The sequence below is a fragment of the Rhodamnia argentea genome, chromosome 6, assembly GCF_020921035.1.
Source record: "Rhodamnia argentea isolate NSW1041297 chromosome 6, ASM2092103v1, whole genome shotgun sequence".
Lineage (NCBI taxonomy): Eukaryota > Viridiplantae > Streptophyta > Magnoliopsida > Myrtales > Myrtaceae > Rhodamnia > Rhodamnia argentea.
Genome location: NC_063155.1, coordinates 25,618,318 through 25,684,821, shown reverse-complemented (window position 1 = coordinate 25,684,821; position 66,504 = coordinate 25,618,318). Strand labels below are relative to the sequence as shown.

At 42.6% G+C, this 66,504-nt stretch overlaps 11 protein-coding genes across 23 annotated transcripts in view; 6 read left to right on the top strand and 5 right to left on the bottom strand.

The window, feature by feature from the left end:
- Positions 1-3,955, top strand: part of LOC115728279 (protein NRT1/ PTR FAMILY 2.13-like) — a 4,447-nt gene extending 492 nt beyond the window's left edge. The window contains exons 2-5 of the mRNA XM_030658625.2: positions 135-352; positions 1,900-2,159; positions 2,252-2,593; positions 3,038-3,955. Of these exons, the coding sequence (XP_030514485.1) occupies positions 135-352; positions 1,900-2,159; positions 2,252-2,593; positions 3,038-3,902 (1,685 nt within the window). The 3' untranslated portion in view covers positions 3,903-3,955. The remainder of the gene's footprint in view (positions 1-134; positions 353-1,899; positions 2,160-2,251; positions 2,594-3,037) is intronic.
- Positions 3,956-10,277: 6,322 nt separating this feature from the next.
- On the bottom strand, positions 10,278-13,440 carry LOC115727093 (dnaJ homolog subfamily B member 4-like). Of its 2 annotated transcripts, none has more exons than XM_030657255.2 (2): positions 12,506-13,430; positions 10,278-10,965 (listed from the first exon to the last, which is right to left on the bottom strand). In XM_030657255.2, the coding sequence occupies exons 1-2, from the start codon at positions 13,045-13,047 to the stop codon at positions 10,518-10,520; spliced, it is 990 nt and encodes a 329-aa protein (XP_030513115.1). In that variant the 5' UTR covers positions 13,048-13,430; the 3' UTR covers positions 10,278-10,517. The 2 variants fall into 2 exon arrangements, with proteins under 2 accessions (XP_030513115.1, XP_048136968.1); XM_048281011.1 differs by lacking the exon at positions 10,278-10,965 and adding an exon at positions 11,754-12,055 and having other exon boundaries at positions 12,506-13,440.
- A 7,434-nt stretch (positions 13,441-20,874) lies between these two features.
- LOC115757237 (pentatricopeptide repeat-containing protein At1g59720, chloroplastic/mitochondrial) lies at positions 20,875-23,742 on the top strand. Of its 4 annotated transcripts, none has more exons than XR_004017299.2 (3): positions 20,875-22,828; positions 22,996-23,045; positions 23,126-23,742. XR_004017299.2 is itself a non-coding variant. In XM_048280943.1 (2 exons), exon 1 carries the CDS (start codon positions 20,976-20,978, stop codon positions 22,824-22,826), a length of 1,851 nt encoding a protein of 616 aa, XP_048136900.1. In that variant the 5' UTR covers positions 20,875-20,975; the 3' UTR covers positions 22,827-22,828; positions 22,996-23,742. The 4 variants fall into 4 exon arrangements, 2 of the variants coding, with proteins under 2 accessions (XP_048136900.1, XP_048136899.1); XR_007198806.1 differs by having other exon boundaries at positions 22,939-23,045; XM_048280943.1 differs by having other exon boundaries at positions 22,996-23,742.
- An 11-nt stretch (positions 23,743-23,753) lies between these two features.
- Positions 23,754-27,407, bottom strand: LOC115757249. Its single transcript, XM_030697403.2, has 4 exons — positions 26,312-27,407; positions 25,026-25,661; positions 24,569-24,890; positions 23,754-24,051 (listed from the first exon to the last, which is right to left on the bottom strand). The coding sequence occupies exons 1-4, from the start codon at positions 26,927-26,929 to the stop codon at positions 24,017-24,019; spliced, it is 1,611 nt and encodes a 536-aa protein (XP_030553263.1). The 5' UTR covers positions 26,930-27,407; the 3' UTR covers positions 23,754-24,016.
- Positions 27,408-30,202: 2,795 nt separating this feature from the next.
- LOC115757291 (multiple organellar RNA editing factor 8, chloroplastic/mitochondrial-like) lies at positions 30,203-32,745 on the bottom strand. Of its 4 annotated transcripts, none has more exons than XM_048280948.1 (5): positions 32,233-32,745; positions 31,939-32,036; positions 31,798-31,863; positions 30,717-31,142; positions 30,203-30,662 (listed from the first exon to the last, which is right to left on the bottom strand). In XM_048280948.1, the coding sequence occupies exons 1-5, from the start codon at positions 32,631-32,633 to the stop codon at positions 30,340-30,342; spliced, it is 1,314 nt and encodes a 437-aa protein (XP_048136905.1). In that variant the 5' UTR covers positions 32,634-32,745; the 3' UTR covers positions 30,203-30,339. The 4 variants fall into 4 exon arrangements, with proteins under 4 accessions (XP_048136905.1, XP_048136904.1, XP_030553343.1 ...); XM_048280947.1 differs by having other exon boundaries at positions 30,203-31,035; positions 31,084-31,142; positions 32,233-32,744; XM_030697483.2 differs by having other exon boundaries at positions 30,203-31,118; positions 31,801-31,863; positions 32,233-32,744.
- A 1,413-nt stretch (positions 32,746-34,158) lies between these two features.
- On the top strand, positions 34,159-36,712 carry LOC115757228 (LEAF RUST 10 DISEASE-RESISTANCE LOCUS RECEPTOR-LIKE PROTEIN KINASE-like 1.5). The gene has a single exon (XM_030697376.2). It carries the CDS (start codon positions 34,339-34,341, stop codon positions 36,289-36,291), a length of 1,953 nt encoding a protein of 650 aa, XP_030553236.1. The 5' UTR covers positions 34,159-34,338; the 3' UTR covers positions 36,292-36,712.
- A 135-nt stretch (positions 36,713-36,847) lies between these two features.
- On the bottom strand, positions 36,848-42,258 carry LOC115757275 (tetratricopeptide repeat protein 38-like). 3 transcript variants are annotated; one of them, XM_048280946.1, is made up of 14 exons: positions 42,113-42,258; positions 41,877-42,029; positions 41,660-41,758; positions 40,537-40,638; positions 40,021-40,164; positions 39,732-39,826; positions 39,529-39,658; positions 39,346-39,450; positions 38,097-38,221; positions 37,961-38,012; positions 37,530-37,619; positions 37,364-37,448; positions 37,221-37,285; positions 36,848-37,130 (listed from the first exon to the last, which is right to left on the bottom strand). In XM_048280946.1, the coding sequence occupies exons 1-14, from the start codon at positions 42,206-42,208 to the stop codon at positions 37,044-37,046; spliced, it is 1,428 nt and encodes a 475-aa protein (XP_048136903.1). In that variant the 5' UTR covers positions 42,209-42,258; the 3' UTR covers positions 36,848-37,043. The 3 variants fall into 3 exon arrangements, with proteins under 3 accessions (XP_048136903.1, XP_030553307.1, XP_030553324.1); XM_030697447.2 differs by having other exon boundaries at positions 38,097-38,203; XM_030697464.2 differs by having other exon boundaries at positions 38,097-38,200.
- A 5,353-nt stretch (positions 42,259-47,611) lies between these two features.
- On the top strand, positions 47,612-49,297 carry LOC115757332 (wall-associated receptor kinase-like 15). Of its 2 annotated transcripts, none has more exons than XM_048280952.1 (2): positions 47,612-48,556; positions 48,909-49,297. In XM_048280952.1, the coding sequence occupies exons 1-2, from the start codon at positions 47,662-47,664 to the stop codon at positions 48,965-48,967; spliced, it is 954 nt and encodes a 317-aa protein (XP_048136909.1). In that variant the 5' UTR covers positions 47,612-47,661; the 3' UTR covers positions 48,968-49,297. The 2 variants fall into 2 exon arrangements, with proteins under 2 accessions (XP_048136909.1, XP_030553381.1); XM_030697521.2 differs by having other exon boundaries at positions 48,903-49,297.
- Positions 49,298-52,923: 3,626 nt separating this feature from the next.
- Positions 52,924-55,311, top strand: LOC115757265 (glycerol-3-phosphate acyltransferase RAM2-like). Its single transcript, XM_030697437.2, has 3 exons — positions 52,924-53,870; positions 54,236-55,206; positions 55,237-55,311. Exons 1-2 carry the CDS (start codon positions 53,259-53,261, stop codon positions 55,133-55,135), a joined length of 1,512 nt encoding a protein of 503 aa, XP_030553297.2. The 5' UTR covers positions 52,924-53,258; the 3' UTR covers positions 55,136-55,206; positions 55,237-55,311.
- Positions 55,312-56,467: 1,156 nt separating this feature from the next.
- Positions 56,468-61,075, top strand: LOC115757214 (exocyst complex component EXO84A). 2 transcript variants are annotated; one of them, XM_048280941.1, is made up of 8 exons: positions 56,468-56,827; positions 56,988-57,085; positions 57,413-58,466; positions 58,781-59,296; positions 59,971-60,159; positions 60,239-60,375; positions 60,537-60,718; positions 60,884-61,075. In XM_048280941.1, exons 1-7 carry the CDS (start codon positions 56,669-56,671, stop codon positions 60,697-60,699), a joined length of 2,316 nt encoding a protein of 771 aa, XP_048136898.1. In that variant the 5' UTR covers positions 56,468-56,668; the 3' UTR covers positions 60,700-60,718; positions 60,884-61,075. The 2 variants fall into 2 exon arrangements, with proteins under 2 accessions (XP_048136898.1, XP_048136897.1); XM_048280940.1 differs by having other exon boundaries at positions 56,469-56,827; positions 60,537-60,716; positions 60,874-61,075.
- An 802-nt stretch (positions 61,076-61,877) lies between these two features.
- Positions 61,878-66,504, bottom strand: part of LOC115757257 — a 6,216-nt gene continuing 1,589 nt past the window's right edge. The window contains exons 2-10 of one of the 2 annotated variants that reach the window (XM_048280944.1): positions 65,068-65,148; positions 64,850-64,977; positions 64,486-64,768; positions 64,065-64,200; positions 63,697-63,859; positions 63,219-63,347; positions 62,684-62,878; positions 62,172-62,294; positions 61,878-62,086 (exon numbers count right to left, since the gene is read on the bottom strand). In XM_048280944.1, coding sequence (XP_048136901.1) covers positions 61,997-62,086; positions 62,172-62,294; positions 62,684-62,878; positions 63,219-63,347; positions 63,697-63,859; positions 64,065-64,200; positions 64,486-64,768; positions 64,850-64,977; positions 65,068-65,148 — 1,328 coding nt within the window. In that variant the 3' untranslated portion in view covers positions 61,878-61,996. Of the gene's footprint in view, positions 62,087-62,171; positions 62,295-62,683; positions 62,879-63,218; positions 63,348-63,696; positions 63,860-64,064; positions 64,201-64,485; positions 64,978-65,067; positions 65,149-66,504 lie in introns of both variants that reach the window. The other variant, XM_030697425.2, reaches the window with a different exon arrangement.

Genomic DNA, 66,504 nt, shown 5'->3' with positions numbered 1-66,504 from the left:
ATGTGAAAGTTCCATTCTTCTTGAGATTTCACCAGCTGGATGGGTGGTGCTGTCTCGTCTTTCTCTGTATTAGCTGACAAAAATTATATTGATGGGGTGGAATTCTTCCTTTTCTTGTTCCTTATCTCTTACAGGAAATGAAACGTTCGAGAGGTTGGCAACGTTTGGACTGCTAGCGAACTTCATGGTGTACCTAGTCAGGGTGTATCGCATGGACCAGGTGATGGCCTCCAACGTCATCAACATCTGGTCCGGCCTCACCAACTTCGCCCCCTTGGTTGGGGCCTTCATCTCCGACTCCTACGCCGGCCGGTTCCGCACCATCGCCTTCGCATCCTTCGCCTCTTTTCTGGTAAATCCATAGCACCAAGAAAACCTAATAATTTCCCACGGTTTTTCCTATCGAATTCTTCATATCACGGTCCCACCAATTATCATATACTTGAGTGCGTCACTAAAGATGAGTCAAAGGTGAAACCGCTCTTGCATGTTGTCTTCTTCACCACGAGCAGCAAGGTCTTCTGGTGTTTTTCTGAAATATTCAAAACGAGTCGTTCTTTTCTTCGGTTACAGTCAAAAGGTAAATTGAACAGCCCCTGCTTTTCACCTTGACGGTCCATGACATGCACGTTGATCCACATGTGCTGGTCCTTCATAGCGTGGAAGAAGCCAAAACGTGCTGGCACCACTAAGCAAGAAGTAGGTCCATGTGGCAGTACACTTTCAGCGCCTTTTATTTTCTATTTTCCCTGGTCTTGATTATTCTCTCAAGATTCTGTTCCCTCTTCGGCCTATTTGGTCCTAAACCTTTTGACAGTTTAATTCTGAACATTTTGCGATTTACCAATGAAGTCTTTTCGGCCAAATATCCAAATAAAAAGTTTATGATTAAATTGACAAATCTTTAAAAGGTTTAGATCAAATTAGCGCAATTGAAAAGTTTAGAACTAAATTGAAAAATTGTCAAAAGGTTTCGGATTAAATTGGCGGAATGATTATCAAAAATGTCTAAAACATATAGCAATTGTGTCAATTCAGTCATAAATTTCTTCTTTTTTTTTGTCAATTCAATTCTAAATCTTTTGCAATTGTGCTAATTTTAGTCGATCGGCGCCGATGTGGACGTCAAAAGGTGACATAATATTTTATTTTTTTCTTTATTTTCTTTTCTCTTTCTTTTTTCTTTATTTTTTCTTCCATCTTCTTCCTTCGGCTGGTAAGGCTCGGTCTCACCATGGTTGGGTGAGGTCGCCCTCACCGAGCCCCGGCAAGGCTGGTCGACAATAGCGATCGATTGGAGACAGAAGAGGGAGAAAATAAAAAAGAAAGAAAAATAATAAAAATAAAAATCAAATTAAAAAATATTAAAATATTATGTTGTCGGATTGCTGATGCTGGCCAGCGTTCAAGCCCGCGTCGATTGGTCAAAATTGACAAGATGGACTAAATTGACATAATTACAAGATATTTAGGACTAGATCGGTAAAAAAAAAAATTGATGACAAAATTGACACAATTGCAATGGATTTAGGATTTTTTTGATAATTTTTTCTTAAATTGAAACAAACTAAATTGACTATAATGATTTATGATTTTTTGGATAATTATTGATTTGGATGCTTGTGCTTTAGATGAGTAGTAGGAAACTAGGAAGATTTTCCACTTGGGCCATGCAATTATTTCCCCGTTGACGTAATTCGGCTGATTAAAGCCATTTATACAAATTTCTTTCGTCGCATTTCACTCGTTGGGTACTCGCCTACTAAACTCGAAAGTGAAAATAAAACCAAAACAAAAATCGAAGCCAGGTACCTTTGAATGTAAACATCCATAATGTATAATACATGAGCTCTTCATCACTCCCTGTCCCCACCATCTAAAACGCTCAAAATCGCACAGGGCATGCTGACGATGACCCTGACGGCTTGGCTGCGGCACCTCCACCCTCCGCCGTGCACCGCCCTGCCACAGGCGATGAACTCCTCCCACCCGCTGTGTGCCGGCCCCACAGGAGGCCAGCTTGGGATCCTCTTCCTGGGCCTCGGCCTCCTGTCCGTTGGCACCGGCGGGATCCGGCCGTGCAGCATCCCCTTCGGAGTTGACCAGTTCGATCCTGCCACCGAGGAAGGAGCGAGAGGGATCACCAGCTTCTACAACTGGTACCATATTAACGTTCATCTATCCGCGCCGTTTGTGCATCAGCTTTTCTTAATCAACCCGCTTAGGGCTTTGGATTAATCCCATTCAACAGGTACTACATGTCGTTCACGGTCGTGTTGCTGATAACTCAGACGGTGGTCGTCTACGTCCAGGACTCGGTGAGTTGGGTCATAGGTTTCGGGATACCCACGATCCTCATGCTCTGCTCCATCGTGCTCTTCTTCTTCGGGACCAGGATCTACGTGCACGTGAAGCCTGAGGGGAGCGTGTTCACCGGGATCGTCCAGGTGTTCGTGGCGGCTCACAAGAAGCGGCGGCTGAGGACCCCGGACATCAACGACAGCAGGTCGGAGGTGGCGAAGGCAGCGTACTATGACCCGCCGGTGAAGGACACGGCATTACTGACGAAGCTTCCCCTCACGGATGAGTTCAGGTTATGCGATCATTCGACTTTTTGCCCACTGCATCACGTTGCACGTCTTTTTCTCAAATATAAGACTATTTCGATTTCCTAAACTTTTGATGATAATCTATTGTTGGGATGCTTAACCAAGAAAGTAACGCACATATATCCACAAGATCTTGGTTGGTACATATTATCCAAAAGATGATACACGTGAAGATGGACAGACATTCTTAATCATATGCTGATCCACTTGGCCAATCCATTTATAGCAGTCTACGACCACCGAGGTTTGGTGAAATTGCTAGTTTTAGGCACACATTACATAAATGCACATAGGATTTGAGTCATGACGTGTTTAACTTGCCGTAGTTGTGATGTTTCAAATTAGTCCATTAGCTAGGAATTGCCCGACTGACTAAAAGTCCTGATCAACTAGTGACCGACTTGTTACTTTTCTCTTCCTGTGGCCAGGTGCTTAAACAAGGCTGCTATGATCCTCGAAAACGACCTGACCGCCGAAGGCACTCCGACGAGCCTCTGGACCTTGTGCAGCGTCCAACGAGTGGAGGAGGTCAAGTGCATCATGAGGATCGGGCCGATTTGGGCTTCCGGCATTGTCTCTTTCACGGCCATGACCCAACAAGGCACGTTCACCATCTCTCAGGCCTTGATGATGGACCGCCACCTCGGCCCGAGGTTCCAGATCCCGTCTGGCTCGCTGGTCGTGATATCGTTCCTCACGATCGGGCTGTGGCTCCCCTTCTATGACCGCGTCCTCGTGCCCGCCCTGCGGAAGGTCACCGGGCATGAGGGCGGGATCACGCTCCTCCAGAGGATGGGGATCGGGATCGTCTTCTCGATCCTGTCCATGGTGGCCGCGGGCCTGGTCGAACGGGACCGGAGGGCCTCCGCTAATTCGCACCCTGGCCTCGCACCGATCTCGGTCTTCTGGCTGGCGCCGCAACTTATCCTCATGGGCTTCTGCGAGGCCTTCAACGCAATCGGGCAGATCGAGTTCTTCAATCGGCAATTCCCGGACAACATGAGGAGCGTCGCGAATTCCTTGTTCTTCTGCTCCTTCGCCGGCGCGAGCTACCTCAGCAGCCTGGTGGTCACGGTGGTGCACCGCGTGACCGGGAAAGACGGTCGGCCCAATTGGCTCGCGAGCAACCTCAACGCCGGGAGATTGGACTACTTCTACTATCTTCTAGCGGGGATGGGGATCGTGAATTTTGTGTACTTCTTGGTCGTCGCTCGTCGATACCAGTACAAGAGCACTCTGCAGCATAATAAACCCCATTTTGATGTTGAGCTAAGTAGCGGGACGAATGTATAGAATTATGTAGTTCTAGTACATAGAAAAAGTCGAATAAACAGAACGTCGCAGAGCTATTATCAGCTTAATTTGCATTGGTAGACCTGCTTTAATTTGGCTATGAAAGAGTATGTATTACATTAAGCCTTGTATATTGTATTAACCCTTTTGAGAATCCCAATATAATTACTTTATCAAATTTTCAGTTCCCACGTGTGAGAAAAGCACGATACCATTATATACATTTCTAGGCATTAATACGAACTCGTTTTATATTTCCAGTTTTACAATGTTTGGAACCTCTTTCTAATACAATCTAATGTTATTCACCACACAGGTGCATTAGAAGGCTGCCCATATATGAATTTATATTTCAGAAAGGAATATGCTTATGTAACAGATTTTTATATCTATTATGAGATTTTTCTTTTGGGTCGAAATCTACTATAAGATCGGCACCATATTATGAGCCACAGAAATTAAATAATAAATAATTAAAAATTATTATGGGGTCCACTCCTTCAAGAATTCGTGGCTCACAACATGCCATTATTCTCACGATTCTTTCAAAACAAGTATGCTAGCAAAGTCCTTTAAAAAGTTCAATCTCTTTTTTTTTCTCTTGTGGTTCGCCATATTCTATTTACATATATCGGGCAACTTTTCAAACATCATTTAGACACCCCCCAAAAAATGAAAAGATCCCCGTCATATAGTATGAATAGTAATATATATATATATATATAATCATTTTTTAGGTTTTATCTTTGGCCCGAGGGTGCCGGGACATTGCCAACCTTTGTGGTAAGTCGCCAAGTTTTATTCATCCAACTTACCAACTTTTTGAAACGACCGCCTCTCTCAAGAAATTACCAACTTTTTACTTCTGTCTGCCTCACCAAACATTTCTCGGCCAACTTTTATATTTTTCATTCGCATTACCGACCTACTTTGATAACAAGTCACCGACTTTCCTAATGAATTACAAGAATAGAGTTTACATGGGAAAATTACCAAAAAAATTCTAAACTTACTGCAATTGTGTCAATTCAGCCATAAATCTTTTGCATTTGTGTCAATTCGATTCTTCCGGCCAACTTTGACCGGTGGCGCCGACATGAACCCTAACCGATGCTAATGTGGACACCCGTGCTGACGTGGATGATTTTTAATAATCTTTTAATATTTTTTTTTCCATTTTGATTTTTTTTTTCCTCCTTCCTCTAGCTAGTGAGGTCAAGGTTGGCTTCGCCCAAGCAAGCTTGCCACTGTTGCTAGGCGAGCTCTCCAGTGACGGCGAGGCTCGGCCTCATTAGATCTAGGCGAGGCCTACCATGCCATGGCTGGGCAATGGCCGAGCTCATTGCGAGGTCTAGCGTCTCTATCACCTGTGAGCTCGCCCAACGATGGTGGCAAGGCTTGGCCCGGGCGAGGCCGACCTCACTCTCGCCGATCGCCGATCCATTGACCATCAATGTCGATGGAAGGAGGAAAAGAAAACAAAAAGAAAAAGGAAGAAAAGAATAAAGTAAATAAATAAAAAATTCGAAATGTCAAAATATTATTAAAAATTATCCACGTCAATGTCGGTTAGCGTCCACATCGACCCAGCTAAAGTTGGCGAGAATGACTGAATTTTTCAATGGTTTTAGGACTGAATTGACATGAAAAAAGTTTAACACTGAATGATACAATTGCAATAGGCTTAAGACTTTTTTTGATAATTTCCCCAAGTTTAGATACTTACCAACATTTCTCTTATTTTCCGACCAAAAAAAAATGAAGATTCTCTTATTAACGTACCAAACTTACTTCGTCGATTTCTTCTTGTTTGTTTCCAAGATGCCGTATCTGACTTTTGATTGTGTGGTTGCGCTTGTGCATGCCTTACCAAGAGCTGGCCTCAAACTCCGGAAGCACGAGCTCACATCCAGTTTCTGTATTGTAGTCCATTACACTCCCATTATCATCCAAATAAAATATTGTGGCATGCACGTAGTTGACGAGATCCATCACAGCGTCGCCCGACACAAACGGTCGGGCATGACAACGATGCTTTTGTCGAGTTTATTTGTAGGATCGCAAGTTCTAGGGCGATGGACTCTGGAGCCCCATGTGACGGTCCGGTCAAGTTAGAGAGCGAAGCCTTTGTTCGCGTTAGGAATAAGGGGACCAAGCACGTAGTCATAGTTCGATTCCAAGGTTTCGAGTAGGTTTCAGTGGTCGATCGACTAGTTTTATCTTTCGGTCCCCCAGAATCGTTCGAGCCTGCGTGATTATGAATGTGATGGACCTCGTCTCTTTCTCTAATGGTCCTCATTTTGTTGGATTCGGAACACATGGAGCCGAAATAAGTTATTGTTTTTTTTCGAGTAATGGCGTCGGGATGATTATAAAAAAAAAAAAAGTCATGAATTTATTATATGGATACTAATTCGTTCATAAGCCTTTTTAATATGACCAATTTACTCATAAAACTCTTGAGGATTTGCCTAATAAAGTCCTTCCAGCCAACTTTGGCTAACCATTTCCGACGCGGATAACTTTTTACATCTTTTTAAGCCCTTGTAGAGGCGAGGTCTAGCGAGTCACTAGCAGCCTCGGTCAAGGTTCACACTCGCTAAATCCGACGAGATCAGCCCTCCCTTGTGGCCATTCGTCGGCCCTCGTCGAGGCCCGGTGATCGGCGGAGGAAGAAAAGAAAAAGAAAAGAGAACAACTAATTCAAAATATTTATTAAAAAAAAAACAGAAAAATTAAAAAATGCAAAAAGTGGCTGTGCCAGGTAGGACATTCGACATCCACGTCGATTGTCGGTTAAAATTAATCGGAAAGACTATGTTACCAAATCCTCAACAGTCGACTAAATTGGCCAAATTAAATTTTTTTTTTTTTTGTTGTTGGTAATTTTCCCTTATGGGCTTGTAGCAAAAGAATGTCAATATCTCAGACCCGTCAAAGAAAGAAACTTGACGGTGACACCTTACCATACAGAAGGAGAGTCTTTCACGTGGTGGTCGAATCATTCGGACGATGATCACTTCACGCGTGGTCTAGCTATCATTCACGAGCCTCTGTCTGTGTCGTCAATTTGCTGAAGCCGCCTCTAAGCTGGTAAGAGACGTTGTATGAACTGGAAAAGATTCTCGTTAGAATCTGACCACACTCATGCAATAGATTCGACTAGGAAGGACTAGCAGATTATTAACACCAAAAAGTCGAGCGAGGCAATCAGTTAAGTTCGACCCAGAGAAAAAAAACAAAAAAGTTGGCTCGGTCGGCCCCATATGATTACTGAAGAATGAGCACATGCTGAGATCATGTGGTCCTATCCTAAGAAGTTGGTGTCTTGCACTTTGTTCGGAATAACTCGGGGGGAAGTCGAAAAACTTAAATCGCGGGATAACTTGAACCCGTTTTCCTTGTTCATTGAACAACTAAAGACCATGCATGGGCGTGAACCTAGGCTCACCATATCATCGGCTTTTCCAAATTCAATGGGGGGTATAAACACCAAATTGCAAGGAGACAGCCGTAGATCAAGAGAAACTTGCAATGGACAATCAAAAGAATGCAGATGCTTGTTAAGATATGAATCTCAAAAGGAACTGTTACTCAGACAAAATCTCTAATTATCGAATTCTTGTTAGGATTCGACGCATGACCATAACGAAGTAAAACGTAAAGCAAAAAAGAAAAACTAACACAAGGTTTATCCCCGACTCATTCTTAAATTAGAGTTACATTACACTTCTCGTTGCATCACTCAATTACGAAAGAAAAAATATATATAATAATAGTTATTTATGAACCAAAGCTCAAATTATTAACGAATAAATATGAGTTCAAACTGTAAAAGCCCTTCCGCTCTTATAAAAAAACTAAGTGCTCTTCTATCTACGAGAGTATAAATCACGCCCCCACAAATTCTACAAAATCGAAACTCTTGCGATAAACTCGTACCAACAAGGAAAGTGGACCACTTGCCCAACATCACCTCCAAGGAATCCGTAGAAAAGACGAAGAGAAGAGAAGAGACAGAACGCCGAGCTCAACTCCAATTTTGCTTTCCCCTCGCGATCAACATCACCGATCCTCCACTTTCCACCGGCCCGTACCCATCGAGCGACCGATCCATCCTTGGCCTTACGCTCTTTATTGAGCGGCATCGTGACGTGTCGTCCGGTGAACAGCATGTCTCGTTCCGTCACGTTTCCGCCACGACCTCTCTCGAAACCATTCCGTCCCACCTTTCCTGACAGCCAACACACATGACCGGCCCACCTCCTCAATCCACAGCCCCACCCCCTCTCCTCCACTACTTCAGAAGCCACTCGTCGCCATTGAAATCGCAATGGGGAAATCATCTCTCTGATCAAGAAGGATTCGCCTGCGCACGATGCGTGAGGACATTGGTCCACCGTGACATTGAGAACTCTGTAAAGTGACATAGGAGAGAACAAGCCGTCGCTGTTGTACTTACTTGGGGAAAGAAGCGCCTTGGTTACCGCTCGCGTTGTAAGCTTATGGAGAGTATCTCTTCCGAGAGAACGATGGTTTTGTGTCTTTTGGAGATTGAGCAACTTGACCGAGTCCGCTTATCTTTTCAGTGTTAGCGAATGCTTTTCGACGAAAGATTTAGTGGTCCATGATATTTATCCCGATATGCGATGTGACTTATGAACTTTTAATTTATGCAATGAGACTCTTGGATTTTATTTCAACGTATAATGTCGATTCTGAATTTTTAATTTATTTAATATGATCTCTAAACTCTTTATTTATATTCAATTTAGTTCCTGAACTATATAAAAATATTCAATATTATTCATAAACTTCAATTAATAAAAAGACGATATTAAACATTTTCATATAGTCAATGGACTAAATTAAATATGTGTCAAAAGTTCAAAGACTAAATTAAATAAATTAAGAATTAAGAATTCACATTGCTTATTAAACTAAAGTTCATGAATCATTAGCGTCATTTACTCTTTGGATTTCCGTTCTTTCAAGCAACCGCGGTAAAAACAACACAACTACGAGTGTAGTACTTAAAAAAGAGCATTTCTTTCTAGCCATATGTTTGATAAACGCGGCTTATCTATTTCTCGAACACTCACCGTTCCTGGTCCATGCAAGAAAGAGTGCGCGCTTCGTATAATTTTCCCTTAGGAAAATGACAATGAGACAGAGATCGACGGTAAAGAAAAAGGTTGCCACGTTCATCCAATCCTTCCTTGGACTTTCGACAGATTAGAAACGCGAGTCTTTATATGGACAAATCTACTTTTCATATGATTTCGTAGCACATTTTCGACAATTTTAATATTTTTGATATTTTGTAATGATTAAGAGAAAAGAAAAAGAAGAAAAAATCAAAATATTTATTAAAAAAATATCTAAGTCAGTGTCAGTCGTGCCACGTAGGACAACCGACGTCTACGTTAGCGAGTTTTTGCCAAAATTAGCCGAATTGACTCAATTAACACAAATGCAAAATATTTAGGACTGAATTGACATAAATGCAAAAGGTTTAAAACTCAATTGGTACCAATGCAATAGGTTGAAGACTTTTTTTTGAGACTTTTCCCACCAAAAGTCCCGTGTCCTACAAGAAAGAGCTCGAGCACTAATCCAAAGATTAGTAGCAAAGGTAATCATACAATTCAAGCTGGATCGTTCGCCGTTAGGAACAGTATCGATGTATATGGCCGAGGAGAAAGAAGGACGGCATTGATGGATAGGCCCATCAAGTTTACCGTACAGTACAGTCACAGAGCTTGTCTTGTGCTGCATGGCGGCTCTAACTTGATGGGGCTCGTTGTATCGGGACAAAGCCTTCGGGGCCCCAACACAGGATCCAAAAATGAGGAGATTGGAATTGGACTATCAGGGCCTAGGCCACATTCGCTTCTCCGTCTTTCCTTTCCTCCTGTTTTTTTTTTTTTTTGCTGCCTAATACCGTGCAATTACACGCTCCCTTTTCTCTCTACGGGGACCATGGGCGATTGATTTAATTTTCCGTACATGCATAGGCCAGCAACTATATTTAATTGGTCGAACGGCCCGTTCTTAAGTGTGCTTACCCCTCAAAAACTGTCGCATCGTAAAACTTGCAGGCATTGCTATATTGGTGCATATCCAGCCATGTTTGTGCGTATCTAATATCGGCCTGTTAAGTGATAGGCGCACCAAAAATGGATCATCCAAAGACCATTTTACTCTTGGTACCACACTTGATAGGCATGTCAAAATCAGAAAAACTAAGAACGACGTGGATGGAAATTACCCAACCAGAGCAGTACAGATTGAACCGTGCGGTAACACATCGAATGCGCATTGAAAAGAAATGACAGATCGAACTAAAATTTCCAAGACTGAGAACAAGAGGGCTTCCAAATAAGAATCTATTTTTAGTGTTGTACAGAATTTAATCCATGCATCTCACAGACGCCAGGAACATAGCCAAGATTCGTTAACCTGTTGCGGCTTAAAAACAATAACAACACTGTCGGCAACCTTCAAAAACCTACTATGCACAGCATCTGCTCGTTATGATATATTTACAGTCAACTGAACTTACTGTATCAATCAGTGCTAATGAAGTCTCACTGCCATAGCTGGAAAACATAACTAGCTTTGAGCTCCTCCTAATACCCTTGTCAAGTCGGATTTCTGTTCTTCAGAGAGAGTCAGTGGGAATGCAATGTCAAACTGGATTTTCAAATTTCCCTTCTTGCTGGGTTCCTTTGAAATGGGCATTCCCTCATTTGGGATCGAGACCTCATAACCGGGGCTGATTATTTCCATTACGGGGATGATGAGATTCCTCCCATCCAAGGTCATTAAATTAAGAGTCTTTGCAGTAAGAGCTTCCAGTAATGTCACTTTCTGGGTGACCACCAAATCACTGCCCTCCCGCTTGAAAACATCATGCAGCTTCTCCTCTATGACAAATATTAGATCTGGCGGTATGGTACCGGGTTCATGGTTGCCTTTCTCAGGAAAAGTAATCTTCGTTCCCTTTTTCCACCCGGGTTTGATATCTATCTTCAAGGTTTCTTCAACTGATTTCGGATTTCTGCATAAGAATGTCTCAGATATCGGGAGGGAAAAAAAAAAAGAAAGAAAGCATATCCCAGAGTTTCCATACACAGTAAATATTCAGAGGGCGATCCTAAGGCAAAGTTTTGTAAGTTGTCTGATTTCTGCTCAAAGAAAATAATTCAGGGAAGAGAACCTGAAGTATACTTCCCAAGGTTCTGAAATTCTGAAACAATATAGTTTATGTTATAATCAGACAGTACATGAAACTAAACTAAGACTGATCCACGTAAAATCAGAGCATACTCAATTAAGGTCTTACATGTTCATTTAGATACCAAACCTAAAAATATCTAAATTACCCAACTATCCATACTTCAGAATGTGTATCAACTCAGGATAATCAGAAAGTAAAAGCAGACTTCTGTATGTGCTGAGTTGACAAACTGAACTGCCCCATTTCATGGATTGCTTTTAAAGGTCAAGCAAGTCTAAACAGTGGGCTTTCTAAGCCTTTAACCTATGCAGGACGGACATAGAATGGAACTGGAAAATGCAAGTATGAACAAAAAATGATGTGTTCTGGTCCCCATGTGCAGGACATGTAAAAAGGAGAAACTAAAATTAGAAGGAACCATATTTTAAATATTGTGCAATCAAGTGGACCAAAGGAAAATGAAAACCTGTTACGGTATTTCCCCTCACTATCAAGTCTTGTAGTTGGAAAGTTGGTATATGCGTCTAGAACGTCAGTTCAGCTCTTTTCAACAAAAATAGAAAGCCAGAGGGAAAATTTTCACCAGCCAGAGAGCAAAGATTTCTTCAATTCAGACAGCTCAATTGACACAACCATCCACGACCCTGATTGACACAACTACACTGGAGACTTGAAGATTATTTGGACAGTAAACAAATCGAGGAGACAACAATTCAGAAGTAATTGCAATGAAGTTTGCAGTGGCTGCAAATTTCAATCTGACTTTGAAATTCAAATTCTACAGAGAATTATTAGCTCCACATATTATGCTTGATTGCAATATCCACAGGCCTCGCTCGGTTGCTCTCTGCATCGGATGTGTTCAGTCCCCACAAAAAGTCATTGCCCTGACATCAGAGAGCTAGAAACTCTGAAGGATAAGCAACCCGACAACAAATAAATCAAGGAAAGACGCGGTGACTAAGTTCAATATCTGCCAGCGAGTGACTGCGTATCTTCAAAGGAGCAGAATGGAGATGAAATTTTTCAAAGGTTAGCACGCTGTCAATTCACCTACATCAGTCAAAAAATTCACACATAAAGGTAGTCTATTTTCGTTTAAGACAACCCCTGGCTTCGGCGGTTAGACCCAATTACGCAATTACCAAAGTCAATGCCGATTATCGTAAATCAGATAAATGTCTCGACTCTTTCTCCCAATTCATCAGTAAGAAAAGCAAACAAGAATTGCATATTGAAACATCTACCAAGCTAGCAGATAGCAAATCACAACGTCAAGAGAAACAATGCCAATAGAGACGAAGAATCATCAAAGCCGCTGTGCAAAGAGAAAAGATGGCAAGTAATTAACAAGGCTTACCCAAATTCATCATGAACAACCCGCGAAATCCTCATCTTCCTCCTTCCACCTCTGTAAAGCTCCTCCAAGCTGCAAACCAGCTTGCTCTCCACAGGCGGAGGCTTCTTCTTCTCCGGCAGATCCCGCCTCGCCTCTCCATTCCCGTTCCTCTCCACATTCTCCCTGAAAACCCTCGCCCTGCTCCCACCGCCGCGCCCACCCGGCGATCCGCCGAAGAAATCGTCGAATATATCGTCGGCGTTGCGCGGATCGAACCGGAACGACGAGTTGGCGCGCGCTGTCCCGGAGGCCGGAGAGGGGGGCTGGAAGTCGGCGGACTTGAGCGCCTCGTCCCCGTAGAGGTCGTAGATCTGCCGCTTCTGCGGATCACTCAGCACGTCGTAAGCCTCCGAGATGAGCTTGAACTTGGCCTCGGCCTCCTTGTGGTCGATCGGGTTCTTGTCCGGGTGCCACTTCATGGCCAGCCTCTTGTACGCCTTCCGGAGATCCTCGTCGGTCGCGCTCCGGTTCACTTTGAGGACGTTGTAGTAATCGACGCCCATGATCGACGTGTCACAACTTCAGGATCGTCAGCGCAGATTGTACCTAAAGACGGCGTGGGGTTTTAATCAGGGCGAGCGACGGTGACAGCGACGAAGACGGCGGCCGCGCGACAACCGAGAAATCCGGAGCTCATGAGGTGCGTGACGGCGTTTTGGGCGGGTCGTTGGAGTGAGTCAGTGAACGAGTGGGGGAGAGGAGAGGAGAGGAGAGGGAGGGAGTGAGGGAAGGACAAACGGCGAGTCGGCCGGGGGTCAACTCAGGTTGGAAGCGGGGGCATAAAACGCGGTTAAGTGGCAGCAAATCTTTGCGTTTGATACGCGCCTCAGGATGCTTTTCTATTGGAGATAATGTTTCCGTAACAGCGACTCCACGGAGAGAGGTCTCACTGTCATTTTCTCTTCACTCTTCTCGTTCTACTTTTTTTTCTTTTATAGATAAATTACAGATTAGATTCTTTTCGTTTTTCCTTTCGGGCTGTATTGATTCTTATGAGTATTATAATTAAATCCCTACTAATTTACGCGAATAATAATTATCAAATTTTTCTTGAATTATTTTGATCCTTCAAATATTTACATAATTTACATATTTATATGAAAATGACAAGCCATAGTTATCTTATGTCATCGTAAAATCATTTTATGTTCGGCGGATCAATTAAGAAATGCATGGGATATAATTTACCAATAAGCAAAGTCCCATTTTTATTTCGACCCAAAAAAAAAAAAAGGTCTCTTCGCACATGATAGCCAAAAAAAAAAATTAAATGAAACAAAGCGAAGGGAAGAAGGGGAAAAGCAAGCGGTGTTGGTTATACGGTGACAGACTGTTAAAACTGAAAGCACGCAATTTCAGGAATTTAAAATAAAAAAAAGAAGAAAAAATAGAGAACGTGCAGTCAAGTAGCATGAGCTGGACTCCCTCCATTAAACAAAGGAACCGGTTCTATTAAATCGAATCGAATTCAGATCCAAGAATCTGTTCCCGGGCCCACATTAGTAGCATTGGAAGGCGAGCTACAGGGGAGGTAGATTACGGCGTCGTTTCCTCACTTTCGTCGGCCGACTCCACCGTCGTTTTAGAGAAGGGGGTTCTGTGCTTTCCTTGTTTAATCATACATATTGTGGTGTCCTGATGAGTCGCTTTCCTATTCATGATATGAGCGATCGCTCTTTTTAAAAATAAAATTGGTTCGAACGTACAATTGGTCCCCTTCATATAGTGACACGTGTCGACGGAGAGAATATTTGTCGTTTTCTTTTTTTCATTTTTCGGCAAACAAGGCCGGGGAATTTCGTTGATTTCAGTGCTGGCCGGGGCGGGAAGAAGTTTCCGTGCGACTTTTTGGACGGGGAGGGCATCGCGTTCATTCTCGTCGAGCCGCGGGTCGGATTGCTTTGGTAAACACGAGATTTCATTTCTCGTATGATTAATAAGTCGGAGGAGAATAGTAAATTAGGCTTTGCATTATCTATGCCAGCATCTTGTCCGCTCAATGATTGCATTAATTGTGTCCGATTTGCATAGCCGAAGTTCGCGTGGATTTATAATAACCATAAATTACTACCATTAGATACGCGATCATAGCGACATTATCATATAAGATAAAGCGGGTCTCGCGCTTAAAAAGCGACTTAAGTCATTTTGTTTCTGTCCCCGGATATTCTGGATCGGTTATGTTACAAATCGGGGTTCATGAACGAGTGCGTAAATCAATAATTTTATTTCAATCTTTAATGCTAAGATACTGATAACTCTATATCGTATAGCAACCTTGAAAAAGATTTCAACTTTTAAGTGATTTTTTTTTCTATCCGTGGATGTTTATGCAATTTCTTTGTGTCGTGTACTTTTATCGATGATTTCTTTCCATTGTTTAATGACTCGTACATTTGTAAACAATGTGATTTTGCTTAATCTTTCAAAAATTGTGAATTTCGACCGATATAGCAAAAGATGAACAATTTGGTCCGTCCTATTTAACAAATGTATTAAAACATTAAAAGCATATTGAAGAGATCAAACGTTTTATACTTCGGTGTAATACATACAGAAGAATGCATAAGACCATTTGTTTTTTTTTTTCAAATTACCTATATGGCCTACATTGCAATACTGTTAAAAGATTTGGAAATCGACGGAGAAAGTTTGGTACATTAATCGGAGAAATAATGGTGAGTATCCGAACTCTATCCTTGTAACTCACTAGGAAAGTCGATTACTTGCTATCAATGTTGGTCGGTAATGCGATTGAAAACTATAAACTTAAAACACAAAAGTTAGTTATTAGGTTGGTAAGTAACTCAAATGGAAAGGGAAAATCTATATGTAGTTAGAAACTTACTCGTAGAAAAGGTCGGTGAGGCACACGAAGAAAAAAAGTTGGCAATTTCATGAGAGAGCTAGTCGATTCAAGACGTTGGTAATGTCCCAACACCCTCGTGCCAAAGATAAAACCCAAAAAATGACAGCATGTGTGTGTATATAGTACTGTTCATACTATATGAAGGGGATCTTTTCTTTTTTGGGGTTGTCTAAATAATTTTTGAAAGTTACCGAATATATGCAAATGGAATATGGCGAACGATAAGAAAAAAATGATATATTTCCGGTTGAGAGCGCGTAGTAGAAGTCTAATATCTTCATCCGGAGAGATCGCCAATAGGGCGCCCAAGTTTGAGCTCGTTCAACATATCCAGTTGGATTTACCTTAACTCAAAAACTTAAATCAATAAGTTATGAGCCAACTAAGATATATTAACTGCTTCAAATAACATCAATTTTTTGATGTGAGACTTTTCTAACATACCAATGAGTTATGAGCTAATTAAGATATATTAATGTGACATCCTGGAAATTTGGTGTACGTAAAAAAAATTATGAATTCCAACATGGAAAATAAAATTTGGATTTTAAGGATTTAAGAGACGATAATTGATTGTTATGGGACATCTGTCGGAGAAAGTCAAGTTTGAATTGTCAAACGTTGACTCATAGTGTCGAGACCCTTTGCGCGCAAATTCAATCTTGTCCGAACCCTGAATACCAAAATTCTAATTTTGCCCTTAATCGATTGAGCCAACTGACTACCGATACCCATTTTTACCAATTACCAATTTGCCCTTAGATTTTATTTGTATAAGACAAGAAAACTTAGTTTTGATTTTTTTTAAGTGGCCCCACTCTTTTATTTCTTTGACCAAACCACCCCCCCCCAATTTCTTTAGCCACACTGCTCTCTCTCTCTCCCCTATTTTCTCTCGCCTTACCCCCCACGTGAAGCCCCCTCCCCATCACCTCATTTCCATCCCATCTTCTCTCTCTCCCATTAATTCCCTCTCTCTCTCTCTCTCCTGTTGACGGCGACAACTCCCCCCCTCACCGTGCTTCTTTTTCGTTCATCATCTTCTTTCTTCTTTCTTCACCACCTTCTTTCTTTTTTTTCTCCTTCTCTACAGCAGCTCCCACCCGACCACCACGCCCAGCTACTACCACCACCAATAGCCACCCCATCACGCCGTTGTCCATCACCTCGTCACCTCACTGAACCGCCGCTGCTACCTCGAACCCGCGACAGCCCTTGATGCCAGCTCCTGCACCCCATCCACCTGAAACCCCCATTCGAGCTTGTCCCGGCCGTCGCTCGGCCAACCACCTGAGCCCCCTGCTGTGAACCCGGAAACCCGCGACCTAAAACTCGACTCCGACCCAACCCGAACAATAACCTCGAGACTCGATTCGACCCTCGTCGCCGTTTTTGTCATCATCGTGCCTGACTCTACATCGAACACCGGAGTAATGAGTCGACCCATAAACTCTGATTAGGGCGTTAATTGCGTTCGAGAATTAGAATAATTGATGTTGATTGCAATTAGAACAATTAGTGGGTGTTAGACATATTTATTTAAATTATAATCGCATTATTTGCCTGAAATCGAATCAGTTAAATATTAAGGTGACAATTAATTGAAGCATGGATTAATTGATTGAGATGAATTAATTAACTAAAGCTAGGTTAATTAATTGAGATAGATTTAATTATTTATATTCGAGATTGATTAATTGCTAATTAAGTTGTAATTAAATCAATTAATTAGAACCGTGATAATTATATTAATTAGTCATAGCCAGGACAATTAGTTACGTTAATTAGTAATGACTTGGTTATTGGATGAATATTGTTATTGGGTGATAATCTGATGATTGTTTAGTGCCTTGACTATTGTGATTGGTCATCCTATATATATAGATGCAAAGTCTAGTGGATAATATGTGTATTTATGTGATCATGCGTGGACCGACATTTTAAGCATGAAAATTTTAAGCATGAAAATGGCATTGAGCCAAGTTTTGAGCACGATTGTTTGTGTATGTGCATTGGGTTAAATGCAAAGATATAAATTGGCTAGTTGCTTGTTGTGCGTGTGTGGTCACATAATGGATACCGTCTTTTTCGGTACGTGAGGATGAAGCCGATCCCCGGGTACGAGGGTTCGAGCCTAGTAAGTTCGTGCCGAGGGTACTTGGAACCACACGACTTATTATATGTCGGTGCGGCTTGTGACGAACCGATGCTCCCTATAGGAATGCCCGACTATTAATCTATGTCGAGGGTACTTGAAACAACATGATTTGTCGGTTGCCATTGCCGAAGGAATGGAACGATGTCCGGTCTTGCCGGAAGAGCATGATTTTGCTAAGACCGAGAATAGTCGTTAATAACTGGAACACATGTGATGCATTGTGCATGCAATTTATGATGAGTGTTCTGGTTATGTGTTTGGTTGTATGCATTTAATTGCATGTTATATATGAATTGTTTAATGTGTAGATCAAGGTGGGGTAAGCCTGTATGTGATTGATGGTGATTGTTGATTTTGGATTTGACTCTGTGATAGTTAAAGCGTTGCGAAGATCGCACACTATTAGTTTACCATCGTTATTGTATTACGTGCTTAGAATGCCTTGAGCGAGTCAATGTTCTACTCGGACTTAGGCGTTGACTCACCGAGATTTTATATCTCATCCCGTTGTTGTTGACTATTTTTCAGGTCCTTAGCCATGGGAGTCGGAAGTGTTCGCAGATTCTTTTTTAGTAGCATGGAGTAGTGTTAACCCATAATTCTGATATGGTATTTTTCCGGAGGGTTCTAGGAAGTGGCCCCGAGGTAGAGCTTGTATATATACATTCTTCCTAGGGTTAACAATAAATAAATAAAAAGGATTGTCTAGACCGATTTCTGCTTTTCTATCCCCTGTGTATTTGATAATTGTTTGGGAGTTACACGCTCCGTATGCGCTTAATAATAAGATAAAATAATGGGTCGATGACGTGCCTAGGACGTCGTCCTTTTGTGACTTGAAGCGTTTTGGTAGGGCATTTGCGGGCTCGGGAATCGGGGCGTGACAATTAACTTCTTCAAACCGAAACTTCTTTAACACAACTCACATGTGCATTCTAACAATCTCTCGCACCCGCAATCATGAAATGTTAACTGGTTTCTATCTTGCGTTTCCACACCAACTGTCCATGGTCTTTTCTTGCCATGTGATGGCAATTCTACTTGAAATATGTATTGGGGCACACAGTAGAATTGGACTCATTTTCACTTAAAAGCTTAAGCCAATGAGTTACGGGCCAATATTGTGTTGGGTGGTCCGATGCGGGACAAACCCAACAATCTCCTCCTCACATATCGGGCCCTAGGTCGGAGCCACAACATACCGTATCTCTTCCATGTGACTATTGCGTATAGATTTGGTTGTAATCTATACTAGTGTCGAGTGGTTTTAGGACGATCCGATTTCAAAAGTTAGCTCAAAGGATGGGGTTTTCCCTAGTACTCATAAATTGACCATCAGCATTTTCCACAATCAATATGGGACAACCCTAACATTTTCATTATTATCATGCTAAGCGGTCGCTTTAGCTTGGTCGCTACCACTATATGCCGAAGAGCACATCTAAGAAGATATCGCATAGAATGGAGCAATCTAATCTCATTGAAAAAAAGAAACAAGCAACCCAAGATATAATAGGACGGGTTTACAAAGATCGTGTACTAATTGATGTAGCATATTGTAAGTCGGCAGTCGAACAAGTTGGCTTGGCACTATACAATAGTTAATAACAGTCCGCCACATTGGCTAGTATATGTACTTTTTGAACTGGACTTAGGAAATATTGCGATCCTAAAAAAGATTAATGTATACGATTAATGTAATACATACTCTTTCATAACCAAATTAAGGTAGGTCTACTAAGGCAAATTTAGCTGATGATAGCTTTGAGACATTTTATTTATTTGGCTTCTATATGTACTAAGCAAAACACCATGTAAGTGCTCACAACCAATGATTCCAACCTTCCATTTTCAACCATAGATTGCAACAACCCTCTTGTTCTATACAAAATTTGTAGCAAACCAACAACACAAATATAGTTACAAATTACCCGATACAAGTATATTTTTCACTAATTTTCAACTATGGTAGATTGAGAAACTTATTTTGGTCGCTCACTTTATATTTGACCATAAAATATGCTACACAAGGCAACAACAACACAATGAACGCTCGATAACACTTTCTTTCAAATCTCATTCTTGAAAGTTTCTTCTTCAATTGGTTGGCTAGAGAAGCTAAACCCATCATTTCAGCTTGCATTGGGTAGACATCATCCAACTCGTCCATTAATGTAGGTGAAGGTTGATGTTGTTCTTCAAGTAGCTCTAACATCACCTCTTTTGCTCTGCCGGAGAACTTCGCATTTGCTTATTTGAAATATTTATACTTTGAGCTTTCTTTATAATGGCCGCATCCATGGAATCTTCTCACACGATTCAATCAAGTCTAAGTTAATCTTTTTGGACTCGAAAATTCACAATAACGATAACACTTAGCTTCTTCTTCGCTTCGTCGGAACGAATTCGAGCCACTACCGTAACTCCCGCCATCCATTTGCAAGTTTGACCTTTTAATTTTTGGGGCAAGTCGAAATAGGTTGTGCATTTTGGATTTAATCGCCAAGTTTTCAAATTGGGGCTTCTCTACCAATTGAACGTTTTAGGGTTCTTATTTGGGGGAAATGTGGTAAATGACGTCGTTTTGTGCTTTGAAAGCTAATTGTGATCTTCTGGCGAGTCACGTAGGATTTTCGACAATGCTAATCAGAGTTGGCACTCAAATAATTGTTTAAAAAAAATTGACACTTAAATGATGTAAAAAAAAAAATTAATATTGAAGTGATCGCCGTACATAAACTTTAGCACTTCTCGTGTCCTTCTACCGAATGTCAATTTTTGAAAAGTTACCTTCAATTTTACTCTATATCAAATCCATTTGAAACTAATTGGAAGGGATTTGATTCTCAATAGAATTGTAACAAGTACTAGCACGAGTTACCTCAATTTTTTAGTATATATGCCGCTGGGTAAAACACTACAGCACAAAGGGTTTTCACACAATTTACCATTTTCTAAAGCAAACATGTCTAATTTGATTAGTGAAAGTTAGATGAATCAAAATATATTGCGATGATGTGTAAGTAAAAACTATCCTTATTCACGTGGATTAATTACTTAGACAAATGAGATGTCCCAAGAGACATGGAAAGGGACGAGGGATCTCATGTCACTTACTACGCGAATAGTGTAAGAGACATATTCTCTTGATTTTGTATAAATCTCAGGATCGTAATCCTATTTAATTGCAATTGATATTCCAATATTCGGTTATCATAAATAGTCACGCATTATTCATGGTAATATACCGAAATTCCACGACCTTTTTTTTTTTTTCTTCTCTTTATTCTTACCTTCGTATGGAAATCCTAAGTGAACCGGTGCAACCCCGTCCGTCCCCGAGTTGTGATCGTGATTACTGTTCGTGCCAACAAAAACGACAACCTCTGTTGGGAGTGGGATCAATGGCTCTCACAATCTCGCCCCAACCCCCTCCGCACTCTCTCTCTGTCCCGACCAAAGCCAATGTTGCCGACTCTTATCACAGTCCCCATCACCATCGCGGTCGTCTTCTTCAGTTGGTAAACGACTGCTCAGACATAATTCATCTCAAGCAAATCCACGCTCAAGCTCTGCGCACCACCATGACGACCGACGACCCGCAGACCCACTTCCTCCACAGCAGAATCCTCCACGTCTCGTCCTCGCTGAGCATCGACTACGCTTATCAGGTGTTCCGACAAGTCGAGAACCCGAATGCGTTCATGTGGAACGCTCTCATAAGGGCCTGCGCCCGAAGCAGTGACCACAAGGAGGAGGCCATCTCGCTGCTTCGTGGGATGTTGGAAGACGGAAGTGTTTCCCCGGATAAGTACACGTTCCCGTTCGCCCTCAAGGCGTGCGCGTATTTGTTCGCTCTGTCTGAAGGGAAACAAGTGCACGCCCAGGTTGTGAAACATGGTTTGGGACCCGATGTTTATGTTAACAACAGTTTGGTCCATTGGTACGCCTCCTGCGGCGTCTTGGACGATGCGAAGAAGGTGTTCGACAAAATGCCTGAGAGGAGTGCGGTTTCGTGGAATGCCATGATCGATGCCTTGGTAAGGTTTGGCGAGTTCAATGCTGCGATGGAATTATTCCATGAGATGCAGAAGTTGTTTGAGCCTGATGGGTACACCATGCAGAGCGTGTTGAGTGCTTGCGCTGGTCTGGGTTCTCTTTCTCTAGGGATGTGGGCTCATGCTTACATTTTGAGGAAGTGTGATGAGGCTGTGGTTGATGATGTTCTTGTCAATTCTTCATTGGTGGACATGTATTGCAGGTGCGGCTCATTGGGGATGGCTGAGCAGATTTTTCAGAGGATGGAAAAGCACAACGTGAATTCTTGGAATTCCATGATTTTAGGATTTGCTATGCATGGACAAGCCGAAACAGCATTGGATTACTTTGTCCAGATGGTTATGAAAGAAAAAGTAATGCCGAATTCTGTAACGTTTGTTGGTGTTCTGAGTGCTTGTAATCACAAAGGAATGGTTGATGAAGGCAGTAGCTACTTTGATAAGATGATAAATGAGTATAGTATTGAACCGCAATTAGAGCACTATGGATGCTTGGTTGATCTTCTTGCTCGTGCTGGGCTTATTGATGAAGCACTAGATCTTGTATCTAATATGCCATTTAAGCCAGACGCGGTAATATGGAGGAGTATTCTGGATGCGTGTAGTAAGAAAAATGCAGGAATTGAGCTGAGTGAAGAGGTGGCTATGCAGATCCTCGCATCTGGAGGGGATTCTTGTAGTGGTGCTTATGTGCTTTTATCTAGGGTTTATGCAATGGCTAGGAGGTGGGACGATGTTGCGCTGATTAGAAAATTAATGACCGATAGAGGTGTAACAAAAGAGCCAGGTTGCAGTTTACTGGAAATAGATGGTATCTCCCATGAATTTTTTGCTGGGGACGTAACGCATCCTCAAACTGAAGATATATACGAGGCATTGAAGGAAATAGAAGAGAAATTAGAGTCAGCTGGCTATGTACCTGACATCTCACAAGTGCCAATGATCGATGTTGAGCATAAGGAGGAGAAGGAGCAGTCTCTCAGGTTGCATAGTGAGAGACTTGCTATTGCATTTGGATTATTAAACAGGAAACAGGGCACTCCTATTCGTGTATTTAAAAATCTTCGAGTGTGCAATGACTGTCACAAGGTCACCAAATTAATCTCCAGGATCTTTAATGTGGAGATTATTGTGAGAGATCGTGCACGATTTCATCACTTCAAGGATGGCCTCTGTTCTTGCATGGACTATTGGTGATGGTCAACGCTTCAATAGTGTTCTAGAATTGAGAATTGTTTCATTGAACTTTTCTCATTTGAAAACTGTAATTGCTGGGAATATTCTGAAACAAGAAAATTTGCACATATAGATCTGGCAACATGTTCTTCTCAACTGATAATCTGGTGCTGGACTTCCGATATTGCAGTGAAAGAGGGTGGAAACCACCTGTTTGTAACCAAAGACTACCTCGAGAGAGTGGGTTTATTTGTTGCAATTCATCTCGAGTCCAATTGGATAGGAACTGTACATAAGCTTTCGGCTTAGTTACATGGCACGAGTTCCATCTCTATTATGACCACCTTATCTTAATCTACATCACAGCCTCTACGCAGATGCAGCATCACTCAAGTCTTTTGAAGGTGCGTGCTATATTTCACTATTCGATTCTCCTGTTCAGGTACGTGAATTTGTTATAGCATGCAATTATACTAGATTCTGTGTTCTAGCACAAGGCACTGACATTGTTTCTCCGTGACTTCAGCGTCCATGACCATTTTTTTTTAAAGTATGAATTGAGTCATATAGTGGTGCATATTTAACTGTTAATTAAAACTGGATTATCTGATGTTGCCCTGGAGTTTTAGGGACAGACATATTGCTGTTCTTCTAATGCGGAGCCCTATGTCTCTGTAGTGCCCTCGATCTTCATGCACGAAAATCTAGTTAAGGCCCTTTCTCCAGTTCAGAATTGCCCTTAAATTTCTTAATAAGCAGCGAAGTTAGACAAATTAGCAACATAAAGGGGAAAATTTTATAGTGCTTCTGAAGCTTTGAATTTGTAAACTTTCTGCTTTGATATGCATATTAGCATTCCAAGATGCCTGCTTGCTTTAGAAGGCTGTTTTAATCAAGATGAAATGTTGCTTGACTAGTATAGAAGAATATACAGAACTATATTACACTCAAACTAATAGGGAGATGGTGGAAGAAACAATGAATATGAGCCGCATGATTATACATCTCCCACTTGCGGATGATCAATTGGAAGACTCGTAAATGCTGAAGAGCCAAAAAATAGATTAAATACCTAAATTGAGCTCCAGATAACTTGAAAACCACTTGCTACATGAGCATGAGGATAACCAGGAACCTAAGGCTGGATCAGAATATACAATGCTTAACCGAGTTTGTGCCTATCAAAACTGAGATGCCCACCTCGATGCATGCTATAGGATTGCTTGATTTGTGAAGTCTGAGGCCGCTGAAAACACCAAAAGAAGGGCATGTGATGAGGTGATCTTGAATTTACTGAGAAGACTCATGAACAAATGATATTAGCTTAGAAGGAAAAGCTACAGCGCCTTTGAGCACTGTGAGGACAAGACAACCTAAACAGAGCACAGTAGAGCCAGAAATTCAAAAGTAGATCCAAATTAGTTGCAGTCTACCAAAAGTATGTGCGAGTGGTGTACCTGGGAAGTCAACGGTTACCTAAAAGTTAGAACTAATGGACAAGCCATGGCCTCATCAATGACTGTTTTCACTTGATAATGAGATCAGCTCACTATAAATTGGAACGAATCTACTGTTCCAATTAACTACCGCACCAACTCTCCACCAAAAATTTGTCCATCATTTCTAACTCTACTTGGGAACTTTCTGCATCTAATGGAAGATTAAATTTCACAAAGGTGTTCTAGCAAAACATAATAGAGAACCAAAAACGATCCTTTTATGGCAAAAAAGATGATGCCGAAGAAAGCACTCTTAGTCTTTACCTGATGAGAATGATGGGACTACAACGACGTGCATGATGATGTTAGGAGGAAGGCGTAAGCGAAGAGGGAAGAGCTTCCCATTCAATGGATTGCGAGAACACACAACAAGGCTGTCGATTCCAGTCTCTTCCGACAGTTTACGACTCAGTTCCTCCACAGTATTCCCCTTGAAATTATTGAGGCAGTAGCCTTCCATGTCCTCGCCCACCACTTCGCCATTCTCGTCGGCTATGTGGTAGTATATGATCCTGCCTTCTGTCACACGATTTGGGGGTGGCGACACAGGTAGCGGAAGCAGCGAAGCCACTAATGAATCGCTCGACTGTAAAAGATCAAGGGAAAGTAAAAGGATTACACGTGCGCTGCTTAGTCGGCAAAAAGTAATATCATGTTTAGTTTCATAATCTCGAAAACAAAACAACTGGGGAGAGTTATGAATTTGGTTTGAGTTACACACCTCCTGCCTGGAAAGGTTCCCAGAAATCTCTGAAACTGAAGAGAAGCTGTTCTCAGACACCATCGATAAATCCGCATCATGGTCAATAGGCTGCGCTCGCCCTAGCTGATCGCTAGCGCTTGGAGAATCAACCTCGATCTCTACTATGTCAACGTCCCAGAGTATCCAATCCTGGGTCGTGGTCCTGTGGGGGATACCGTGCGTCACGGAGTCCTTCAACGGTGGGAAACCCTTATTAGCCCTCAGGAAATTCCCGTACCGCGTCCGGAGTTTGACCTGGCTCCCCTCTCGGATTGGCTCCCACTCAACTGATGAGTCGAGCCGCCTGGGCAGCGTCTGCAGGACCTTGCAGCCGGAGATGCCGCCGAGCAGCAAGGGCTTGTTGGACGCGGTGAGGTAGCGTCCATAGCAGCCCTTGAGCCTGACATAAAGGCAGCTGTTTTCGTCGTTGTTAGAGCTCACGACCTCGACGGTCCACTTGGCGTTCTTGGAGGATCCTTTTCGGTCTTGCGTGACAGACTCTTCATCCTCGTCAGCGTGGAGGAATTTGTGGTGGTGGCTCCGGAGGCGGACCGCCTTGGCCTTGCGGAAGAAGTCCATTCCTGAGCGGAGCTTGTTGGAGCTGTGGTTTGAGAACTGCGTAGGAAGAGAAAGCAGAACTAGTAAACGAACGTGAACGTAATAAGACTGATATGTTTTGTCGAAGTGGCGAAGAGAGGAGAAAAGCAAAGTTTAGTGCTTATCTTATTTTTGGACGTTTCTTAAGCATGACGGGTTCTCTCCACTTCAAAACGACAAGGATTTTTTTGTTATTTCGAGCGAGAGCAAGTTCTTTATTACGTCATTGGATTTGCACAATTCATGTCTGAATCAGCACTTACTACTTCGAATGTCATGAGGCGAGGCACATAAAATTAGAGATCAATAGCTTTGGACTGTTGATATACGAAGTTGCGTATGGCACATGCCAACTTACGCTCTCGTTTGAGTCGCGGAGATGAAAGGACATTTTGTTGATAGGGCAAATGCAGTTTTTTAATAAGATAAATCAATACGACGATGATGGTCCGATAAACATGTCGTAATTGCTAATGATATTTACGTGCCTTACCTCTGATTACTACAAAGAATTACAAAATTATGTAAAGCGAGTAAGATGAATCGATCGAAATTTTGCATTCGTAACAGCTATTGGAACGGCCAATTTAGTCATGTGCGTTGCGATTTGTAAGTTTTGATGAATATGATCTATACTCTTATTTTTGTGTTAATTTGACGAGGCTCACCTGATCTTGCTCGAAGGACAAATTCGATAGGTTGGACTCTCTGGGCGATCCTCCGCTATCCGACCCAAAGACGCTCAGCGCGTCCTCCGCCACCGACGACAAGCTCGACAGGGACGCCAGATACTTCCCCAACGCCCCTCGCACGGCGGCCTCCGCCTCTACCGCCTCCACGTCCCACAGTATCCACTTCCTCGTGCTTCCCGTGTACGGCTCGTCGTGCGTCACGCTGTTCCTCCACGGCGGCGTCCCGCCGTTGGCCCTCAGGTACTTCCCGCACCACGACTTCAGCCTCACCTGAAACCCGTCCCTGATCGGCTCCCACTCCGTGTTCCACTGGTCGAGCTCGCCCTCCCCCGTCGGCGACACAACCACCACCTTGTTCCCCGTCATCCCCAGCAGGAACGAATCGTCGGTGGCGGCCAGGTACCCGCCCTGGCAGCTCCGGAGCCGGACGAGATGGCTCTTCCCCTCCACCCGCTCGACCGCCCACGTCAAGGACCGCGAGTGCCCGCTGCCGCGGATCTGCCTAACGGGCTCGCCTTCAGCGGCGCCGGGGGCGAGGTACTTGTCGAGGTGGCTCCGGAGCTTGACCCCCGTCGTTTTGGTGAAGAAATCCATGAAAACGGATCGTGATTGCTCTGGGTTTTTTTTCCTGATGCGGGGGGTAAAACAGAGTATGCGTCGTATGTAAATGGGACTCTGCTTGTTTGATGGTTCTTATTCGTAGGAACTAGGGTGGAAAAATCGGATTTCGTCCGGTCGTTCTTGTTGGTATTTAAATTAATTGGAAGAACGATATTGAGACGTAAGAGGAGAAGAAGAAGAAGATGAGGAGGAAGCATCCATGGAAGACTTTTGGGTGAAGGTCTCTGAGCTTGAAGCTTCTTCTGGGGTTGAACGGTTTGCGAGGGGAGGGACGACCACGCGTTTTATGAATTCTCTGAGAGAGAGAGAGTTTGACTGAGTATTGTTCTCTGTAATTTTGCGGATAGACTGAAGGAGAAGAAGAAGAGGTACGACTACGTAACGCCATGGAAAGTCTCTGTTCTGCTTTATATGGTGGGCGCGAACTCGAGACTTTTTGTGGATTAGCGTGTACTATGGCGTCGTCTTCTGGAACTTCACCTCTAGAATTCTCCCTTTTTCCTTGGGTTGTAGTTGCGTACTTTGGGGGAGGAAGCGATTTTGGGTAATCCTCTGTTTCATGGTTAATGCGATGAACGGAGTTACGTGCGAGAAATTATTCGGTCTATTCAGACCAGAATGAATTTAGATCCTGGTCCTATCACGTTCGATGATTTGGATTTTGTGCCAGTAGCATTCATTAAACAATGGGTCCTTAATTATAATCCATAAACCAAGTGAGAACCAGTGTTTTGAGTGAGATTCAATAGGGCATCGCTATTTCTTAACATGAGACAAGACACAAGAATCCTTGTCCCATTCATTATGTCGGATGTAAAGCAACTTAAGTGTATAAGTGCGATTTTTTGGTTATCTTTACTCTTTAGCATAAGAGAGAATTATCAAAAAAGTTATAAATATATTATAATTGTGCCAATTCAATCCTAAACTATTTACATTTATGCTAATTTAGTTCATTTGACCAATTTTCGTCAAAAATCACGAATATGAATTATTTTTAATGATACTTTATTATTTTTTTGGAATTTTTTTTATTTTTTTATTTATCTTTTCCATTTATTCTTTTTTTTTTCTTTCTCTTTCTTCTTCATCAAAGGCAACTTAAGTGCAGACTGTGGTTTTTCAGTTATCTTTAGTACGGTACATGTAGTTCCATCAAGCCACTCGAGGATGTCTTTGTTGAAAGACCATCCGATTAGCATGTTTCAAGGTTCTTTGAAGTTTGAACCACACCTAATGATGTTTATCGGATGAATTTAGAGTCCCAAGTGACGCCTTCTACGGTTTGATTCCCTCGTGGTGAGGTTTGATCTTTTACCATTAAATAAAAGGCGTCGTTTGTTTCACAATAAATAAATAATTTGAAAAATATTTTTAAAAAAGTCAGTGGCTATATTGCTTAGAAAAATTAGTTAACGAATTAAGTTTTTATTATTGACAACAATTTATGCTTAGCTATTTTCGTGAGCTATGAAAATATTTTTTATTTATTTATTTTTATAAATGACATAAACAATTATTTTTGAGTAAATATTTTCTAAATTTTGAGACGTACTATAATGACAAAACGATCCGGGTCCTCGATTCTTTTACGTGGATGAGCCGATTGATTCTTTTTCAAGGTTGGGTTAATCGAGTTGCACTCTCGGTCTGCCTGTTTCCTAGTAAAACAATCTTTTACTTGACAAAAGCGTCTAATACATGGTAAATATGGCTATTCCTTGGTTAAAAAAACACTAATTTACGACAGCTTATGAGTAGTAATAAATTCAAATTCATAGCGTTAATTATTTTCGCCTTGTTGACCGGATAGGGAGTCGGTCTACTGAAATACACAGAAACGAAAGAGAAAAACCCCTTCAAAAGGGAAATGTTTTTGCGAAAACTCTCTTTTACCGCCAACAATTTTCATTTACCAAGAACAACTTGCATTCAAAAATAGGTCAAGTTTACGATAAATGGTGGTCAACCTTATTTTTCCGTGGTAAATCTTATTCATTCTTTCCACATAGTAAAATTAACAAGAGCAAGTAATTTTTTCTACAAACTTATCAAAAAATTCCTAAATCTATTATAATTGTGTCAATTCAGTCCTTAACATTTTTTTTGGCTAATTGAGTCATAAATCCTTTTCAATTTTATCAATTCTATCCATTTGACAGGTTAACGTTGACGTGTATAATTTTTAATAATATCTTCATACTTTCTAATTTAAAAAAAAAATTATATTTTTTAGATAATTTTTTTTGTCTTTCTTTTAAGGCTTGCGGGAGGCTGCCGGACATTAGATGAGGGCCTACGAGCCCTCGCTGGCCGCCGGGCAAGGGTTGTGAGCCCTAGCCGGCCGCGGCGAGGGTCACGGCCGTCGTCCATGTGAGCGAGGGCCGCGAGCCCTCACTCGGTGGCCGCCTAGCCTGTGAAGGCTCACGACCCTCGTTGTGGCTAGGATTTGCGGCCCTCGCCTCCTGTTGGCCATAATAAGAAAAATACATAAAAATTATTAATTTTTTAAGAAAATTTAAAATATATTTAAAAGTTGGCAACGTCAACGTCGGCTAGCCAAATGGACTAATTGACATAACCGCAAAAGGTTTAGAACTCAACTAGCAAAAAAAGAAAAAGAAAAAATTATGACTGATTTGACACAATTGTAATATGTTTATGATTTTTTTGGGTAGTTTTTGCGAAATAAGTGGACGTCGAGATCAAGTTGCAATTGCCATGGAACCTGCCTTTATTAAGCTTCCCTAACAAGAAGAGCTTCTGCAAACCTTAAACAACAAGTGGCGTCTACAAAGAACAACTCGCATTTGTCGATATTAAGTTGTGCTTATGATAAGTAGTGGTGACGTTATTTGATAACACCTTATTCAGATCAAGGTAAATCTTTTCATACATCTACGATGAACAAGTAACTTTTACCACAAATAAACAACAGTGCTTTTATAAAAACTAACAGTTGCCACAAACTACTTATATTCACCAAGAATAACTTCTATTTACCTAAAACAACTTGCATTACCAAGAACAAATTAAATATACGATCAGTAGGGGTAAACCAAACAAATAATGTTTATAACGAACAAATGATCTTGACAAGATTTACCGTGAATGAAGTAATCTTTACTACGAACAACAAATTTGTATTGACAAAAAGACTCATCACTGTACTATTGATGATCTTCACAATAAGTAATCTTTACCGCAACGAGAAAGAAATTCGATCTCATGAGATGAAAAGTCCAGACATATTATTCAACTGCAAAAGTGTAGGCACCTCCCAACTTAAGAGCAGCAAATAAACAGGTCCATCCGTTGGAGCTATACATCAAAATCCAATGACTTGCGATGCAAGTTTCTCTCTAGACCAAACACATCTACACCTAATAAGCATTTCCACCCGGTACAGTTGACGGGTCCCTGCAAGGAGTGTAGTTCTGGCTCTGATAGTTTGACATATTCCCAGCATCTCTTTGAGGCTCGGTATTGGACCATCCTTGATTATGTGAAGAACCTCCCACGTTTTGAGCAGCCCCCATGTCTTGCAGTGGCATTCCACCGTTGTAAGGCATCCCTCCCATATTGCTCTGGGGTGGCATCTCACCCCTGTTATATGACAGCAGTCCACCCATGTTGTTTTGGGGCGGCATTCCTCCCATGTTGTTCTGGGGTCGCATTCCACCCATGTTTTGGTGCGGCATTCCACCTATGTTGTCTTGGGGCCGCATTCCTCCCATATTGTTCTGGGGTCGCATTCCACCCATGTTGTTTTGAGGAGGCATCCCACCCATGTTGTTCTGGGGCGGCATCCCACCCGTATTGTTCGGAGGCATCCCACCAAAACTGTTTGGTGGCATTCCACCCCGGTTACGTTGAGGCATCCCACCATAGTTGCCTGGGGGCATTCCACCTTGGTTGTGCGGAGGCATTCCGCCAAAATTGCTCAGTGGGGGCATGTTGCCTTGAGGTGGAGGGTTCTGCATCCCTTGGTTATGCATAGGTGGCATGTCCCTGGCTTGGAAATCTCTGCTCTGCATATTTTCCCCCCTTCCAAAGTTCTTTGATTTGTTGAAACGGGGTCGTCCATTACGCGTGTTCCTCTCGCTTGCTTTAGCATTATTTCTCACCCATTCTTCGTGGTACTTGGGGTCATAAGGAACTGCTTGCCCGTTGATAAAAGGTTCACCTGACAAATGCAGAAAAAGAAAATATTATGAGATAGACAAGAGATCGAATGAAAGAAAGATGCAAGAGTTTCACAATGGGATATACCAAATTCGCTTGATTGATTTGAGACTGTTATATATGGCTTCCAACGAACAATAAGTCCAAAAAAGTAACATAGAATATAGCTAGGTCTTGATTGAGCTGCTGCAATGCATGGGAAGATGATAATAATACTTAAAGTAACCGAACGACTAACGTGGAAGGATTACCTGTCGCAAGACTCATCAGGCCTTGTGCTGCTACATAAACTCATGACTCATTCCTATAGTAACCATGAAGCCAAAACATGATATTTTTGTCCATCCCTAACCCAAATTTGGTTAGATTTGCAGTTGGAACGAACTTTTCTCTTTCTAAACATGTTTCCATTAAGCAAAGTTATCTGCTAAACAGTTAATAATTAACGACTCATGTCTCAATCACTATACTTAAGTACTAGTTGACATAACAAACCAGGTGCAATATCTATCCCAATAATAGTCAAGCAAGTATAGTCCACCAAGAACAAAATCTGAAGCAGCACAATTGCCTCATGATGAGGTCAACAAAGCAGTGATGTCAAAACTTAGCAGATGCAATATTGATCACGGATTTAGAAGATCAAGCTTCCATACCACCATAATCCTTATTCTTGACATCCAGGTATGAATCAGGAAGAACCCATCGCACTCTCGGCAAATCTGTGTAAGAAAATAGAACTGATTAGCACCACTTTTCAACAAGAGCAGCAAAAGAAACCAATCAGGACCCTTTACCCTTGATTTTGTGGGACAGCTCTTCAGATACAAGGGCTCCAAACGCATAGTAGTGCCTTGTTGAAACTGAGTAGATCTTCATCCTGGCTTCTTCGTCACTATAATAGCAAGTATCAAAGAGTGGTTAGAGACAAAATAAAAGGACCGCAATAAAGCAATAAATCGAGATGATAATGAAACAAGATCACTTCAAGAACCATTCCCTCAAAAATTAACAAGCAACCGACGCCTTCTCTTAAAAGAAAGGGAAAGGCACACAGAGACAGCATAATAATCACTGCACACACCACTGACCTTCCAACAATCTGCGCAAGCGTCTTAATATAACTATCGATGATATCATCCCTGGTAGGATCGCCTTCCGGCTTCTCCATTACGACGAGCCAGTGCTCGAAGTCGCAACCATCAAGAAGTATCGTCTCCTTCGGAGGGCGATTCGACCAGTTGGGGTTCGGATCGTTGAGCGACGACTTCGTCCTCGTCGAGAAGGAACAGGCGGACGAGGCCGCGGCGACGCGATGGGGGATCTCGGCGCAGGCTGCGGAGAGCGGGTGGAGGAGGGAGGAGAGGGAGAGAGGGGAGCGAGAGCGAGGCGTGGAGGCGGAGGAGAAGGAGAGGGAGCGAGAGAGGAGGGAGGCGAGGGCTAGCTGAGGCTTGGAGAGGAGGAGGGAGCGGGTGAAGAGCTGGGTCGCCATGGTTAGGGTTTTGCATGCGCTCTAAAACCCTGCGTTGGAGTCGATGAGTGACGAGCGAGGGAAATGAACAATGGCGGGGCCTCTTCCGGGGATTTTATGTCGTGGAATCCCCAAAATGCCATCGAGTTGTCGGGGAAATTGCAAATGTGACATTTTAGGGTTTCTATTTGTAATCTATTTACGTAAATGCCCCTGGGCTATCAGGAAAGTACCGGCCCAAAAACCCAAAAGAACAATTGGACCGGTAAAATTTGGCCCATTATACTAGGCATGGCGTGAAAAACAATTTTGCCTTTTATTTCGCGAAAAATGATTTATTTTAAAAAAAAATTCTAGAAATATTCGCTTGCATTGCTTTCAAAAATAAATGAACGAATGTTTTTACACCGAAATTGTTATCGATAATAATCATATTATTTATTTATTAATTATTTTCAAGCTTGTTTCACAAAAAATGATTGATTTAAAAAATATTTCTCTAAAAATGATCAACCCGAACATTCAGCCGCCCCTTGCTGCTCTTTTTGTTATGAAAATATCAATCCGATGTCAAGACAAGAAGTTTTTAGTAGAACACCTATGACAAGGCGAGGGCAACCCTTCCCTAAGGCTTGCGGAGGTTGAGGCCGGGTGAGGGAGGGAAAAAAGGAAAAGAAAAGAAAAAATAAAAGCAGATAAAAGAAGAAATAAATACTAATATTCGAAAATAAAATATTATTAAAAATTTATTCACTTCAAGACCTGTAGTACCAAGGCGAACGGCTAGCTTCAACATCGGCGATTTCCGACTAATGAGACCGAATTGGTAAAAGGTGAAAAGATTTATAGTTGAATCGGGAAAAGTGCAAAAAGATTTATGACTTTGTTGACAATTCCCCTTTCTTTTTCCTTCGATTTCTCTACTCTCTCTCACACATGTCCCTCTCGTTCCACGCATTGCACAACACAATAGCTACTGCCACCACATTGTTGGCACGATCGACCCGAATACCAATGCCATTACGGTGCCTAGCAACATGCCACCGCCATCTTTTCGCCGTCGGCCGGCATCGCCGGAGCGAAGTCACCCTGAACGCGTGCGCCGGCGCGCGCAGTCAGGGCAATTGCCTCTGCTCGTCGGGGTTTGTGGCTTCACCTTGCACGTTGTGAAAGGAAGACCGCCTTAGCAAACAAGAGGAAATAAATCTGAAAGGAAGACAATATGCTAGCAAAGTCAATGCGAGTCAACGGTCACCAGTTAGCGAGCCGCACCGCGCTTGTGCGCGGAAGCGAATGATACAAAAATTCCCCAAATCAAAGAAGTAATTGACGCAAGGGAATGGGCCGTGAGAAATAAAGTAAATTGCTTCATTTTTTTTTAAATATTATTTATTATTTTGGACCCAAAAAAAAAATATTATTTATTATTGTTTTGTGTGAATGCATAGGACAATGAAGTTATTATCGGTCCTTGACCAGACACGACATATAATAAATTATAATGCGCAGACAGAAGGAAAAGAAAGACCGCTGTGACTGTGAGGCGTTGGTCTCCTCCGTCAATGTCCGCCATTTTTTTTTCGAGCTTTGTCTTCACGTCGCCTCTTTTCACGTGATTCTCTCTCTCTCTCTCCCCCCACCATCTTCACTCTCTCTCTCTCACTAGACACATTGACTTTGACCCTTTTCTCACTCTCTCGCTCTCTCCCACTCGTTCTCCGCCACCATGCCTCCGCTCCCGCTCCGCCTCCTCGTCGTCGTTGCCGTACTGATCCTCGCCCCTCGTCTCGCCCTCTCCCACCTCTGCTCCACCCCACCCGGCGACCCGTGCCCGCCCTTCCCCTCCTCCTCCGCCCCGCCCTACCCCTTCTCCGCCTTACCCGGCTGCGGCCACCCCTCCTTCCAGATCCGCTGCGCCTCCCCCCACTCCCTCCTCTCCATCAACGGCCTCTCCTTCTCTCTCCTCCGCTACGACCCTAACTCCTCGTCCCTCACTCTCTCCCCTTGCCCCACGCCTCCGCCCTCCTCCCTCGACAACTGCTCGTCGCCGCCGCCGCCGCCTCGCTCCTCCGCCATCCCGAGCCGCACCATCTCGCTCTCCGGATCCCCGTTCCGCATCTCTGACTCTTCTTGCTCGCGCCTCTCCATGCTCCGCCCCTGCCCGCCGCCAAACCTCCCCAATTGCAGTCGCTGCCCGTGGGAGTGTAAGCTCATCAAGAGCCCTATTAATCTGCTTCGCGACTGCGGGTCCAATGCGCACCGTTTCAGCTCCCAGCAGGGTTGTCAAGCTGACGTTCTTGGCTATCTCGATAATGTCTTGAACTTTGGCATCGAGGTCGAGTTCGACTCGGCTCAGGACTCCTACTTCGCGAGTTGCCCCGCTTGTCGGGCCGATGGCGGTGTCTGCGGCTTCAACTCCTCCGACCCGGGAAAGCAGTTTATCTGCTTCCGCTCGCAGTCCCGGATCTCGCCGCCGTGGATCCGGCGCGGCAACCCGAACCGCGTTGCTGCGCTGGGGCTCATCTTCGCCTTGACGTGCCTACTGCTTCTGTTTTCGGGGATCGTCACGATCTTCCGGTCAAGGCGGCTCGGGGCCGCCTCTTCCTCGGAGGAAGATCCGAACGTCGTCTTCCTCCGCCGCCACCGCTTGGCGAGCCTCCTCCCGCCGGTGTTCACTTACGAGGAGCTTGAGGAATCCACAGACCGGTTCGACCCGAGACGGAAGATTGGCGACGGCGGGTTCGGGTCGGTCTTCCTGGGGAGGCTACGAGACGGCCGGACCGTCGCCGTAAAGCACCTGCACAAGCACCACAACGCCGCGGCGGCGGGGCGCGCGTTCTCCACCAAGTTGTTCTGCAACGAGATCTTGATACTCTCGTCGATCGACCACCCGAATCTCGTCAAGCTCCACGGGTACTGTTCCGACCCGAGAGGACTACTCTTGGTCTACGACTATGTCCCTAACGGGACTCTCGCCGACCACCTCCACGGTCCCAAGAGCTCGCACAAGAAAGGCTCGCTGACGTGGCCGGTGAGGCTTGACATGGCGGTGCAGATCGCCACGGCCATCGAGTACTTGCACTTCTCGGTGACTCCGCCGATAGTGCACAGGGACATAACGTCGTCGAACATATTCGTCGAGAAGGACATGAGGATCAAAGTCGGTGACTTCGGGCTCTCGAGGCTGTTGGTATTCGACAGGACGGGGAACCCATCATCTACGACCGATTCAGAGTACATATGGACTGGTCCTCAGGGGACGCCGGGTTACTTGGACCCGGACTACCACCGGTCATTCCGGCTGACGGACAAGAGCGACGTGTATAGCTTCGGGGTGGTGCTGCTGGAGCTGTTGTCGGGGATGAAGGCGGTGGATCAGGAGAGGGCCAAGGCGGAGATGGCGCTGGCCGACCTGGTGGTGTCGCGGATACAGACGGGGATGCTCCACGAGGTGGTGGACCCCGCGATGGCGGTTGGCGGCGGAGGGGAGGCAGCGATGGAGGAGGGTGTCTCCGCCGTGGCTGAGCTGGCGTTCCGGTGCGTCGCCGCGGACAAGGACGACCGGCCCGACGCGCGGGAGGTGGCGGAGGAGCTCAGGCGGATCAAGGGGCGAGCGCGCGGTGGGCCCGGTTTGAATATCGCCGCGGCAGTGGTCCCTGCCGACGTGGCAAGGGAATGAATTGTGGGGCGGGAGTATTTTTGTTAAATTTGAAGAATTATTGGGAGACAACGAATTTTAAGAGATGGGGTAAAGCATGTGGGAGAAGTTTGACCGGCGATGCGTGATGATGGATGGAGGTTGTTGTCAGAAGATAGTGTGGTCATCTCTGGAGGCAGAGATTTATAGGGTGGCGTTGATAGATCTTTTTGTCTTCCCTTCGTAACATGTCTCTGTTCTGTTCTGTTCTGTTCTTCTTGGCTTTCGCACGCAGATTTTTTGAACTCTTCTGAGATTTGATTGGGTTTGTGTTTTGCCACCGAAAAGACAAGGAGGGGCGAGAGAGAGAGAGAGAGAGAGAGTGAACTACGCTTGTCATTAATGCTTAATGAATGGGCGGTTATGATTAAGGTCATTAATGGAAAGATCGATTTCGGCCGTGTCGGTTTCCTTCTGTTTTGCTCGTTAGAATCGTTGATGCATAATATCATTTCCTGCTTCGCCTTACCAACAATTAATGAGTAATTTCTCCTTTTTCGTGTAAGGAAAGTCGAGGTAAAAAGTAAAAAGAGGGTACTTTCCAATCAGACTGTATTCCAAGTAAGTTTTTTATCGAGGTTCAAGGGAGTTGCAGAATTTGCAGGACACGGACTGGCATTGACCAAGGGTTTCTATCGGTGGTGCTCCGACCCAGCATAGAATTTACACCAAGCCAACTGCGTTCATCTCACAACAGGGAAAAAGAGAAAGGAAAATGTCGGTAAAGTCGCAAGCTACTTGAAATATGCACTTTCCATGGCTCGGAGCTTTTCGCTTATGACAGTGGCTTCCGGTTTGCCCATCAGCTTGTAGCCTCTCTCCTGAAATGAGATTTAGACAGATGCCGAAAAGTCATGAGGTGCATGAGATGGTTTCTGTCTGAGTGTTCTTATCAAGGTCGAGTGCAGTACCTGCAGCTGCCACAAGAAAGGAGCGCCCTCCCTTTTCTTAATCCGCTCCTCGATTGCTTCAGTCGCTGCAGCACTCGAGAGTTCGGAATCAGAAGAAAACCCACATGCTGTTTGGACAGCAAATAAGCAAGTGAATGATATACCTTTTGTAGCTTGTCCAGTACTTAGTAGCATAATGAACCACACTTCATTAAATACATCGAGCTGCTCATCTGATGCCCCGATCATCTAGCATGATGAAATGTATTAGTCGATCCTCAACACAGTATAGTCTAAAGAGACCTCAGTCGCACCAGTTCATAAGAGTACCTTGCAGTTATTGGCATCAAAATCTGGACCCAGCACTTCCAAGGCTTGTTCATACTTACCCCTCCCATAATCAAATATAGCTTCTGCAAGCTGAAGTAGTGGATTTTCGCATTCAAATAAAGCAATCTTTTCGACGGCACCAGAAAATTGAAAGGAAACTAATGCGGAACCAATAACAGTATAAACGAGGCCTTGAAGTTTAAGAACCAAGGTTCAGCTGTTGACTGGAAATAGCTGATCAAATCAAGCGTTTAAACCCATGCATGCCTCTAGATTAGAAAGGTTGTTGGTGATAAAATAATGTGGAATACTATAGACCGCAAGTTCAAGTGAAATAAAGTTAAAAAAGCATACTAGAAGAGAGTAAAAGTCTAATTCTCCTAAATAATAAAGTCGCCATGCATGGAAGTGCAAAGTAGTATTCAACAAACCAGGATCCCACTATGCATATATGATTGCTTCTTCTTGCTCATCCTGGAAAATCTACATCAATAAATAAATTATAATAAACAAATGGCAGCTGTGAAAAAAAAAAGGTGGGGTTGCAAGAAGCAAAATCCTCGTAACCTGGATTTCAGGCCACTGAATAGTTCTTCTGCTATAGAAAGTTCTCCCGAGTATGCCAAGGCCCATAAAGTCAACAAATCAAGATGCCATTCGATGTACCAAGTCTTCTGAAAAAATTTAGCAAACTTTCATACATAACCGAACTATTAAGATCCTGAATTATGATGTGGAAAAGAATGTTCACGTGATTTCATAATCACAAGTGCCAAAAATAAGAGAATCCTTTTTCATACAGAAATCATTCAGACATAATATCTCCCACTTACGTAACACGGTAATTATTTATAAAGAAGCATCTTTCGCATACCTTGGGGAGGAGGAGGAACCGGCGCGCACGCGCGGGGGGGGGTGGTGGTGGTGGTGGTTGTTGTTGTTGTTGTTGGTCATAAAAGAAGAATCTTTTATGAAAATTCAGCATAGATCAAAGAATCCGATTAAAGGCACATATATGGTTGCTCAATGTGTCAATATACTTATACTTCCATGGGGATTGTCTCTTTCAAACACTCTCATATCACAAAATCTAGCAACACTCAGAAGATGCCCCATAGAACAACATAATTTCTAGCAACTAATACGAGCATCTGCTAACTGTTGCAAACCACCATGCAGCAATCTGATGTCAATACTACTCTAGGCAAACGATATTGGCAATCCACATGCAGGCCATTTGATTGCTTCCCAATCCTTGTCACATGGAGGATTAAAGCAGATCATAGTGCAGATTTGAAGGGAAAAACCTGTTGTGCACAGCAGACTTATACAAGGCAAATGAGAAGGTTTCTGATACACCATTGACACAGCAATATTTTCTGTAATAACCACCAATTCTTCAACAGTTCAGATGTCGAAAAAATTCAGCCAAATCCAATAGGAGGCAAAAGGAAAGAAAGACCATATGTTTGATTTCCCTAAAAGATTCTCATATAGAGAAAAAAGGAAGAGAAGGCAGAAAAGGCAGCGAGAGCAGCGCGTATTCTCTTTGTGCACTCAAAGATGCTAAGGGTTAGCAATCTTGGAGTGTGCTGCTCACATTGCTTCCTTTTTATGGCAAAACAAGCAAAACATGGTCTTCACATCATTGCTACACAATTCTGAAATGTATGCACAACTTTCTTCATAGATGAGGTACCGATAGCAAACATTACCCTTATCCCCTTAATTGTGCAGTCAATATTGCGCTTTATTATTGTAATGCAGTCTAATCAGTCACTAAATTCTTGGACAACAAGGATACGATATGACTCACTTGATCTGTCAAACGGCAGACTAGTACTTTTAGGCGTTCCTCAAAGACATCTATGTGATCACGCACGTGAACCCGCAACAGCAGACCTAGAGCATTTAAGTACACCTGAATCCATAGCATACCTAGTCAATTCATAGTCAAGATGATCAATGTACCAAGTCAACTAAGAGAATAGATATTGACCTCGGCAGGCACAGCATCAGGCCTTTCCAATTCCTTCCATATATGATTATCATATATGTCAAGGACTTTTCTGATTGGAGAATGACCTTCCAAGTAGCAGAGTGCTACATGCCACCAATTGTGAGTCAACCTGAAAATGAAAAGTTACATTATGAACAAGAATACTGGAATTCATCATAATTCTCATTGATTGATACTCATACATGAATGATGAACAAGGGCTCCATGATGGCGAGCATGCTTCCATGAACTCTACTGCTTCTTTAAAATGACACTCATACTGGGAAACATGGCACAACTGCACAAGGACATAAACAACATCACTTCGAAATAACACATCAAGAAAAGAAAGAGTCATCGTATTTGAAGCCTTCAGAACTACTTGCTGGATAAGGAGGCAATTGTTCAAAAAACCATTAGCTGAAAACAAACTCAAGGATTTATCCCAGATTCCAATCATTAAGCGGAGAAGGAGTATGTTATCATACTCACGGCATGCTGTGCCCAACAATCCTCATTGTTTATCTCAAAACCCTTTTTTGCTGCCTTTTCAGCATCAGCCATTCGACCAAGCTCCAGTAAAGGAAAAGCAAGCATTCCATACACGTAATTTTCTTGTTGATTCTCTGGTAAAACCTGTTGAGTTAAGGAAATCATCATATCAGCAACTACGGGTGTGATTATAGGTGAAATAGAAAAAATGATGACCAATCAAATGTTTTGCTTCTTCAAGAAAAATAAAGCTGCAGTTATACTAGCTGGCACAGAAAAATAACGATATACATATGTATATATTAATCTTGGAATGATTGACAAAAATAAAACATTTGACAGAGGATTGGCACTTTATATCTTTGCGTTTGTTCATATTTGTGTACTGCTTAGATTACAGAGAGTTTGCTTCCTTGCAGGACTAGTGCCAGTTAGTATTGTGCCAACCAAAGTCCGTTTCTTTTACAAATGCAACTTAAAACCGAAAAAGAAGGAGGAAGAAAGAGAACCAGCAACCTGTTCAACAAGATTCAGGGAAAGATCCGGTCGACCCATGTAGAAGCATAATATTTGAGCCCTCTTCAAAGACACCAAATCTCTAGGGAAATCTTTTAAGAGCTGCAGACAATGAAAGAGACAATGTCGCATGTGGACTTCGGAGCCACACTAAATACTGAAATGGATGAAAATTTTGGGACTTGCTTTAAGTACCAAGACAACTTACAGAAAGGAATAAACTAACACAATATATTGTTTAGTGACATAAGCAATTATTCAGAAATATTATCAACTTCTTTTGTGCCTGTCTATGCACACGCACACACAATACTCCACATCTATATATGGCTCTGCTATTAGATCCTCAACGGATCAAATTTCTTGATAAGCAATGTTCACATAAACGAGTTGAAAAGCAAAGGCAAGGGAACATCTAACGAGGTTTTTCTTCTGCTTCAATGAGCATTCCATACATGACCCTTTTGGCTAACTATACGGCTCAAACTCTGACAAATGTTCTCTTAAATAGTAGGCTCTGTCAGTTACTAGAATATTCCCCAGCTGTTTCAGTCCATTTTACGGCTAATGTTTCTGTGAGCATAGTAGCTAAATAATCCCAACATGTTACATAAGGCAGATATTGCATAACTGTTCAATTTTTTGCAACTCTGCAACTTCTTCCATTCCTCTGTGTAAATAACCCCATTGGTTGATAATCAAGAACATCTTCACCATCTAGAGTGAGGATGAGACAAAGAACACCATGCATTGATGGGTGGTGAGGTCCAATATTGACTAACATAAGGTCTTTCGACCAGACACAAATTAACGTGCTCTCAGATGCAATGTTAACAAGATGTGCCAATCAACATAATTATCTAGCATGTCATGCTATTATGACTTACAAAAGGATATGAAAGACCCATTTTGACAAGACAAAACAAACTTCATACTGCAAATGTCTGAATGGTTAACTAAATAGTTAGGATGAAGGCATTTTCTCACTTGCAAAACAAGCAATAAAAAGACCAACAAAGACAAGTTTGCAATTATGAGAAATCATTATCGATGATGTAAATCCTTACGCAAGAAACTGAGACACTTTTTTCCCACTAACAAGAAAAGAAAGAATTCAAAAAACCTTTTGATGCAGCTCGAAAGCGGCCTCGTCGTCTCTGTTATCTGAAATCAAACTGCTGACAGCATTGAAAACAGCTTTTTCATATGGCGTAGCTTGTTCCTGCCCAGCGGAAAATTTATCAACGGACGAAAAGTCTAAATTTTCCGCTAACCTCCGTAGGAATTCCAGATAACAAGAGAGAACACACCAAAAAAAAAAAAGAGAGAGAGTATCTCACAAAACGAGACTTAGCAGCTTGAATAAGCGAAGGCAGACGAGAAGGATCGGCAGAACAGAGATAATGAGCAGCCAAAATGTTAGCTAAAACGCAATCTCCATCATGGTCCACTGCTTCAAGAATCACCGATCTCTTTCTACCGTAACTCAACACCTTCACGGACCCCAAAAAAGCTTGCATCAGAATTACGTCGAACACATGGCACGCATCAAGAAAGAGAACCCCAAGACGCAAACCTGCTGGTAGTAGGCGTTGATGGCGGAGACGCAGTCGTCCGACGAGGCGTTGACTCCGTATCCCCACGCGTCGAATCTCACGCCCTCTCCTCCCATCCGTCGCCTTTCTCGTCCTTGTTCACTTCTCCTCCTACCTGATTTCTATCAGCGAATGGCCTCGTCGAGCTCGTGAAGAAGAAAGAGGAGAGAAGATCCTGGGGCGAGGGCGAAAGGAGCAGTTCAAGCGTGTCGGATTCTTCAATAGAAGCTGCTTGCCTTATCTCTGTGGATTCGGACAAGTCGTTCTGGAATTATTGGAATTCCGTGGGATTATCACCTCCATATGCATAAATGTACGTGTCGAGTGTCAACAAGATTTCGTGGATTCCTACGTGGTCATTTGTCTGTTTCCGCTCTGTTCTCTCTCCTTAAAGCACTAATGACTTCCCACTTTTGGACATATCAAATTTGATTCATCGTTCATTAGTCATGGTAAGAAGATAGTTTTCTTACGACGGTATAATTAAGTAAATGGTGCTTGATTCAACTTTGACTCGACGTCGTTTCTAAATTTTTTCATTTACTTTTTTCACTCAATATGCAATATTTATTTATTCAATATGGTCCATGATTTTTTTTTTTTATAAATGATCAATCCAGTCCCTAAACTATATAAAAACGTACGATATTATCTTTTCATTAATTCAAGTTTAAGGACGAGATTGAACGTTTTCGTATAATTCATTGACTAAATTGAACATATACAAAAAGTTCAAAAACCACATTATCCAAATTAAAAGTTCGGGAATGATATTGTAAATTAAACTAAAATTCGGTATCCATATTAAATAAGTTAAAAGTTCATGGACCATGTTACATATTAAGTCTAAATTTAAAGATTATTTTTGTCATTTTCCCTTTTCTTATTCCGGGCTAGGGTATTAGGAGTAGTTTGGGCAGTTGCTATCGTTGTTGGAAGGGGACTTCTATGATCCTAGAATACATCTCCTATTTTTTTAAATAATTCCTATATAAACTCTTAAAATCAACGGGTTTATAATTAAAGGGTGAGGTTTATCTTTTCTTTTGTCCGACAGCCATTATAGTTTTCTGAAGATCCTTCGACACCCCTAGTTGAAACTGTTGGATGCTCTCTGTGCAAATGCATCACATTCAATTAGAGATTACACATCCCCCGGCAATATCTCTACCATGATCAAGCTATAAAAAACAGGATTTACTCAACAAGTGCCTTAGAGGCCGGCATTGATTGAGCAACTAATAGGAAGTGTCCAAATGGGCAAATATGAGAGGAAAAATTATCCAAAAAATTATAAATTTATTGTATGGCGGTCAATTCGGATATAAACATTTCAATTAAGGAAAGTTTCATTGACAGTGCTGTCGGGGACGGTACAATTTTAACCATAGATTTTCACACCATCACAGTCTATTTTGCATAAAATACTCGTTAATTGGGATCGTGCGGTCAGAAATTATTGACAATACTGTTAGATTATAAGGCTAACAAGTTCCTTGCATTGTGTTAATTTAGTTCTAAACCTTTTTGACGACTTGCCAATTATTCTTTTCGTTCAATTTTGGTCTCAAATAGGCGACGTTGCGGTTTAGTCGGCATCAACCGTCCTACATGATATGATGGTGCTTGACACAAATAATTTTTATTTTTTTCATTAATTTCGTGATTTTTTCCTTTTCTTTCATTTTTTCCATTTTACTCTCCACCGGCTATCGTCAAGCCTCGCACCTGCCAGCTCAAGTGAGAGACACCCATGCCTAGGATGTTGAGGGCCGCCTTTGCTAGCCTCAGGCAAGAGGGAAGGGTAGGCCTTAGCCCGCTCCAGTGAGAGTTATCCTCGCTTGAGGCCGACGACCTCCGCTAGCCATTGACAAGGCCTGGCGATGGCCAATGGTAGAAAAAAAATAAAGGAAAGACAAGAATAAAGAAAATTAAAGGAAAGGAAAAAAAAACAGTAAAAACTTTTCACGTCCGTGATTTTCAGTCTTAATTGGTCAGAAATCAAAATTTTTAGAATTAAATGAGCAAGTTTTCAAAAAGTTTAGGATTAAATTGATCCGATTGAAAAGTTTATGATTCAACATACCGTTATATAATAGGATTTTTGGATAATTTTCTCAAAATTACAAGATATTACTTGGAAAATTGGGTTATTCCAAATTTAGTACGAATGATTAGTGCCCATAATCCTATATTTTGTTTTACGGAGCATAACATTTTGAATTTTTAGAATAAATTGCACGGTTAATCTAAACTTGATATTCGACCAAAAAAAAAATCTAAACTTGATATCAAAATCAGGACTATCTGATTGGAATCGTCACACCACCGTTAATTTCCTCTGATTAAAGGGTTTTTTTATTAAATTGGGTTGACGGGTCATGATTAGCCTTGAAAAATAACAAGACCTAGGAGGGAAAGAAAACTGTAAAACGGAGCATCGACAAGCTATAAAAAAAAAAAAAAAACAGAATTTTAATAAGACAACAGTATAGTCAATGACGGTGTGTTGTGCACCACAGACGGTCTTTCGCAGGTAACTGTTGGATGACAATGGAAAAGTAGATTCATTATGCGTTTATTTTCTCGAAAAAAAGAATAATTTAAAAACTTCATCAGAATTGGCTGAAATTTCAATAAGTTGTTCGCCAGTCCTGGATTTGCACGTCGATCCATTTTGGCCTTTGAAATCCTTCTCGAATCACTCGATACTATTTACATAAAGAAAGGGTTAATATTACGGAAAATCTCAAACCGATACATATATAACAAATTCATGACGACCAAAAATTTCAAACTGGTACATTCATGATAAATTTACCCAAAACTGATATACCTATTACAAATTTACCCTCCGTTGATTTTCGTTAAATCTAACTTAAGTTGGATGGCATGTGACAGTTCACGGGTGTATACGTGTCACGGGTATATCAATTTGAGATTTTTCGTTATGTTAATCAAATTTAATGGAAGGTAAATTTGTTATAGGTGTACCATATTGAGATTTTTCTTGTTCAAAAAAATTAATTTAGTATAAATTTGTCACAAAAGTACCAATATCAAAAAAATAGTCTGAGGTAAATTTTTCATGGTCAAAAAATAATTTGGGGTAAATTTATTATAGGTGTACTGATTTGGGATTTTCCACGGTGTCTACCCTAATCGAAATCATAATACAATTTCATCGACTTATCGAATTGTGTGATCTCAACACAATTTAGCACACCAAAGTCGTTTGGCAAATATAAGAAATGCAATATTTGGACTCCATTTGTTTCGCAAAAAAAAAATATTTTGAAAAATATTTTTCTAAAAACGATCACATGTATTATTTAAAATAATTAATTGATAAAAAATATTTTCATCATTGATGAGTATTTTCGTAAATAATGAAAATATTTTTATTTATTTATTTTTTACCGATATCAACATCATTTTTAAGAAATTTTTTTTTAAATCATTTAGTTTTCGAAAAGCAACTGGAACCTGGGTGTACCTTTTTTTTTCCCCCGGCTTCGACAGAAGTGTCTTTCTACTCTCATATATGAGGAATGATTGATCTGCGAGTTATGCAATTAAATCCTCCATTATGGTACCAACATCATCATTACACATTCAACGGCGCGAAGAGCAATACGGTTTTCGTGGAAAAGCTCTTTTATGATTCCAAGTGCTCTCCGCTCAAGTCTTGATGCCTAAAAAATCTTGTGGCTCGCCTTCTATTCTGGACTGGCAGAAGATTAGGATGGTTCGGTTTCTTTATTAAGGACTTAAGAAATCTGTTTTGTTTATAAACTTTTAGACAATGCGCAATGCCACTTCTCAAATGTTAATTAATTGGTTTAAATCTCTTAATCCTGGCTTGATGTGCAAAAACATCCTTGACCTTTCAATTGTTTCGATTAGGTTCTTCAACTATTTAGCGCGAACCGTGCATTAGATCAAGAAAGCAAATCGCCTCTCATTACGGGTAGCGTCGTCTTCTTCCCTCTAACCCCCTATAGAGATCATGTTCAAGTAAAACCTAACGGTGGCATTTAATCGTCCACGTGCTCGGAAAGTGGCTTGCTTCTCTCGAATTACGAGGTAGCTTAAAATAGAGTAATTAATTACAGAGGGGTGTTATTAACATGATCCTACGCATTGTTTCGACATTACCGAGGTTTATGGAATCGAACGATGCACGTTTGCGGATGCAATGCATACAAACCTTATTTGCAACTACGAGATTATGGCCTGCCATTCTTCAAACACACAGCGAATTTCAAGAAGAAGGTGTTTTTTTTTTTTTTTAGGTAATTGTGATCATCCGTGCCATCAAGGACCATGGCACGATCACAAGGAATGGTTTAGATCTTACTCGGATTTGATTACTTGTTATGCGATCAAATAAGAGAGGCTACAAGTTTAAATGTACTAATTGTAACGGTTAACTTCTAGGACTAACGCGGTCGACTTTTAGTATGTCATGGGATCTTCAACTCAGAAATGGGAAATCACATATTCGAACCGCACCAAATGCCTGCAAATCATTTTGGATTAGAGCTACATAGGGTCTGGATTTAATTGATTCATGGGGCTCTCCCGGAGCTCCTTCGACATTTGTACAATATGGTAAGTGGTGAAGAACAATAGTTCCAACTCTCAATGAATTTGATTAAGTATTCAACCTTTTGAATCGGACTAGCCGCGTCTTTCATTTGAATAACCGCATCTTCCAATTAAAATAGATGCGGATGCCATACCGATTATTTTGCAAGTTGATACGTATTATTGTATTTGAATAGGGCAAGAGCATCCGTGTGAATTAGTAAAGAGCAAGGTTGAAGGAAGCGCGTCACGATATTAGAAAAAAGTAAAAAAGGGAAAAAGAAAAAATAGAAGCAGGAAGAAGAGTCCAGACTACAAAGCATCCATGGGGAATAGAAAAAGAGAGCCAAGCTACCGAAAGTAACCCCAAAAAAACAAAGAATCAATGCAAAACGAAGAGAGAAGAGCACATGCTCCCCCCCACTGGACTTCCCTAACGGAAGCTTGGAACGATCAGATGCAAATCCGTGCAGACCGGTCCTCGGATCCAGCATTGTTCAGATGAAAGATTAGGCAAATCCCATAAAATACCATAGCAAGCAACTGATGAATTGTGTTCACTTCTTTGGCTCTAGCTCTCTCTTATTTCGTAAAAAAATCTTTCATGACTTTGGACTAATGAACGATGACGTCATAAAAAAAATTGATCTCACACACATAATAAATAGATTAATGTAAATCATGTGGGATTTACGAAGAGAAATGATTAAGTGACATTTTTTAACATAAAAAAATAAATTATTATAAATTATTATGTGGTCTATTTCCTTCAAAAAATAAAAATAAAAAAATTACGTTAAACGGTTATTTTAGCAAAACCCGTTTACAAAACATGGCTCGATCGCTCGCTTAAGCTCCTTCCAGTTCGCTTAAAATAGAAGCAGCACTCAGAACTCCTCTCCTCCCACTCCACGCATTCAACCTCAGACAAAAAAAGAACATGAAGCGACTCAATCCCTCTCCTACCGAGCTGTTCATCTCCTTCTTCGCCTTCTCCGCCCTCTTCCTCATCCCCTCGACCTCCGCCCAGACCTGCCGGACCGCCTGCGGAAAGCAGTCCCTCCGCTACCCCTTCGGGAGCGGCCCGGGCTGCGGCGACCCCCGCTACCAAAGCCGCACCACCTGTGACGAGGCGCAGCAGGAGCTCACCCTAACCACCCACACGGGGTGCTACCCCGTCACCGCCATCGACTATGCCGCGCAGGTCATCTACATCTCCGACCCAACCATGTCCACGTGCGCGTGCTCCCAGGATAGCCGCGGCTTCGGCCTCGACTGGGACGCCCCCTTCTCCATCCACGACAACACCATCTTCGCCCTCCTGGACTGTTCCACCTCTACCTCCCCCATATACGGCCCCGCCGCCCCGGGGAATTCCACCTCCTCCTCCTCCTCCTCCTCCTCCCCTCTCTGCGACGCCGAGGGCACTTCCATATGCAGCTTCCTGTACTCGTGCCACGCCATAAGCATGATGAACCAGCCTATCTCCTCGTGCTGCGTGTACACGCCAGTAGACCTCGGGCCGGCCTACGAGATGGACCTCGGCAAACTCAAGTGCAGCTCGTACTCGGCATTCTACAGCTTCGACGGGCAGGAGTTGGACCCCGACCGGTGGAAGTACGGGATCGCGCTCAAGTATAAGTTCAACGTGTATAACGAATACCCGAGCTCGTGCGCCCAGTGTGAGAGGAGCGGCGGGGCTTGCGGCTATGGCGGGGCTTATGACACGTTCGTGTGTAGTTGCCCCGAAAGCGGGCTGAACACCACCTCAGACTGCTTCTTCGTGGCGTCGTCCTTGAGTGAAGCTCCCGGACACATTCTTGCTCCGCATACAGGTTAGCATAAACCTTAGGCCTGTCTACTAAAACTAATTTACCATGGGACATGGGAATTTTAGGCAATTAAATTTGGTTTATAAAATTTGCATGCTAAATGATGCGACAGTCTGGCAGACTATAAGTGGTCAATTAAACAAACGGGTCATATTCGACGACCTGTAACAGTCCGCTGCTTCAATCGGTACATGAATTTTGGAAATCGGACTTAACAAATATAGTATTTCTCTATTGTCGATTCGTTCATCTGTAGGCGGTACATTGACTACACAATGGTTCTACAACATATCTTTTCTTTATTCGGATTTGGCTGTCCATTCTTCATATCTGCTAATTTTTGCTTCAGGAACAGGGGCTTTGCTTCACTCAGTGGTCTCCATTTTGTCGCTGGTCATGATCCGAGCGCCATAAAACCATCGATGGAGTTCACAATAAAGCGCCCGGTCTCAGCCATGCTTTGCGCGGAGAAGCTGGTGATTCTTCAGCCGCGAGAAACTCGTGTTTGCTCCGGCGATTAATGATGTAAAGAAAACCAAGTCATCGCTCACTGACAATTGAATTATGGAAAGACAGACAGACAATAGCCTCGCTATTCTCTCTTTTCCTTCTTCTTCACTCCAACAATGATCTTCGTATGACCAAGGAGCTAGAAATGGTTTTTTACTTCCTAATGAGATTCGCAAACCGGAGTCACATAGGTCCGGCTGTACAACACCCCGAGGTAGAGTCAGGAAGGGCCCCGGAACCAGTATGGTCGGTCCGACCCGATCCGGTTCGCGAGAGATCCGATTTGCTTTCCCCTTTTCCGAGAGACCGGCCCGAATGGTGCCCAGACTGGATCCGATACTGCCGGTTTCGGGGGCAAAACCAGCCTGGAATCTAGGACTTCTAGGGAACACTATAAGCCGTTGTTTCAAAGCCGAGTTTATTCTAGTTAAAAAGTGACGGGCTTCCAAAGCTAGACGCTATTAAATAATTCTCCTTGGCCACATTGAGAGCAATATGATACATCGCACCGAATATGATTCCCGCATTTGAGAGGCGTTACGCTTGATGCCCACTGAAAACGGAATCACTTTCATTGTAAAGGTCGGCCTTGGCAGACATGGCCATAGATAGGAAGGGCGGAAGAAAAATGACATTTCGCCCGATATTAGCTGTGGGCTCTTTCACTGGTTATCACCTTGATTACCTGCCGTACATAATTTTCTTTCAAATGACTAGAGAAGCTATGCGACTAGAAATCAATCCCTACAATCGAAGTTATGTGCATCGTGAATATTGATTATTCCAGTTCTTTTGGTTTTTTTTGGGTGCAAAATCAATTTTATAGAATTTATATAATAGTTCAAGATTTTTAAGCTATATTCAATTATTCTCAGGGAAATGCTTTCCTGACAAGATTGTCGGGGATGGTACAATCTCAACCGTAGATTCACACACTATCACCGCGTATTTTGCATAAAATATTCATTAATTAGGAGAAAATACGATCAGAAATAAGCGATAGAACAGTTAGACTAACAAATTAGCAACTTCTTTATTTTGACCGTCGTGGGAGTAGCTCATCCGTCTAACGTTTCAAAACCATTCTTCTCGGTAGAGCGTACGCAAAGCACTTAAAAAAAGACAGATTCTAAAGCAAAAAGTAAGCTCCTACTGGTATTGCCTTGCCCTGCCCCAGCAAAGTTTCGATCCTAGCTTCGCCATCGTCTAGGGTTCTTCGAGCATTCACTGGGCATCGCCGTCGTCCTGGGCACACCGCGTAATTATTAAACCACGGCGAGGCTCTCCGCAGATGAGTTTAGTAAGCTCGGCTAGGTAACACTTCAATTGATAGGAATCTCTATACTTCAGCCGGTAATAAGTGACCTCCTAAGCCCTTTTCCTCAGTCGAAAGATGTATACATCCGTGGCATTTAGTGCTGGCCCATTTTCAGATAGGACAAAATCTGCTCAAGCATTCCCTTTGAAAGAAGCCCACGTGGCCTCTTAATTGAATCAACAGGAGGCTGATGTCATGGGCCGATAGATTCTTGGTCACGGAATAGCCTACGTAAGGCTGGTGAGTCAAGAACACCAGGCCAACCTTCCTTCTAAAGATTATTCCTAAAAATAGTACAGTGAATTGCATTCTTAGCGGATCGTAACACGTCTAGTTAAGCTCGGCCATCCAGTCCATCGAATTGGTACAATCATTGATTTCAGTCCACCTACTGGAAGGATCCTACTTTAGTAGCATTTGTCACAGGCCGACGTATTCTTAATCGCCGAATAGCCCGTGTGAAGCCCGGTAAGCCGAGAACACCATGCCAGCCTTCCTTCTAAAGATTGTTCTTGAGAACGGTATTGCGAATCGTATCCTCACACCGAATCGTATCACTATCGGTTTAGCTCAAGTATCAAGTCCCTCGAGCGAGACATACATAAATAGTTCGATACAACAACCGATTTCGATCTACCATGGCCTCATCAAGAGAACGACATTAGCTTCCAGCCAGTTTGTGTACCTCGCCTTCCAAGATCCTCTAAGATGATATTCATTTCACTCCAAGAATCTTAGGATAAACACCCTGTCGCTGCTCCCACAAACCAATTGTACCCTTTGCATCACTCACTCTCCGCTTTGATGCCACAGAGCTCCACTCTTCTGCTCCCAACGGTAGGAGAGAATTCGGTCCATGACACTAAGATGGGGCTAATCAGTCCCGCTAGATATTAAGTGAAGAACAAGAAGGGGTCCAGATCAACGAACAACTTTCCCACGTGCAATATCAGTTGTTTTCTCTCGTGACAACCGCACTGCAAACGCCAAAGGGTTCAGATATTCTGCCCTCTCTGAATCGGGGCGATTTCATCGGTCGCTGGACAGTCGTTCCAACACGTGCTTCTTGTAGTCCACGAATTGGTTATTCCGATTGTTGGACTCGACGATCGACTCGCGTTTCTCTTTCATTCGTCCCAGCTTTTAGCGGATCATAATTAAGCTTCCTTTCCGCAGATTCCTTGCGGCAGGATAAGATCGACTACGTTCCCTGCGACAAGGAAGCACTCGCGCGGCAATTTATGAGCAGGCCCACGATGGGACACAGACGTTGGAACCGACGCCACCAAGGCATTATGGGAGTTGCGGTGTTCATGTGCGAGATGAAGTTCTCTAACTAACGACTTAGTTCTGCCTCATGAAGCTGCGTAATTGATTGGGACTTGGCCTCGGAAGCCTCGTACAAGAACTGAGCAACAACTACAAAACATAACACTGGCTCGATCGTGAGTCGTACCAACTAGTCAGATTACCGCAGGGGGCACACATGGCCGATGATGATAGTCACAGTGCGGGACCCCACGCGAAAAGGGTAGGAAAGCTTATAAGGATTAAGCGTATAACCACAACGAAATAGAGAGTTAATGCGAGAAAGAAAAATCAACATTCAGCATAAGATTTAACTATAATTAGCATTTCTCGTGTCTCTATCGCAACGGAGAATGATATTATATCTAGACTACTTAATAGTTATTCATGGGTTCAAACCCAAACTATCAATAAAATACGAAGCCAAACAGTAAAAGACCTCTAGCAGCTTGGAAGCGCAGCCCCTGCGAACCCCATTAGGCGGCTCTCGTGCTTTCGTGTCAATGGGGAGCGAACCATACCCCAACAAAACTTTCATTGCTTTTTGCCGAATGAGGCGGTATCACTTATCACCACTAGCAAAGGGAGTCACCATATTGATGAACATCAATCACAAATTTCATTGTCACGGCATGCACTCGATTCGTGTTTTTATGTCTAATGCATGAGAGTCATTTGATTCAATGAGATTCTCGTGAGGCTCCTGCGATTTGACCGCTCTCCTATTTGAAATTCACATGAATTGAGTGCTTGAAAAAAAAACTGTAATCAATGTACATGAGACATGCTGAATTCATGGTCTTTTCCAAAATGGCGTCGAATCGATCCAATGCTTCAGTGAAAAAAATGCTATCAAAATCTTGGCTGGTCGAATCGGATTTGATGCCTCGGCATGCGGTTTGATCGGTCGAAATCGGCCAGAATATTCAAATCGACGCCGGTTCGGCACAAAGGTTGAAATGGCCCATCCTCAAATCAATGCCTTAAACCGCAACTGATTTGATATGTCTGAAATTCGGACAGCATTTTCTTCGAACCACCGATTGATGATGGTGGGAGCACCGAAGTTGAAAGGAAGGGAAAACCAGGGGACTTGTCTCAAGGCAAAGGCACACGAAATGGTATAAAATGCTCTGCCTTTTGCGATCCCAGCAAGAACCATCAAAAAAATTTAAAAAAAAAGTTAAAACCAAGAACGCAACTCCCAAACATGAAGACGCAATATTCCCTTTTACGCGAACCATGTACAGAGAAGGAGACTAGAGGCATCGCAGAGCTCAAAACAGGACAAGCCACTGGCGATTCCCACGAGGACACTTTAAGAGTTTGCTAATACCCATTTGTTCCTTCTCCTTCCTCGGTAACACCTTTTGTTTTGTCCTCAACCTTTGGAAATCCTCGCACGTCATTCTTGTCCCAACATACTAGCTCGTACTTCATAGGCTGTCTTCATTCCATAAATATACATTGTGCATTCGCACATTAAACCAACCCCAAGCAAGAGATTAGCAAAAAGAGCCTCGAGGAGTTTGGGATTCCGGGAAGTCTTTCTTCGGCAATCAATCCATCATGGTGGAGCCTGCGTTCCCGACGGTCGATCAGTGCGCTTCGATCGGTCGTGAGAAGCACACCGTGGTGGCCGACCTGGACGGGACCCTGCTCCGCGGCCGGAGCTCCTTCCCATACTTCGCCCTTGTCGCCTTCGAGATCGGCGGGGCCCTGAGGCTCCTCTTCCTGCTCCTGGCCTCCCCACTCGCGGCCCTCCTCTACTACTTCGTGTCCGAGTCTGCAGGGATCCAGGTCCTCATCTTCGCGGCGTTCGCCGGGATGAGGGTGGCCGACATTGAGTCCGTGGCCTGCGCCGTGCTGCCCAAGTTCTATGCCAGCGACCTCCACCCGGAGTCGTGGCGGGTGTTCTCCGCCTGCGGGAGGCGGTGCGTCCTGACCGCAAACCCGAGGATCATGGTCGAGCCGTTCCTCCAGGACTTCTTGGGGGCTGACATGGTGTTGGGGACCGAGATAAGGACCTACAAGGGGAGGGCCACGGGGTTCGTGAGCCAGCCGGGGGTGATTGTAGGGAAGAAGAAGGCGGCTGCGCTTCAAAAAGCATTTGGGGACGAGCAACCACAGATCGGCCTCGGCGACCGGCGCACCGATGCCCCCTTCATGGCCTTGTGCAAGGTCAGTATGATACAGTTGGGGAAAATAGTTAATTTATGGCAAAACATGCTTTAACAGTGATCATAGTTTCACCTACCGGAACCATCTCCGATATCATATTCTTCAGATCTAGTATAATAAGCAAATTGATCTAAGCTATGCACAATTACTAAAACAGAAAGACGGTGTTGGTCACCACAGCTTCAGATTGAAATGGAAATCTCATTGTGAATTTTATGGCAAAAGCAAAGACACAAATTAGAAGAAAGGTTTAGATGGCGAAATCGGCGCGATGAATTATCTGTACTATGAGCTGCTTCATAAGCTTAATTGAAGATAACTTGCGCGACAAGTCTTGAATGCTGATTGAACCAAAAATATTGCAGGAACGATTCATCGTGCCACCCAAGCCGGAGGTCAAGGCTGTGACGATTGACAAGCTTCCGAAGCCGATCATATTCCACGACGGGCGGCTCGTCCAGAAGCCAACCCCTCTTCTGGCCCTCCTGACCATCCTCTGGATCCCCATCGCCTTCCCCCTCGCCTGTCTGAGGATTGCCGCCGGGTCGCTCCTCCCAATGCCCCTCGTCTATTACGCGTTCTGGGCACTCGGCGTCCGCGTCACTGTCAAGGGCACGCCTCCACCGCCGGCCCAAAAGTCCATCGGCCAGTCAGGCGTGCTCTTCATCTGCTCCCACAGGACGCTCCTTGACCCAATCTTCCTCTCCACGGCACTCGGCCGCCCAATCCCCGCGGTCACCTACTCCGTGTCCAGGCTCTCTGAGGTCATCTCGCCCATCAAGACCGTCAGGCTGAGCCGGGACCGGGCCACCGACGCGGCCATGATCAAGAAACTCCTGGAGGCAGGCGACCTGGCAATATGCCCCGAGGGGACCACCTGCCGCGAGCCGTTCCTTCTCAGGTTCTCAGCTTTGTTTGCCGAATTGACCGACCAGCTGGTGCCAGTGGCAATGGTGAACCGGATGAGCATGTTCCACGGGACGACCGCTCGTGGATGGAAAGGGATGGACCCGTTCTACTTCTTCATGAACCCGAGCCCGGCCTATGAGGTGACGTTCCTGAACAAGTTGCCAATCGACCTGACCTGCACGGCTGGGAAGACTAGCCATGAAGTGGCCAATTACATACAGAGGACGATCGCGGCGACGCTGTCGTACGAGTGCACCAACTTCACCCGGAAGGACAAGTACGCGCGCTCGCCCGGCAACGACGGGACGGTCGCTCATAAACCGAAGCTTTCGGCGAACAAAGTCATGGGGTGTTGACTTATTTCCCCGCTAGAGATCTCATTTCTGACATCAAAGAGCAAGCAAGGAAACCGAAGCATACGAGCTTTTACGTTTGATGTGGCGTCCGCCAGGTCATGAACTGTTATTTCTTGTTCGAAGTCTCGATTACGGTTTGAAATAAATGTTAGGGAGAAATCTCCAAGGCATTCTTAGAATTGGGGGGATTGCAAATATTACAGTTTTATCTTTAATTACAAGATAATATATTGCTTTCAGTTTGTAAGTTGAGATGCCTAATCTTATTTATGGACAATAAGGATCTCCACGTCCGTACCCTAGATCATAATAAACAAAAAATAACAAATTATATAAATAGATTCGATTAGAAAGTCAGTTTTTTTTTTTGTAAAGGAATTTAAGACTTTGAGGCTTCGTTCGTTCCACCAAAATCAAGAACATATTCAAAAGTAGGGAGAATGATTTCCTCTTTTTGGGGAGAGGAAAACAATTTCGCCGATCTTTCCTAATCCTCTCTTACACATATTCTTTCTTTTTAATATTTTAATTTTTAATTTTTAAAAATTTGGAGATTTTTATATTATTTCTTTTTCATTCTACTTCGGCTGTTCATTGGCCAGGCAAGCAAGGCAAGGCCAAGCTTGACCTCGTTGACCTCTAGTAAGGCTCGAGCTCGCCTGCGGCTGATCGCCAACCGTCATCGTGGCCGGCAATCGGCGGAAGAGTGGAAAACAAAAACGCATTCCAGGCGTGGCCGGCAATCGGCAGAAGAGTGGAAAACAAAAACGCATTCAAAAGTGGAAAAAATGATTTCCTCTTTTTTAGAAAAATATTTTCCCTAGTCTTTCCTACTCCTCTCTTACACATTTCCTTTCTTTTTAATCTTTTAAAAATTCAAATTCAAATTTTTTATTTTTTCTATTTTCTTTTTTTTTTTTTAAATTTTTCTTTCTGTCTTTTTTTTCTTTTCCCTTCTTCTTTGGCCGGTCACAAACCACGGCCACAGTCGAGCGAGGCAAGGCTCGACCTCGCCGAACATCCGGAAAATTTATTAAAAGGAGCGGATGAACAAAAATCTAATGTGATTTTCCATATTGAACAGCACAAATATTTTTCGGATCATTTTCAAGCTTCAATCGAATATCAAAAAATATTTTGATTATTCTGAAAATTTATATTTTAAAAAAATATTTTTCAAAAATGCTTCATTTCTTGAAAGGAAGGAACGGACTCTAAAGGATTTTTTTGTACCTTTCTTTTCAAATTGTTTTTCATATGATTTTCTTCGTCTATCGTTAATTGACGAAATTGTACTACTATAAGCGATTGGCCACGTGGAACAATATAATCAAAATGCATGAACTACCGGAAATATTTTTCCCTTCTGAAGCTCTCTCTCTCTCTTTCTCTCGTCTTCCCCGTGATTCTTCGCCTCTGCGGGTCGAGCTCAATCCAGGATCATCCATGATCAGGGAAGCATGTCTCCCTCGCCGTAGCTACTTGAGAATCGATCGCCGCCGTCAAGCATTGAAGAAGGATTAGGAAGCGACCATGTCCTCTCTCTCCGGGACGTCGTTCTCGTCGAGCAGAGGCGACTCTGTGGATTTCGACACCGACTTGACTCTGAGCGACAGGCTCAAGGCCTTCAAGTCGTCGCGCTTCGATCCCCATGCCTACTTCAACTCCAAGTGCCAAACCATGAACGAGAAGGTATCGGTCGCTCCCCCTATCTCTCCATGCATGAACGTCGCGAGCATAAGCCGTCGCGCTTGCGCTTTTGCGCGTACGGATTGGTCGGTGATGAAACTTTTTTGGCGATCGATGAGACGGCGATCGGGAATTTTGAGCGTCCTGTGCAATTATTTTGTAGGAAATCAGGCATTTGTGCGCTTACCTGGTGGATTTGAAGAAGGCATCGGCAGAGGAAATGCGTAAGAGTGTTTATGCTAATTATGCAGATTTCATACGGTTAGTGAAAGTTTTGGTTGAATTGTATGTTCTAAGTTTCATGAGGAAAACGTCATAATTTAGATGCCCAGAGTCGGTTTCTCGCTTTTTGGAGACTACCATATGTTGTGGTTCGCTTCACTGTTCGCCTGCTTGTAACAACCGAAACACTAAGATTCCTCAGTCATCCACAGTGCGTTGTTACAATCCGTGCATCAAAAACTGGAATATGGTCGCAGTTGGTTAGAATTGAATGGAACGCATATATTGATGCGGCATTACATGTTCCTGAGCTATCATTTTAAGACATTCGGCGTGTCATTTGCTTGTTTGGTTTTCTATATGCAGCACATCCCAGGAGATATCAGATCTTGAGGGGCAGCTCCTGTCCATGAGGAATCTTCTATCGTCTCAAGCAGCTTTAGTCCAGGAATTGGTCGAGGGGGTTCGTGTTGATTCTTTAGACACTGGTTCTGAAGATTCAACTGCAGAAGATATGCTCAATTTGGAAGACACGCGACCTTCCAACATGGAGAACTGGTTAATAGATTTTGTGGACGCCCTCGAGATTCTACTAGCTGAGAGGAGGGTGGATGAAGCCTTGGCTGCTTTGAATGAAGGAGAAAGGATCAAAGAAGAAGCTAAAAGTAGGAGGACATTAAGTCCAAATGCGCTACTGTCGCTGGAGACTGCCATTAGAGAACAGACACAAAAACTAGCTGATCAACTAGCAGAAACGACTTCCCAGCCTTCAACACAAGGTGTTGAACTTCGTTCAACAATTCTGGCCCTGAAAAAACTTGGGGATGGTCATCGTGCCCATACATTGCTATTGAACTCTCACCAACAGAAAATGGAGTGCAAAATGCAAAGTCTTCGCTCATCTAATGCTCCATATGGAGGAGCGTACACTGCTGCCCTTTCTCAGCTTGTCTTTTCAACCATTGCGCAAGCAGCTAGCGACGCCTTGGCTGTTTTTGGTGAGGAACCTGCATTTGTGTCTGAGCTTGTGACTTGGGCTGTCAAGGAAACTGAAGCATTGGCTCTTCTTCTAAAGAGGCATGTTCTTGCCTCATCAGCAGCTGCAGGTGGTTTAAGAGCTGCTGCTGAGTGTGTTAAGATATGTCTGGGTCATTGTTCTGTTTTAGAAGCTCGTGGGCTGGCCCTTTCTCCTGTTTTACTCAGACTCTTTAAGCCTTGTGTCGAACAAGCTTTGAGTGCCAACTTGAGAAGAATAGAGCAGAGCAGTGCTGCGATAGCTGCTGCAGATGATTGGTCGCTTGCTTATTCTCCACTTGGCGGACGGCCAATGCGTGTTTCTTCTTCCACGTTCCTTTGTAGTGCAGCCGCAGTGCATCCAAAACTCTCAAGCAGTGCCAACAAATTAAATACAATGGTTCAGGTTAACTTCTCTTTTCATTCAAGTCTAAAGGCTGCTTTCTTTGAAGGCAGTTTCCCTGTATGTTTTTATCATCTTGTCGTCTCACCTTGCCACACATTTATAGTTTTGCTTGAAAACCTTAAGGATCTTGTGCTATCCTTTTCTTCAGCAGCAGATTGTTATTATTGCCTCTCCTTGTAGCATCTCTAAGGACTTCTTCTTCAATTAGAAAGTGATTAATCAACTCCATGCGTCATAAATCATCATCGAAAAATTGATTTTCGTCTCCATTACTTATCAAAAATGCCTCTGATGGTCTTGCCTCCACTGTACAGGAATTTGTTGAGGATGTCAGTCCACTTGAAAGCTTACAGTTAGAAGGTCCCACGTTGGAAGGTCTGCTACAAGTATTCAACTCGTATGTCAATTTGTTGATAAATGCATTGCCAGGGTCAGCAGAACATGAAGAGAACCTTGAAAATTCTGGTAGTAGAATTGTGAAAATGGCAGAGACTGAAAGCCAACAGATAGCTTTGTTGGCCAATGCATCATTGTTGGTGGATGAGTTGCTTCCACGTGCTGCCATGAAGCTATTATCCTTGCATAGCATGAACAAACCTGAGGACCTTGCAAGAAGAACTCCAGATAAGCAAAATCGCCATCCCGAACAAAGGGATTGGAAGAGGCGGTTGCAACGTTCAGTTGATAGATTGCGTGATAGCTTCTGCCGCCAATGTGCCCTTGATTTAATTTTTTCAGAAGATGGCGACATCCGTCTCAATGCGCATATGTACATCATGATGGATGACCTTATGGAAGAACCCGAATGGTTTCCTTCTCCAATATATCAGGTACAGCAGTGCAGTTGTTTCTTATCAACATTGTGAAGCTGAGGTTTGAGGCACCTGGATGAGTTTGCACCAAACATAATAAGAAATTAACAGACATCTCTTGTTTATTATCTGATGATTTCCACTGGGACATGATTTTTGGTGGTTGATTTTATTCAATGAGCATTACTGCATGCCAGACCATACATGTCTTCTGGACACTGAAATATAGTGAACTATTCCTCACAATTAAAAGTAAACTAGATTTGTATATCAGAAACTGAGGCACTATTACCTGAAAACCTAATAAATGAATGCTGCCCGTTTGATTGTGATTTTGCTATGTGATGTCACTGTGCAACTTTTGAAATCCGCTTCATGTAAATGCTTCATGAAGCAATTGTCTTCATGCTTTTGTTTATATTGTAAGGCCATGTTTGCATCAAAGCCTTAGATCAGCAATAACATCACCAAGTGAGATCACTATATTTGAGTTCTCAGCCTGCAGACATGGCTATCATTACCAACTTCCTTATTGCTATAGTCCTCATATACTGGTATCTAGGCATCAAGTCCGTTTGATTCGGTGTGTAGTCCATCTGTAATTGATGTTTGAGTGACCCATGTTTGATTTTCATTGAGAGTTTCGTTTGCTATGTTGACATCTGTCTTTTGGTTTTTCCCAATATGTTCAGGAACTTTTTGCGAAACTTACTCGAGTGGCTAGCTTCACAACCGACATGCTGGTGGGTCGAGAAAGATTTGCTACTATATTGTTGATGAGACTCACAGAGACAGTCATTTTGTGGCTCTCTGATGATCGGAGCTTTTGGGAAGAGATAGAAGAGGGTCCCAAGACATTGGGTGCTTATGCCCTTCGACAGGTTTGCATAAGAACTATGGTTTCTCACACCTTAACAATCTGTCCAACAAGTTAAAAGTAACCATGCACTAGTCATGCAGCTTTATTTGGATATGGAGTTCGTGATTCTGTTCGCATCACAAGGCCGTTATTTATCTCGGAATCTGCATCAAGTTATCAAAAACATAATTGAGAGAGCTATTGACATAGTGACTTCTACTGGATTAGATCCGTATAGGTAACACTCTTACTGCAATGAGCGAAGACTGTTTGACGATCAGAACACCGTTGGCATCCATTCGGGGTCGATGGGAATGGTTTTCTGACATGTTCTCTGAATTTTTTCGTCAATTATGCTATTGATCTCTCTCTTATCAGTTACTGTGATTATTACTATAGTGTGCTGCCGGAGGAGGAGTGGTTTGCTGATGTTGCTCAGATAGCGATAAAGATGTTGACCGGCAAAGCAAACTTTGCGAATGAGGATCGAGATGTCACTAGCCCCAGCGCATCAGCATCAGCAAGATCAATTTCGTCAATTGTTTCTCATGGAAGTAACTAGCTTGGGCAATCTATCAAGGTATCACACTTTCTTGTTTTTCATCATCTTCTAATCAAGTGGCCCCGATCACCCATACATATCAGTCTCACTCAAGGAGCGGACATGCGCATTCCTGCAGAGAGAGAGAGAGAGAGAGAGAGAGAGATCACTAACACTATCGAATTTGTTCCTCGTAGGGGTAACTCTCAAAGTTTGAAGTGGAGAACGAGGTGCGGAGAAGAAACGAAGAAGAAGATCAAAGCTTGGAGGTTTTGAGCATTAGGAATGATGCATGGCCTCATCAGCATTTTGGATCTTTAGGCTATTTTCTTTTTTCTGTTTCCCCTGTCAAGTGAATTTTCTTTTTATGTTTCATTTCTGTTCATTTCGTACGGTTTCTTCGAGACTACCTCGAACAATAAGATCCAGCTGAGGAAATAGCGAGGAAGGTATAGAACGGTATTCTTTCATAGATAAAGTCGAGGAGCCAAGCAAGGGGGGACGAGACGATGGAAAAAAAAAAAAAAAAAAGAGCATATTGGAAGTAGAAGGCCTCGCCTACTAAAACAGTGACACATCTCTCAGCTTTGACTTTGCGGCCCCGGCACGTTTTCAAGAATTTGCTGCCCGTAAAATGGCGGTCGATCTGGAAACAATCTTCTGTAGAGTTTACTAGAAGTTGGAGAGAGGAATGAAAAAGCAAGTAAATAAAGACAGGGGGGAAGATTGTGTACCATGCTGGCCCATGACCTCAATCGGTCTTGGCGTCGTTACTTAATGTTCTTATGTCGGCAGAGCGTGGAAGGAAGTGATGGAAAAAGGCTGCGAATGCGCGACTGTTTGGATGGTAAACATCCGTCCCCTTAGTCCGCGACTCTTGCCGTCATGACCGCATAACCTTTGCTTTTAGCTAGTGCTCGCAAACATACGGGAGAGAGAAAGCTAAGTCGTTGTTTATGATTCCTGATTATTGAGAATGCATCGGCGGACCTTACCTTCATTCGACCATTGCAAGGAAAGACTCGAGTTTTCAGAGAGGGGGAAAGAGCATTTGAGACGCAGAGTCGGTCACGATGGCCTAGAGGTTCGGAAGCAGCATAAGTAGCATCAGCGAACTTGAAATTTTGCGAGCACGACACGAGCACCTCACTTGGGACTTGGTAGCGGCAAAGAAGATTCTCAGACCACAAGCATGAAAATATAGAAGATCAGCTTTTTTTCTTTATTATTTAGTTGGTCACTTATGCGAGTGACAAGACTACTGAGAGACTCGCGACATTTAACCAATTTATAGGTTAAAGGGTATCTTGAACCTGACTTAACCCAGTCGTTGATAATTCTTGTAGTCAATTCCGTTTAGTCTGACACAGCATAAGACCTGCTCTGGCAACTCTTCAGCCTTGTTCCCCTGTTTCAGGACCCGGCAAGAAATGGAATACATAAGTATGAAGGTATAACACAGTAGCGAATTTACTGCAGAGAAATCAACTTGCCTGAATTGTGAGGCCGACGTCCAAGATGCAGAGCTTTAATCTGTCTAGGAACGCTTCAAAACCTTTCCTGGAGATGTAACTGAACCTATGCATATCCAGATCGATCTCCAAGTAATTTTCTCCCTGTACAAAGTTCGTTTTGCAGACAACATAAGAAAGCATCCCAATAGGAAACATTAGACAGCTCATTTCTGCAGAACAGGGATCCTAGAGTTGCTGTAGAGAGCTTGCCACGAGGTCGCATACACACAGAACTCTCGGGCTTAATTCCTAAGGGCGACCTTTCGAGAAAGACAGCAAGATGAAAAGTATAAGGTGTTATCCGCGACAAGTAATAGTGCTATCCAACCTTGACCTAAGGTCTGACTTGAGAAGAGGTTATAACTAAAGGGAAAGGACATAAGACTTCAGGACAGTTGCCATCCATCAATCAGACAAGGGTGTCCAATGACATAAATCAACAGTTCCATCTAAATATCAGAATCAGTATAGCTAGTTGAGAAATGACTTACGGGGTAAAACACGTGCTGTGGGCGTGAAAGGACTGGTTTTTCATTATACGCCTGCATAAGCTTCCTCTCAGCTGCACTCAGGTGCAGATCTTCCACATTTGCAACACGGCCCAATATCTTTAATCTTTCCCGGAAAGGGACAATAGTATCCATAGGAAAACTTCTGACCTTTTCGACCTCATCATCAATTAACTTCTACTATGAGGAAAATGGAGACAAGACATAAAGAAAATGGTTAAAATCGATTAGACCTTTCAAAAAAGCAAAAGTCAATTGAAGTGTCCAGAAGATTTTATCCAAACTTGAATTCAAAATAAATGTATATAAATGCACCAGAAGACTTTTGGGTTAATATACCTCTGATTATGCACTGAATTTCATTCTACCTAAAGTACTTGATACAAAGGCGAAAAAACTATATTTTCTTTGCATGTATCACTGAAATAAATGCCTGAGCCACACTTCAAAGGAAATACTAATAGAAACAGATTATCAGCAAGACCTACTGAGAACAAAGAGCAGGCATGCGTCTTACCATAATACTTTCTTGAAAATGCGGTGAAAGCTCCTTTGCATAGTTATCCGAAAGCTTAAAGTACAACACAAAACTCATTCCTTCCCCATCAGTTTCACTCTGAAAAATTGTGGCTGGGTATAAGGGTATCTGTTCGAAAAAAGAAGCTCTGTTACTTCTTTGACAAGAAAACAATGGCTATTATATGACTGCAGGACAACAATGCAAATATGTGCTCAAAAGGCTCCATTAGGTCTTGCACACAAAAGAAATGGCAATCTTACGACTGCAGAACCCAAGATAAATTTTCTTAAAGCAATTAGCTCAATGGATGAAGATGGCCGTGCTACAAAGCGTTTCCCAAAGCTTTAACAGCTCATTCATCTAACAATTTGAAGGGCCGATATTAGTGACCGACAAACATATGAAGGATAGAGATAAGGAGGTGTAGACAAAAAGTAGAGGTAGTGAGAGCAGTCCCTAGAAAAGGTAAAGATACCTGAACGTTAACAACAAGGATGGGTGGGAGTTTCCCAAAAGAGCTGATAGCAGGGAGTTCTACGCATCGAGCTATATGATCTATTTTGCGCTGAGTTAAGAATACATCTACCCCAAGTGGATAATAGGCAGCGTGATTTGAAGCAAAATCTTTCTTCTTGTCCCTGCCACACAATGTCATCAATATAAATACAGTGAAGTAACCAAGATCAACAATTGATCTAACATTTTTCTTCAGCAATAACTGCATTTGCCTCAACTTGCTGATTGTTCGACAGGTTGCTGCACTACGATTAGGACGGCATAAAATAACTAATAAAACTGTCCTCAGAATGATGGCATCTAATATCTTCCACTTGTAAGTATTACCTTAAATAATTCTCGCCTCGAACTTTAAAGGAATTTGGCTCAATAAGTGACCAACAATCAGACATTTTCTTTTCAATAGGGCAAAATGGGACCTGGGAACCTGCTATGGGCCTCTGGAGAAGCGTCTTTGACGAAACTGAAAACAAAAGGAAAATTGTTATAGGTCGAACAATTTAATTTTTCCTAACTTATGTAATACAGGTTACAATAACCACAATAGTCATTCTATGGACCAATTAAGGCGGAAAACGGAAACCCTATAATAGGAAATTGCAGTTGAAGATTTTTTTTTAAATAAATTATATCTGAAAAGCAGGAAATTTCAGTAGGGAATAATCTCCTCAAAGAAGCAAAAGATACTGCACAGAATGCTTGCTTATTTTTTCCTATGTCAAAAGCAGAAGAAGGTAGTTGTACTCACAAAGAGTGCCATTATTGTGTGCATCCTTCCATTTGAAGGAAAGTTTAGATGAAGACTTTTTTCTCGCACTTGGAGGACTGGAGCTTAGTGATCTTCTCTTTTCAATAGATGGAACAGTTGAAGCTAGACAAGGAAGACAATTGCTGGGTATAATTCCACAGTTATCCAGGAGTCCTTCCTCCTTTCCAGAATTTTCATCACCAGATGATATATCATCGAGAAAAACAGGTTTCTTAGCTTCACTTGGATGTTCACATGATTTATAGTGGCTGTCAGTGTCATCCAAATTCAGGACATGATGTGCAGAGCTCTTAGCAACCTCGCTAGCAGAGTTGAGGGCAGAATTTCCAGTTGACATATCGCCTGGTTTATGCACGTAATCTAGAGAAGACACGTGTTGTAAGCTGGCATTACTTTCTCCGTGCATGGAATCCTTTAATGATGCAGTGCTTAGTCTAGATACACCTTCAAAGCCACTTAGAGACAGTACATCTGCAAAGCATAACGATAGAGCCTCGGCCATTGGATAAAAGAACGATGTTCATTGTTACAACACAACTAAAACATGTCCATGCATCATACCATCTGCGACACTCTTGTAGTCTTCATCACAGTCTGACTCAAAAATTGCCATCGAGTCATACCATGATTCCTCAATGCTTCCTGCAGGTACCATACAGGTAACACGATAATGACAAAAAGGAGAAGACCCAGGAATAATCAATCTAAGCCCAAAAAGGAGGAAAAAAATAACAAATGTATCCTTAAATCTAGGACGGAAATTGCATCCATCATAGAAAGGCTGTGAAATCAATATAAAAGCAGCACAAAAATGCTAGAAATGCAGTCAAAGAGCAAAAAGTGCTATTATGAGGCATGGAAAGACAAAAGATAGCGGACCAATAAATTAAAAGGAGTAACATGAAGAAAGTTCCAGTCCACCTGGTGCCCCAGTATAGAAGAACAACAATGTAGACAAAGACGAAGATGAAGAAAAGAAAATTCTCAAATAATAACTTAGTCAGATAAGACTGCTTAATCACAATCATAACAAAATTCCAATGTATGAGATTAGTCAATCAATTATGGAAGGTTTGATGTTTAGAAAGTAGATTAGATGACCCAATGGTCCTTCGAAAAATGTTTGATACTAGGGAAGAAAGTTAAATTCGGCTCATAAGGAAAGGACTTGAAGGGAAAGGACTTGGGAAGAAAGTTATATTCGCTTTGTACGAAAAGGGCTTGAAGGGAAATAAATCAATCCAGAGCATTTTAAATTGTATCCTTTTTCCACATCTTTAGCCTTAAGATGCAAGAAATTTCAATATCATGGTTTCAGGACAAATTTTGTTGTAAGTAGCTTAGACACAGTGAACAACAAAATCGACTGCATAATGTTCAAAGGCATCATTGATAATGCATTTGCAGATTCACTAGAAAGATAATACCTAAAATGAGGTATTGCTTGGAGATGGAAAAGGCAGAGATAATAAGAGAAAACACAACATTGGAAGTATTGAAATGTAAATGTGGAGAAAGACAACACTCATCATTTTTAGCTGCAGATCCATGGGACTTCCACTCTCCTTAATGATTTTTGGACCCACCTTGTTTTTATAAGTACATTGGGATAAGTGTAACAGCCAGCAAGTTCTACTAATTCCAGTCTTCAACATCGACCTAACAGAGCAATCCAAAGGATTGATGGCAACATCATCTGTATTTGCTCTCATTCCCCGTCTCCAAGATTTCACATAGGGGAATTCAAGAATCATTCCTTATTATCTGTCCCTTTTACTGAAAGATCTCTAACATAGTTATCGTTACCTCTTATAATTGACATCCCACTTTTGGTCTGAACTCACATCCCACTTGGCATACAACATATGAATTACAATTTTAGTTTTAGACTGAGACTTCTGCTGCTAGCCTAACAAAGTTCCATGTCTTTCCGAGTGGACGACAACTTGCATATAATTCATATCAGTTACCACCCAGTGCTATGAACTCACCATGACC

Excerpts from the sequence above, each read along its gene's own strand:
- LOC115727093 (XM_030657255.2), bottom strand. The coding sequence starts at position 13,047 with ATGGGCGTCGATTACTACAACGTCCTCAAAGTGAACCGGAGCGCGACC. Across the intron at positions 10,966-12,505 it reads GTTGTTCATGATGAATTTGG|AAATCCGAAATCAGTTGAAG; the intron begins GTAAGCCTTGTT and ends ATTCTTATGCAG.
- LOC115757237 (XM_048280943.1), top strand. The coding sequence starts at position 20,976 with ATGGCTCTCACAATCTCGCCCCAACCCCCTCCGCACTCTCTCTCTGTC.
- LOC115757249 (XM_030697403.2), bottom strand. The coding sequence starts at position 26,929 with ATGGATTTCTTCACCAAAACGACGGGGGTCAAGCTCCGGAGCCACCTC. Across the intron at positions 24,891-25,025 it reads GGAACCTTTCCAGGCAGGAG|TCGAGCGATTCATTAGTGGC; the intron begins GTGTGTAACTCA and ends GATCTTTTACAG. Across the intron at positions 24,052-24,568 it reads AGTCCCATCATTCTCATCAG|CGGCCTCAGACTTCACAAAT; the intron begins GTAAAGACTAAG and ends TGGTGTTTTCAG.
- LOC115757291 (XM_030697476.2), bottom strand. The coding sequence starts at position 32,633 with ATGGCGACCCAGCTCTTCACCCGCTCCCTCCTCCTCTCCAAGCCTCAG. Across the intron at positions 32,037-32,232 it reads CTTGCGCAGATTGTTGGAAG|TGACGAAGAAGCCAGGATGA; the intron begins GTCAGTGGTGTG and ends TTGCTATTATAG. Across the intron at positions 31,864-31,938 it reads GCTGTCCCACAAAATCAAGG|ATTTGCCGAGAGTGCGATGG; the intron begins GTAAAGGGTCCT and ends TTTCTTACACAG.
- LOC115757228 (XM_030697376.2), top strand. The coding sequence starts at position 34,339 with ATGCCTCCGCTCCCGCTCCGCCTCCTCGTCGTCGTTGCCGTACTGATC.
- LOC115757275 (XM_048280946.1), bottom strand. The coding sequence starts at position 42,208 with ATGGGAGGAGAGGGCGTGAGATTCGACGCGTGGGGATACGGAGTCAAC. Across the intron at positions 40,165-40,536 it reads CCCTGAATCTTGTTGAACAG|GTTTTACCAGAGAATCAACA; the intron begins GTTGCTGGTTCT and ends TTAACTCAACAG. Across the intron at positions 39,827-40,020 it reads ATTGTTGGGCACAGCATGCC|TTGTGCCATGTTTCCCAGTA; the intron begins GTGAGTATGATA and ends GTCCTTGTGCAG.
- LOC115757332 (XM_030697521.2), top strand. The coding sequence starts at position 47,662 with ATGAAGCGACTCAATCCCTCTCCTACCGAGCTGTTCATCTCCTTCTTC. Across the intron at positions 48,557-48,902 it reads CATTCTTGCTCCGCATACAG|GAACAGGGGCTTTGCTTCAC; the intron begins GTTAGCATAAAC and ends TTTTTGCTTCAG.
- LOC115757265 (XM_030697437.2), top strand. The coding sequence starts at position 53,259 with ATGGTGGAGCCTGCGTTCCCGACGGTCGATCAGTGCGCTTCGATCGGT. Across the intron at positions 53,871-54,235 it reads CCTTCATGGCCTTGTGCAAG|GAACGATTCATCGTGCCACC; the intron begins GTCAGTATGATA and ends AAAATATTGCAG.
- LOC115757214 (XM_048280941.1), top strand. The coding sequence starts at position 56,669 with ATGTCCTCTCTCTCCGGGACGTCGTTCTCGTCGAGCAGAGGCGACTCT. Across the intron at positions 57,086-57,412 it reads AATTATGCAGATTTCATACG|CACATCCCAGGAGATATCAG; the intron begins GTTAGTGAAAGT and ends TTCTATATGCAG. Across the intron at positions 60,160-60,238 it reads GTGCTTATGCCCTTCGACAG|CTTTATTTGGATATGGAGTT; the intron begins GTTTGCATAAGA and ends CTAGTCATGCAG.